Source organism: Triticum dicoccoides, chromosome 1A, assembly GCF_002162155.2.
Source record: "Triticum dicoccoides isolate Atlit2015 ecotype Zavitan chromosome 1A, WEW_v2.0, whole genome shotgun sequence".
Lineage (NCBI taxonomy): Eukaryota > Viridiplantae > Streptophyta > Magnoliopsida > Poales > Poaceae > Triticum > Triticum dicoccoides.
The window spans coordinates 323,487,937-323,560,025 of record NC_041380.1 but is presented as its reverse complement, the minus strand read 5'-3'; positions in this window follow the sequence as shown (position 1 = coordinate 323,560,025).

The following is a 72,089-nucleotide window of genomic DNA, read 5'->3' as shown; positions in this document are numbered from 1 at the left end:
CGGTAGTTCTCTGGTCCCTCAAAACGACACCAAATCGAGCTACCGAGCAGACTCCCTTCTCCCTAGTTTACTGGGAAGAAGTAGTTATCCCCACGGAACTCATTTACGGGTCGTCTCGAGTGCTTGCCAATGATGAAGTAGCACAAGATCAGCACCGGTGTGACGATGTTGTGCTTCTCGAGGAGAACCGTCTCTGGGCTGCTACACGTGTTGCATGCTACGAGCAAGCCCTGTGTCGCTATCACAGTCACAGGGTTCATTCCCGGTGTTTTGAGGAAGGCGACCTTGTCCTTAGGCGCGTTCAGTCCACCAAGGGTGCAAACAAGTTGACGCCAAAGTGGGAAGGCCCTTACCAGGTAGTACGAGTCACCAGACCTGGCGCAGTCTGTCTCGAGACCGTAGATGTCATTCAATTGCAAAACTCATGGAATATTGATCATCTCCGCAAGTTCTACCTGTAAGGCACGGCTATCGGGCCCTGCTCGGCAGCCACCCTTTTGTACAGGCCTTGCCTCAGTTGCATGTAACCCCTTGTACAAAGCCAGGCGCAGACCCTGAGCAACAGAGAAATAAATGAAGCACTGGGGCCCCCCGGCAAGTTTCATGCACGCATAGGCATTTCATGAGCATCACATGTTCATGTAGATAAGGTTGCATCTGGCATCATTTTCATCTGCATAGACTGTAGGCCCTTGTCGAGGACTTGGCCTCCAAGAGGAGATGGAAAGATGAGCCAACACTGCAATCTCCGGCAAGCCAGATAGATAAGTTCTATTTCTTATCCATAGGTGTTCTGTAAGTAAAGACTTGTGCATAAGAAAACCTCGCCACTTTTTGAAACTTAGGTGCTCTCCCATCCATCGACTTAAACATTGCTTCGGTCAGGATGGTCGCAGTGGCCTTTGATGAAAAAAAGATTGGCAGGGGGCTAGTCCCTCGTCACAGTTTGTGCCCGATAGGCCTAACTCCCCGGCAACAAAATAGAGGGTACCGGCAGGATAGCCTACCGGGGGAAACTCGTTTATTTAACAATATAGAGGTATTCCCCACCTCTGCATGGACATATAGATGCACGAGTCCCCGACAAGGTTTATCTTTTTCATTAATATATTGATCAAACAAGTACAAACCTTACAGGACACAAACATGGATTCAAGAGACTACATTATTTGAACTAAAATTTGGCAAGTGCCTATAATTTAAGGTTGAAAAAAGATAAGTGCCACGTAATGCCCTTTCTTGTCCCTCTCCTCCAAGGCACTGTGGCAGGATGGGAAGAGGGCAAAAGGAGCGCCTGGGCACAAGCCCAGACTGACCCTGTCAGGCTCCATGAGAGGTAGCCTGACGGGGGCGGGAGGGCGCCGATGAAGGCGACGATGAAGAGAATGGCAGAGGCGACCCATCAACCGCACCACCAGGACTAGCAGGACGCGGAAGGGCTAACGGAGCTGCAGCCCGCAATGAAGCCTGTCGGGGTCGAGCTGGAAGGCTGCTGGAGGAGCCGAAGGCACCACCCTCATCTCTGCTCCCAACTCCCCGAAAAATCACCTTGCTGGAGAGGAGGTGCAGATGCAGATGGTGCTACTACCGCCTGATGATGACGGTCTGGCTGATACTCAGTCGGAGTCAGAGGAGTCTCCCTCCTGATCGGTGCCGTTATCATCACTGTCACTGTCCTCCTTGTTGCTATCGCTCGAGGAGGAGCTTTCGTCGTTGGTCGAGCTCTCCACGCAGCACCCTAAGCGAGCAGCCGAGCTCCCAAAAACTTTGACAGAAAGAAACCATCCTCCATTAACTTAAAATGGAGGACATGCCCTTCTGACAAGCTATGGGCATGAGAAAAAGTCTTGCAGCCTCGGTGGAAGTACATGACATGAGGGGTGGGGAAATCTACATCCACCCGTATGCTGCCATTGCTGCACCCCCTCATGTGCAGCCTCAACGCTCGTGGTTGTTCGAGCTCCATCACCCTTGCGAATGGAGTAGGGAGGTGGGGACAGTCGTGCGGAGGCTTGTATAGCCGAATGAAGAACTCCCGAGGCTGGTCTCCAACATGACCTTCCAGCTGAAGAGGAGCATCTGGTGGGGGCGCAATCAGAACACTGCTGTCGGTGTCAAAAAACCGGCGGATCTCGGGTAGGGGGTCCCGAACTATGCGTCTAGGCCGGATGGTAACAGGAGGCAGGGGACACGATGTTTTACCCAGGTTTGGGCCCTCTTGATGGAGGTAAAACCCTACGACCTCCTTGATTGATATTGATGATACGGGTAGTACAAGAGTAGATCTACCACGAGATCAGAGAGGCTAAACCCTAGAAGCTAGCCTATGGTATGATTATATGTTGTTCTATGGACTAAAACCCTTCGGTTTATATAGACACTGGAGAGGGTTAGGGTTACACAAGGTCGGTTACAAAGGAGGAGATATTCATATCCGTATTGCCTAGCTTGCCTTAAACACCAAGTAGAGTCCCATCCAGACACGAGACAAAGTCTTCAATCTTGTATCTTCATAGTCCAACAATCCGACCAAAGGATATAGTCCGGCTGTCCGGAGACCCCCTAATCCAGGACTCCCTCAGTAGCCCCTGAACCAGGCTTCAACGACGATGAGTCCGGCGCGCAATATTGTCTTCGGCATTGCAAGGCGGGTTCCTCTCCAAATTCCGTGTACCTGTCGAAATAGTGTCCTGCCTTTTGTGAATGTTGCACTCCTTGGCTTCCACGCCCAATAATGGCCACTTTCCACGTGTCGAGCGAATGTGAAGAGCCAGGGTGTTTTTACATTTACCCCCCTAGCTGTGTGAATGAGCTGCCTATTAAAAAGACGAGGATTCAGATCCAAATCACACCATCCTCCCTCGGCGAGCCTTCATCGGAGCGCATTTGACAGAGATCCATTCCATCATGGCCGGTCGACGCAGCTCCTCCTCTCGCTCCCCTAGCCCCAAGCCTGGAGATTGGGAGAGATGTTCTGTCCCGCATAGCAAATTAGTGATGCTTCAGACCAAGGGATTTCTTCCCCCAGCGTACATGGTCCCAGTTCGAGCCAGGCTTGCCACCTATAATGGCGGAGAGCAAGCGGAGAGCCTTCCCAATCCCTCTAAGGGAGACGGGTATGCCTTGTCCCTTATTTGGTAAGAGGGCTCAGATTTCCAATTCGTCCGTTTCTCCGGGGGCTCCTGGAGTTCTACGGCCTCCAGTTGCATAACCTTATGCCTGCCTCCATGTTGCATATCGCGGGATTCATAGCCCTTTGCGAGTTGTTTTTGGGTTGTGAGGCTCATTTCGCTCTGTGGAGGAAGCTGTTCTGCCTTGTGCCCTGTTCTCAGAAGGGGTCAATATATCAAGTGGGCGGATCCGAAGTGTGGCGTATTGCCGGGACCGGATACCTATCTGGAACCCCAAAGAAGACGTCCGAAGACTGGCCTTTAGAATGGTTTTATATAGAAGAGGTCCCCCTCCCGGATCCTATTAGAATCGTCCTTCCTGAGTTCGACAACGCCCCTTTGAAGAAGCACCGGAGCTGGCGTCCATGGAGATCCCAGGAAGAAGATGACATGGACGTTCTTTACCTGATGAGCCGGATAAGTTTTTTAGCTCAATCCGGATTGACCATGATCGAGGTCATGGCCATATGTATTATGCAGGGGGTGCAGCCGCTTCAATATAGAGGCCACCCCATGTGGGATTTCAACGGGGAGGATGACGCCACCCGCCACGGCCGCAAAGGGCCGGGATCGGCTGCTGATCTAATAAAGATCTTATCCACTTTGTACAAGGGAGAAGAGGAGGAATTCCTTCGTGTCAACCCGAAGGGCGGATTTTCTATGTACAATCCTCCGAGCTGGGTAAGCGGAGACTTTTTCTCGCCCATCCGTTTCGTATTCCCGTAGTTAAGTATAGTCTAGCGATTTCATCGCAGGTGCTGCGCCAGGCTGTAAAGGAGATAAACAACCCTCCTCCACAACCTGAGGACCCTGGACGGTCCCTTGACCCGTCCTCCCAGGAGGATCCGGACATATCTATGGAGCTGATCGATGGGGTATTTTACCAATCGAGTAATGACAACACTTTGGTGGCCATTACGGCCGATTACCATGGGCTACTTCCAGCCTCACAGGTGACTGAGACCGAAGTCCCAGCACTTCGAAAGGGGATCCGTCCTTGCGCTTTTTTGATTGCCGTATAACAGCCGTGTTTTGCAGGGGAGGTCCTCGAGGCAGAAGGCCGAGCCTGCGGCAACTAGGAAACAAGGGGCCGCGAGGCCAGGCAGGCTGAAAAGACCTGCAGTCCGGATTGAGACACCGGCGCAGCGGTACGACACGCCGTCTTTATTGCAAGACATTATTCTCAGAGGCATACTAATGCCCATGCCTTATTTTTAGGAAAAAGAGCGCTCGCCGGACTATACCCGTAGAGGCTACCAATCGCGCCTCCACCAGCCAGGCTCTAAGGCCGGATTCGGAGGCGGGAACGAATACGGGGCGTGCGCCGGGCGCTCCTCCGACAGAGGATGCGGATAAACTGTCTGCCACCAATTTCGGGGTGGAAAGTGCCATGAACCACATGTGTCGCCGGACTGTTCTTCGTGACGCTTGTTTCTCCCAAGAGGCATTTGATGCCTTCAACTCAGAAGACGCGTACCTCCGTGCCGCTCAAAATGGTCTAGCCAGAGCCACGGAGAAGTATGTAAAAGACATACAGGTGAGAAAATTTGGTGATTATATATATCAGTAGCCCCTGAGACTTGAAACAATTAGGATAACTGATTTAAGGATCATTTGTTATGCAGGTTCTTACAGAAAATAATACTCAACTGTCCCAGGAGCTGGAAGAGTGCAAAGCCCAATTTCGGGCCGCACTGGCCGTAGCAGGGGAGCCCAAAGAGACCCCCTCTAGTAACATATTCTTCGAATGCCAAGTATCATATTAGAAGGCGGCGTATATGCAGATCTGATGATAAAATTGCATATGACGTTGGGTTAAATCCGGATAAGCAACAGCTCATACGCCAGCTGAAGGCCGGTGAGAGTGTGCTTACGAGGGTGAGGCAGGAGAAGAATGTTCTCCTAGATGCCAACACCAAGCTGGGCGTGGAAACAAGAGATGTTCGTGCCCAACTGTCAAACTCTGTTAAGGAGAACCGGCGGCTTCGACGCGACATATTTAGTAAGTGCTTGAACGAACTTTGAAAAAGAGTTCGGCGAGGAAGCTGGCTGACAGAGTTATGTCTGTAGGTATGCTAACAGGTCGTCCCGCCGAGGAGATGCCCGGTTCAACGAGTGATCTTCTTCCCGAGCTCTCACAGTTGCACGAACAAGTTCGGCAGGTGATGCAAGGCGTCGCCTAGGCCTTGTGGCCATTCGTCTCCATACCCGAAGGCCTTGGAGAGCTTGCAGAAAAGCTGAAGGGAGCACGGCGGCACTTCCGATTATGGAAGATATCGGCCTGTCGTCAGGGCGCCAGGGAAGCCTGCGCAATGGTGAAGACACGGTACACGAAGGCGGACGCGAACCACATGGCCGAAGTCGGACCTGTGGGGCCTGATGGGAAGGAGATCCCTATGAGCTTAGTGTACGGCCAAGTAGAATTTGAAGGAAATATGCCCTAGAGGCAATAATAATGTGTGCTACCAAACGTCACAACGTAACTGGGTGATTATAAAGGAGCTCTATAGGTGTCTCCAAAGGTAAATGTTGGGTTGGCGTATTTCGAGATTAGGATTTGTCACTCCGATTGTCGGAGAGGTATCTCTGGGCCCTCTCGGTAATGCACATCACATAAGCCTTGCAAGCATTGCAACTAATGAGTTAGTTGCGAGATGATGTATTACGAAACGAGTAAAGAGACTTGCCGGTAACGAGATTGAACTAGGTATTGAGATACCGACGATCGAATCTTGGGCAAGTAACATACCGATGACAAAGGGAACAACGTATATTGTTATGCGGTCTGACCGATAAAGATCTTCGTAGAATATGTGGGAGCCAATATGAGCATCCAGGTTCCGCTATTGGTTATTGACCGGAGACATGTCTCGGTCATGTCTACATTGTTCTCGAATCCGTAGGATCCGCACGCTTAAGGTTTCGATGACAGTTATATTATGAATTTATGAGTTTTGATGTACCGAAGTTAGTTCGGTGTCCCGGATATGATCAGGGACATGACGAGGAGTCACGAAATGGTCGAGACATAAAGATTGATATATTGTACGGCTATATTCGGACACTGGAAGTGTTCTGGGTGATTTCGGAGAAAATCGGAGTACCGGAGGGTTATCGGAGAGAGAGGGGCAGCCAGGGTGGGCCGCGCGCCTCCTCCCCCCTGGTCCGAATTGGACTAGGAGAGGGGGGGGGGGGCGGCGCCTCCCTTTCCTTCTCCCTCCCCCCTTCCTTTCCCCCTCCTAGTAGGAGTAGGAAACAGGGGAGTCCTACTCCTACTAGGAGGAGGACTCCTCCTCCTTGGCGCGCCATAGGGCTGGCCGGCCTCCTCCCCTTGCTCCTTTATATACGGGGGCAGGGGCACCCCTAGACACACAAGTTGATCCACGAGATCGTTTTCTTAGCCATGTGCGGTGGCCCCTTCCACCATAATCCTCAATAATATTGTAGCGGTGCTTAGGCGAAGCCCTGCGACGGTAGAACATCAAGATCGTCACCACGCCGTCGTGCTGACGGGACTCTTCCCCGACACTTTGCTGGATTGGAGTCCAGGGATCGTCATCGAGCTGAACGTGTGCTAAAACTCGGAGGTGCCGTAGTTTCGGTGCTTGATCGGTCGGGCTGTGAAGACGTACGACTACATCAACCGCGTTGTCATAATGCTTCCGCTATCGGTCTACAAGGGTACGTAGATCACACTCTCCCCTCTCGTTGCTATGCATCACCATGATCTTGCGTGTGCGTAGGAATTTTTTTGAAATTACTACGTTCCCCAACAGTGGCATCCGAGCCTAGGTTTTATGTGTTGATGTTATATGCACGAGTAGAACACAAGTGAGTTGTGGGCGATATAAGTCATACTACTTACCAGCATGTAATACTTTGGTTCGGCGGTATTGTTGGACGAAGCGGCCCGGACCGACATTACGCGTACGCTTACGCGAGACCGGTTCTCCCGACGTGCTTTGCACAAAGGTGGCTAGCGGGTGTCAGTTTCTCCAACTTTAGTTGAACCAAGTGTTGCTACGCCCGGTCCTTGCGAAGGTTAAAACAACACCAACTTGACAAACTATCATTGTGGTTTTGATGCGTAGGTAAGATTGGTTCTTGCTTAAGCCCGTAGCAACCACGTAAAACTTGCAACAACAAAGTAGAGAACGTCTAACTTGTTTTTGCAGGGTATGTTGTGATGTGATATGGTCAAGACATGATGCTAAATTTTATTGTATGAGATGATCATGTTTTGTAACCGAGTTATCGGCAACTGGCAGGAGCCATATGGTTGTCGCTTTATTGTATGCAATGCAACTGCGCTGTAATGCTTTACTTTATCACTAAACGGTAGCGATAGTCGTGGAAGCATAAGATTGGTGAGACAACAACGATGCTACGATGGTGATCAAGGTGTCGCGCCGGTAACGATGGTGATCATGACGGTGCTTCGAAGATGGAGATCACAAGCACAAGATGATGATGGCCATATCATATCACTTATATTGATTGCATGTGATGTTTATCCTTTATGCATCTTATCTTGCTTTGATTGACGGTAGCATTTTAAGATGATCTCTCACTAATTATCAAGAAGTGTTCTCCCTGAGTATGCACCATTGCGAAAGTTCTTCGTGCTGAGACACCACGTGATGATCGGGTGTGATAGGCTCTATGTTCAAATACAACGGGTGCAAAACAGTTGCACACGCGGAATACCCAGGTTATACTTGATGAGCCAAGCATATACAGATATGGCCTCAGAACACGGAGACCGAAAGGTCGAGCGTGAATCATATAGTAGATATGATCAACATAGTGATGTTCACCAATGAAACTACTCCATCTCACATGATGATCGGACATGGTTTAGTTGATTTGGATCACGTAATCACTTAGAGGATTAGAGGGATGTCTATCTAAGTGGGAGTTCTTTAGTAATATGATTAATTGAACCTAAATTTATCATGAACTTAGTACCTGATAGTATCTTGCTTGTTTATGTTTGATTGTAGATAAATGGCCCGTGCTGTTGTTCCGTTGAATTTTAATGCGTTCCTTGAGAAAGCAAAGTTGAAAGATGACGGTAGAAATTACACGGACTGGGTCCGTAACTTGAGGATTATCCTCATTGCTGCACAGAAGAATTACGTCCTGGAAGCACCGCTGGGTTCCAGGCCTGCTGCTAGAGCGACACCAGATGTTATGAACGTCTGGCAGAGCAAAGCTGATGACTACTCGATAGTTCAGTGTGCCATGCTTTACGGCTTAGAATCGGGACTTCAACAACATTTTGAACGTCATGGAGCATATGAGATGTTTCAGGAGTTGAAGTTAATATTTCAAGCAAATGCCCGGATTGAGAGATATGAAGTCTCCAATAAGTTCTATAGCTGCAAGATGGAGGAGAACAGTTCTGTCAGTGAGCATATACTCAAAATGTCTGGGTATAATAATCACTTGATTCAATTGGGAGTTAATCTTCCAGATGATTGCGTCATTGATAGAATTCTCCAATAACTACCACCTAGCTACAAGAGCTTCATGATGAACTATAATATGCAAGGGATGAATAAGACTATTCCTGAGCTCTTCGCAATGCTGAAAGCTACGGAGGTAGAAATCAAGAAGGAGCATCAAGTGTTGATGGTCAACAAGACCACTAGTTTCAGAAAAAGGGCAAAGGGAAGAAGAAGGGGAACTTCAAAAAGAACAGCAAGCAAGTTGCTTCTCAAGAGAAGAAACCCAAACCTGGACCTAAGCCTAAAACTGAGTGCTTCTACTGCAAGCAGACTGGTCACTGGAAGCGGAACTACCCCAAGTATTTGGCGGATAAGAAGGATGGCAAGGTGAACAAAGGTATATGTGATATACATGTTATTGATGTGTACCTTACTAATGCTCACAGTAGCACCTGGGTATTTGATACTGGTTCTGTTGCTAACATTTGCAACTCGAAACAGGGACTACGGATTAAGCGAAGATTGGCTAAGGACAAGGTGACGATGCGCGTGGGAAATGGTTCCAAAGTCGATGTGATCACGGTCGACACGCTACCTCTACATCTCCCTTCGGGATTAATATTAGACCTAAATAACTTTTATTTGGTGCCAACGTTAAGCATGAACATTATATCTGGATCTTGTTTGATGCGAGACGGTTATTCATTTAAATTAGAGAATAATGGTTGTTCTATTTTTATGAATAAAATCTTTTATGGTCATGCACCCATGAAGAATGGTCTATTCTTATTAAATCTTGATAGTAGTGACACACATATTCATAATATTGAAACCAAAAGATGCAGAGTTGATAATGATAGTGCAACTTATTTGTGGCACTGCCGTTTATGTCATATCAGTATAAAGCGCTTGAAGAAACTCCATACTGATGGACTTTTGGAACCACTTGATTATGAATCGCTTGGTACTTGCGAACCATGCCTTATGGGTAAGATGACAAAAACACCGTTCTCCGGTACTATGGAGAGAGCAACAGATTTGTTGGAAATCATACATACAGATGTATGTGGTCCGATGAATGTTGAGGCTCGTGGCGGATATCGTTATTTTCTCACCTTCATAGATGACTTAAGCAGATATGGGTATATCTACTTAATGAAACATAAGTCTGAAACATTTGAAAAGTTCAAAGAATTTCAGAGTGAAGTTGAAAATCATCGTAATAAGAAAATAAAATTCCTACGATCTGATCGTGGAGGAGAATATTTGAGTTACGAGTTTGGTTTACATTTGAAACAATGCAGAATAGTTTCGCAACTCACGCCACCCGGAACACCACAGTGTAATGGTGTGTCCGAACGTCGTAATCGTACTTTACTTGATATGGTGCGATCTATGATGTCTCTTACTGATTTACCGCTATCGTTTTGGGGTTATGCTCTAGAGACGGCCGCATTCGCGTTAAATAGGGCACCATCAAAATCCGTTGAGACGACGCCTTATGAACTGTGGTTTGGCAAGAAACCAAAGTTGCCGTTTCTGAAAGTTTGGGGATGCGATGCTTATGTGAAAAAGCTTCAACCTGATAAGCTCGAACCCAAATCGGAAAATGTATCTTCATAGGATATCCAAAGGAAACTATTGGATACACCTTCTATCACAAATCCGAAGGCAAGACTTTTCTTGCTAAATTCGGAAACTTTCTAGAGAAGGAGTTCCTCTCGAAAGAAGTGAGTGGGAGGAAAGTAGAACTTGAAGAGGTAACTGTACCTGCTCCCTTATTGGAAAGTAGCACATCACAGAAACCAGTTTCTGTGACACCTACACCAATTAGTGAGGAAGCTAATGATGATGATCATGAAACTTCAGAACAAGATACTACTGAACCTCGTAGATCAACAGAGTAAGATCCGCACCAGAGTGGTACGGTAATCCTGTTCTGGAAATCATGCTACTAGATCATGATGAACCTACGAACTATGGAGAAGCGATGGTGAGCCCAGATTCCGCAAAATGGCTTGAAGCCATGAAATCTGAGATGGGATCCATGTATGAGAACAAAGTATGGACTTTGGTTGACTTGCCCAAAGATCGGCAAGCAATTGAGAATAAATGGATCTTCAAGAAGAAGACTGACGCTGACAGTAATGTTACTGTCTACAAAGCTCGACTTGTCGCAAAAGGTTTTCGACAAGTTCAAGGGATTGACTACGATGAGACCTTCTCACCCGTAGCGATGCTTAAGTCTGTCCGAATCATGTTAGCAATTGCCACATTTTATAATTATGAAATTTGGCAGATGGATGTCAAAACTGCATTCCTGAATGGATTTCTGGAAGAAGAGTTGTATATGATGTAGCCGGAAGGTTTTGTCGATCCAAAGGGAGCTAACAATGTGTGCAAGCTCCAGCGATCCATTTATGGACTGGTGCAAGCCTCTCGGAGTTCGAATAAACGTTTGGATAGTGTGATCAAAGCATTTGGTTTTGTACGGACTTTTGGAGAAGCATGTATTTACAAGAAAGTGAGTGGGAGCTCTATAGCATTTCTGATATTATATGTAGATGACATATTACTAATCGAAAATGATATAGAATTTCTGGATAGCATAAAGGGATACTTGAATAAGAGTTTTTCAATGAAAGACCTTGGTGAAGCTGCTTACATATTGGGCATTAAGATCTATAGAGATAGATCAAGACGCTTAATTGGACTTTTACAAAGCACATACCTTGACAAAATTTTGAAGAAGTTCAAAATGGATCAAGCAAAGAAAGGATTCTTGCCTGTGTTACAAGGTGTGAAATTGAGTAAGACTCAATGCCCGACCAATGTAGAAGATAGAGAGAAAATGAAAGATGTTCCCTATGCTTTAGCCATAGGCTCTATCATGTATTCAATGCTGTGTACCAAACCTGATGTGTGTCTTGCTATAAGTCTAGCAGGAAGGTACCAAAGTAATCCAGGAGTGGATTACTGGACAGCGGTCAAGAACATCCTGAAATACCTGAAAAGGACTAAGGATATGTTTGTCATATATGGAGGTGACAAAGAGCTCATCGTAAATGGTTACGTTGATGCAAGCTTTGACATTGATCCGGACGATTCTAAATCGCAAACCGGATACGTGTTTACATTAAACGGTGGAGCTGTCAGTTGGTGCAGTTCTAAACAAAGCGTTGTGGCGGGATCTACATGTGAAGCGGAGTACATAGCTGCTTCGGAAGCAGCAAACGAAGGAGTATGGATGAAGGAGTTCATATCTGATCTAGGTGTCATACCTAGTGCATCGGGTCCAATGAAAATCTTTTGTGACAATACTGGTGCAATTGCCTTGGCAAAGGAATCCATATTTCACAAGAGAACCAAGCACATCAAGAGACGCTTCAATTCCATCCGGGATCTAGTCCAGGTGGGAGACATAGAGATTTGCAACATACATACGGATCTGAATGTTGCAGACCCGTTGACTAAGCCTCTTCCACGAGCAAAACATGATCAGCACCAAAGCTCCATGGGTGTTAGAATCATTACTGTGTAATCTAGATTATTGACTCTAGTGCAAGTGGGAGACTGAAGGAAATATGCCCTAGAGGCAATCATAATGTTATTATTTTATTTCCTTATATCATGATAAGTGTTTATTATTCATGCTAGAATTGTATTTTCTGGAAACATAATACTTGTGTGAATATATAGACAAACTAAATGTCACTAGTATGCCTCTACTTGACTAGCTTGTTAATCAAATATGGTTATGTTTCCTAACCATAGACATGTGTTGTCATTTGATTAACGGGATCACATTATTAGGAGAATGATGTGATGACATGACCCATTCCATTAGCTTAGCACCCGATCGTTTAGTATGTTGCTATTGCTTTCTTCATGACTTATACATGTTCCTATGACTATGAGATTATGCAACTCCCGTTTGCCGGAGGAACACTTTGTGTGCTACCAAACGTCACAACGTAACTGGGTGATTATAAAGGAGCTCTACAGGTGTCTCCAAAGGTAAATGTTGGGTTGGCGTATTTCGAGATTAGGATTTGTCACTCCGATTGTCGGAGAGGTATCTCTGGGCCCTCTCGGTAGTGCACATCACATAAGCCTTGCAAGCATTGCAACTAATGAGTTAGTTGCGATATGATGTATTACGAAATGAGTAAAGAGACCTGCCGGTAACGAGATTGAACTAGGTATTGAGATACCGATGATTGAATCTCGGGCAAGTAACATACCGATGACAAAGGGAACAACGTATGTTGTTATGCGGTCTGACCGATAAAGATCTTCGTAGAATATGTGGGAGCCAATATGAGCATCCAGGTTCCTATATTGGTTATTGACTGGAGACATGTCTCGGTCATGTCTACATTGTTCTCGAACCCGTAGGGTCCGCACGCTTAAGGTTTCGATGACAGTTATATTATGAGTTTATGAGTTTTGATGTACCAAAGTTAGTTCGGAGTCCCAGATATGATCACGGACATGACGAGGAGTCTCGAAATGGTTGAGACATAAAGATTGATATATTGGACGGCTGTATTCGGACACCGGAAGTGTTCCAGGTGATTTCGGAGAAAACCGAAGTGCCGTAGGGTTACCGGAACCCCCCCGGGAGAAGTAATGGGCCTTATGGGCCTTAGTGGAGAGAGAGAGGGGCAGCCAGGGTGGGCCGCACGCCTCCTCCCCCCTGGTCCGAATTGGACTAGGAGAGGGGGGGCGGCGCCCCCCTTTCCTTCTCCCTCCCCCTTCCTTTCCCCCTCCTAGTAGGAGTAGGAAAGAGGGGAGTCCTACTCCTACTAGGAGGAGGACTCCTCCTCCTTGGCGCGCCATAGGGCTGGCCGGCCTCCTCCCCTTGCTCCTTTATATACGGGGGCAGGGGGCACCCCTAGACACACAAGTTGATCCACGAGATCGTTTTCTTAGCCGTGTGCGGTGCCCCCTTCCACCATAATCCTCGATAATATTGTAGCGATGCTTAGGCGAAGCCCTGCGACGGTAGAACATCAAGATCGTCACCACACCATCATGCTGACGGAACTCTTCCCCGACACTTTGCTGGATCGGAGTCCGGGGATCGTCATCGAGCTGAATGCGTGCTAAAACTCGGAGGTGCCGTAGTTTCGGTGCTTGATCGGTCGGGCCGTGAAGACGTACAAGTACATCAACCGCGTTGTCATAACGCTTCCGCTGTCGGTCTACAAGGGTACGTAGATCACACTCCCCCGTCTCGTTGCTATGCATCACCATGATCTTGCGTGTGCGTAGGAATTTTTTTGCAATTACTACGTTCCCCAACAGAATTGGCCGCAAAGTATTCCCAACATGACTGTAGACTAGACAACCTATTGGATGGTGTTGAAGAGTAATTCAACCAGTCAAATTGACTATGTAATTTTAAAGTGACATGTATAATGCCTTCTAGCCGGATTGTAGATCGTTTGTCGTGGCGGACCTTTTCGCTTCAACCTCGGGACCCGACGGTCCGGAGTGTATCCGAATAACCTCTCGGTTATGTAAGAACCGGGGCATGTGTGGAGACTAGGCGTAGGGGTCATTAGTGCTTTAGCAGACAAGTGCCCAACTAGTTATGTTATATTACATGGGTAGTAAGAAACATCTTCCAGGGAGAATAGTTCCGTTAAGGGTTCCTTTCCCTGGGTAAGCATGCCCTAAAGTGCATGTTCGGACGGCGATAAGAAGCGCAGATAAAGCATCTGGGGGCAAATATGGATAATAAAAGTCATCTTTTGTTCACCGACCGAATATTCCCTTAAGAACGCTAGCTTTCGGCTTCACCCAGTCTGAGGTACACGTCCGGCTCACCCCAAGGTAACAATCACAGAGGTGCTCCCCCTTATGCCCTAGCCGAATTAACGGGAACGTAGGGCATAAATACAAGAGCCAGGCAACCCAGCTTGGCCAAAACTTAAGTCATATCGATGCATATAATGGTGAAAAAAGGTACATGCGGAAGTATAACACATGTGTTGGGCGTGAGGCCCAGGTAAACAATTTAAGCTTCTGTGAAAGAAGCCCCCAGGTATTAAGAGTGCGGCTAGCGCATCTGTAATGTACGAGTGAGGCACAAGGTGACCCTTGAAGGCCTAGAAAAATAAAAGAAAGAAAGGGAAACAAGACAGATGATGCATATGCAGAAAATGGACAAAGGGAGGGGACTAACATAGAGTCTGGTGCTAAGCGTAGAATCTTCGAAGCCTGGCTGCGTTCCATGGGTTCGGCTCAAGTCGACTAGTCAATGCATCCCGTAGTCGGTATGCTCCACCGGTCAGAACTTGGTCGATAATGAAGGGACCTTCCCATTTGGGCTCGAGCTTGTTCTTTTTCTTATCCGGCAGCCGTAGAACTAGTTCGCCAATGTTATAAGTTTTGGCCCGTACTTCTCTGCTTTGGTATCTGCGAGTCTGTTGCTGGTAAAATGCGGAACGGGCTTTGGCTACGTCGCGCTCTTCCTCCAAGGTGTCCAGACTGTCCTGCCGATCGAGCTCAGCTTCTCTTTCTTCGTACATGCGCACTCGAGGTGAGTCATGAATTATGTCACAGGGCAGGACTGCCTCTGTGCCATACACCATAAAAACGGTGTATATCCGGTACTACGATTCGGCGTGGTCCGCAGCCCCCAGAGTACGGAGTCAAGCTCCTCTACCCAGTGCGTGTCAGACTCCACTAAGGAGCGCACTTGTGACGCCCCGAGACCATTGCGCCAGGTGTCTTCCATTTATTTTCTTTTGTTGCCTTGTCATTTGTTTGCGTGTTGCATCTTACCATGTCATCATCCGCATTGCATCATCATGTTTTCGAAACTTGCATCCGTCCAGGTGCCCCCAATTCCGTCCGTTGTCCGTTTTGAGCCCAGACACACTTGCACGTGCCCGCGGCACCTCCAAAATATTATTTTATAAGTGGCCAGAAAATGTTCTCGGATTGGGGTGAAAGTTGGCATGCGGTGTTTTTATAGTGTTAGTAGGTCGCCTGCCAAGTTTCATCGCATTCGGAGTTCGTTTTATAGCCCAACCATTAAACTATAGCGGCAGTATAGCCGGTCTATCGTCGGACGTTTTCGGTCTCCGAAAACAGTCGCCGGGCCTGTCTCTTCTCTTCTCTCAGCCCGAGGCCTTCTACACAGTCCACTACCTACTGCCAGGCCTAGCCGAAGCTCTCTCGTCAGCCCGCGGACTTCCTCGCGCGCGCGTCCGAAAGCTGTCCCGGACCCGACCCGGGCAGTTGTCACCGTTGGATCCGGATCATCCCCAAACATCTACAAAACATCTCCGTTTTGTTAATTGGACTCCCTAGCTATTTTATCCGCAATCTTCCGAGTGCGATCATAGGGTCGAGATAGCCCCTAACCTAATCCGTGATGTATATATATAGTCCACCCCTAGTCTAATTTCAGACCAATCCCTAATTTCTAGGGATCCTCCTAGCCGCCGCCGCTCCTCTGGTCTTTTCTTCCTTGGGATCCTCCCAGATCCCCATCGGCCAACCACCACTGATCCATCACTCCACCTCTCAAGCAGCGTCCTCAAGCCCCATTGAGCCAGGCCTCTTCCTGTCGCCTTCGACCACAGGCGCCGCCTCCTCCTCGTCATGTTCGAGGAGACGAACGCCTCGCTAGCCTCAAAGCTCGATCGAGCGCCACTGCTCCTCCCTCCTGCTTGTGCTCGAGGGGCTTGCCTCGGGTGCCGCCGCAAGCAGCAGCAGATCCAGCACCGCCGTGCCCGGATGCCTCTGGCAAAGCTCCGGCCAGCCAACTGTGCCTGTTCTTCCCTCCGTTTTTCTTGTTTTCTTCTCTGTATCTCTCCTGTCTGAAACTCTCTCGATTACATGTACATGCCCACAAGAGTACATCCGCTGCTGCCGATCGAGCGCCATGCCCCAAGTCCCCGCCACCTCGGATCCCGGCGACCCTAGTTCACCGTCAACGCCGCCATCTTGCTACCCTCGTCGGAGAGCACTGCGCCGCCTGAGTTGCGCCCAAGCCCCATCGCGCAGCGCCTGTCCAGCCTCTGCTTCGAGCAGAGGAGGAAGCTGCCTCGTTCAACGTCAGTTGACCGGGCGAGCATCATCAGCGCTCCCCTCTACTTCGCCTGCTCGATCCGGCCAAACGAACGCCACAGCCGCCCTGCATTGACCCGCCAGCGCCAAGGCCCAGCGCGCACCTGGGCTGCCTCCTCTCCAGCGCTGAGGCCCAGGCCTCTCTAGCCAGATCTGCTAGCCCAGCCGGCCCATCTTCTCCTCTGGGCCCAAGCTCCCCTGCACTGTTGGGCCGCCTCAGATTCGGCCCGAGACTTGTATTTTTTCCGCATAGCGATTTTCCCATTTATCCAGGAAACTGCCAGTTTACAGTTTAGTCCCTAGTCTTCATGCATATTGTAACTCATGATCTATGCATCATATGTAAAAACTCCAAATATGAAAAATGCTTAGATTTGCATCTAGATTCATAATATTCAACTTTCATGCATGTTTGAAATATTTAAAATGCTGTTTGGTTAAATTTGCTCCTATGCCATGCTAAAATGATTTAATTCATAACTAATTAACAGTAGCTCGGTTTTAAATAATCTTTATATGTAAATGGGGTAGAAAAATACCTAGTTTAACATGGTGCCTTACTTTGCATGTTTAACAACTCTAAACTATGGTTTAGGGCAGATCAGTACCATAACCAAAATATGCACATGAGGAGTTACTGGAATTGTTGTTCGTTGTTTCTGGCCTCATTTAAACTTGCCTAGATAGGTAGTTTTCATTTGCTTAACCCTCTTGCCATGTTTAACAACATTTAATATTGTTGGGTACATAAACGAGATCGAACTAAATAACTTGCATGTGGTGTTTCGTCAAAATGCAACTCCGTTGCATGTTGAACTCCACTTATGTTGTAGGATTGTTTGTGCATTTTGCCATGCCTTGCCTCTTTAAACCGGACATGCATCATACTTGATTGTGCATCATGCCATGGTCATGTGTTGGTTGTTTACTATGTTGTTTGCTTCTTTTGGTGTTGCTTCTTCGGGTTGGTTCCGATAACGTCGTGTTGTGAGGATTCGTCCGACTTCGTCCGTTTATCTTCTTCATGGACTCGTTCTTCTTCCTTGCGGGATTTCAGGCAAGATGACCATACCCTCGAAATCACTTCTATCTTTGCTTGCTAGTTTCTCGCTCTTTTGCTATGCCTATGCTGCGATATCTACCACTTGCTTATCATGCCTCCCATATTGTTGAGCCAAGCCTCTAACCCACCTTGACCTAGCAAACCGTTGTTTGGCTATGTTACCGCTTTGCTCAGCCCCTCTTATAGAATTGTTAGTTGCAGGTGAAGATTGGAGCTTGTTCCATGTTCGGAACATGGATATTTGTTGGGATATCACAATATCTCTTATTTAATTAATGCATCTATATACTTGGTAAAGGGTGGAAGGCTCGGCCTTATGTCTGGTGTTTTGTTCCACTTTTGCCGCCCTAGTTTCCCTCATATCGGTGTTATGTTCCCGGATTTTGCGTTCCTTACGCGGTTGGGTTATAATGGGAACCCCTTGACAGTTCGCCTTGAATAAAACTCCTCCAGCAAGGCCCAACATTGGTTTTACCATTTGCCACCTAGCCTTTTCTTTCCCTTGAGTCGGCCGGCTCAAGGGTCATCTTTATTAAACCCCCGGGCCAGTGCTTCTCTAAGTGTTGGTCCAACCCATAGCATCGTGCGGGGCCGCCCCTTGGCAACTTGGGTTACGTTGGCTCCCGTACGCTTAGCTTATCCGGTGTGCCCTGAGAATGAGATATGTGCAGCTCCTATCGGGATTTGTTGGCACAGCGGGTGGTCTTGCTGGACTTGTTTTACCATTGTCGAGGATGTCTTGTAACCGGGATTCCGAGTCTGATTGGGTCTTCCCCCTAGAAGGATTATCCTTCGTTGACCGTGAGAGCTTGTGATGGGCTAAGTTGGGACACCCCTGCAGGGATTTGAACTTTCAAAAGCCATGCCCGCGGTTATGGGCAGATGGGAATTTGTTAATGTCCGGTTGTAGAAAACCTGAAGTTGATCTTAATTAAAATGCATCAACCGCGTGTGTAACCGTGACGGTCTCTTGTCAGCGGAGTCCAGGAAGTGAACACGATGTTGGAGTTATGCTTGACGTAGGTTGTTCTAGGATCAGTTCTTGATCATAGATTTCTCGACCGTGCCTTGCCTTCTCTTCTCGCTCTCTTTTGTGAATAGGTTAGCCACCACATATGCTAGTCGCTTGCTGCAGCTCCACCTCATACCTTTACCTTACCTATAAGCTTAAATAGTCTTGATCACGAGGGTGTAAGATTGCTGAGTCCCCGTGACTCACAGATACTTCCAAAATCAGTTTGCAGGTGCCGATGTTACCGTGCAGGTGACGCAACCAAGCTCAAGGAGGAGCTCGATGAAGATCTTGTCCTTTGGGTTATTTCGTTCTAGTTGATCAGTAGTGGAGCCCAGTAGGGACGATCGGGGATCTGTGTAGCAGTTGGGGTAGTATTCTTTTATTTTGGTTCCGTAGTCGGACCTTGTTTGTATCTGGATGATGTAATGCTTTATTCTTGTATTGTGTGAAGTGGCGATTGTAAGCCAACTATGTATCTTTTTCCCTTATGTATTACATGGGTTGTGTGAAGATTACCTCAGTTGCGACATTGCTTTCAATGCGGTTATGTCTCTAAGTCGTGCTTCGACACATGGGAGATATAGCCGCATCGAGGGCGTTATAAGTTGGTATCAGAGCCTTCCCCGACCTTAGGAGCCCCCTGCTTGATCGAATCGCTGGCGTTATTGAGTCTAGAAATGTTTTGAGTCATTCAGGATTATATATATCGGAGAGTTAGGAATTCATTTTACTCCCCAGTCCCTTCATCGCTCTGGTGAGGCATCCTAACATAGAGTTTTGACTCTTCTCTTCTCAAATTTCACTAAAAAAAATTTAGGATCACGCGGGTATCTTGGAATTGTTCCGATGGTTTTGTGACGAGAACATTGTTCTTGGAGCCTCCTGACATTTAGGGGTTGTGGCAGTGTCCCTGGGAGTTGAGCTCCGAGGTGTTGTCGTCACAATTTTATCGTTGCAGTTCTAGAATACCTGAGTTTAGTTTCGCCGACATCAAAAATCTCTTTTATGCAGTTGTTGGTGAGATAATCTCGACACCACCCAGTACCGGGGTGGGAGTTCGGGAGTATTTCCATAACTCGTATAACGGATGCTTTTCGAAGGTTGAGGTAGATGATTTCTGAAGGTTTCTTGGTTATGTGTTGAAGGATGGATACAGCTGGATGTAGGATTTGCTAGCTTTGGGTGAGATATTATGCTTCCCCTGTATCCCCAACACCTGATTGCATAACTGGAATGTTTTGGGAGTTTATAAGTGGGAATTCAAGTAGCTCTTAGGATACCTTTCCGACAGATGTATGATATGAAATTGGGGTTCGACGTCTAGTGGTCCGCCTATCCACGGTTGGTTTTACAGTGGTCTCGTTGTGTCTTAATGAGTCCTTGGCTATGCCGACTCGGGGACGCTTCGTATGCCATGTGCACTACCTTGTACATGATGGTGTTGTACGATCGAGCCCGTGTAGGCCCCACCACGAAAACTTTGGACGAAATCTCTATCATATGTTTGTTCCGGCTTATTCTGCAAGGCAACCCTTTGTTTTGTTTTGAGTTGTGGTATTCGAGTTGCTTCGAAGGCAAATGTTGATTCCATACCTTTCCTAAACGGTGTTCTCATACTTCGATGTGGATACCAAACCTTCATGATAATCGAGACTGTCAGGTTAATCCTTTTCAACCAGTGTGCTTCTCTTCAATTGGATCCGGTCATTTCAATATCAGCAAGATCTATTACTAGTTCTTCTCAACGGCGTTTGTTTCATCCGTTCCAAGTTGTCTTTGTTTTTTTCCCACCCTCCCACCCTTGTTTGCTTTGAAGGATTCAGATTTCTTAATCACTATCCATTTTATTGATGGAAGTCTCTCCATTCTTTTTCCTTCATGTTTTTACCCGGTGTTTCTCGTGAAGATGCTCTACTCGTTCTTCATTCTCGATTCTTTTCTTCTCCGGTGGATTCAATTTAAGCTTTTGGTGTTGATAATATCCTTTCCTTGTTTCAGAAGTTTTATCATACCGGTGCTCATCATATTCATTCATTTCTCGCTATTCAATTATTCCGAAGTGCTGAAGATATCTTGGAAGGCTCGTCTTTTCCTTCAAGATCCGTTCAAACCTATTCCAAGGTTGTTATCTCATTCAAGACATTTTATTTAACTGGTGCTTTCTCTCTTTTAAATCGTTCAACGATGTTTCTTTTGAGTGGGCCCTAACCCATAGGTCTTTTTCCAGGATCTTACCCGACTCTTCTTATTTTTCCGGAGTTATCCTCAAATTCTTTTCGAAGTTTGACGTAAGAATGAATTATCATCGGTCATATGTATTGCTCCAAAGATCTTTCAAATTCTTTTCATCCTTGACTCTACCTCTTCGCTTTTGATTCTTCCGGAGTGTCTCAATAATTCATGGTGGTGTTTCTCGTCCTCATTCTCAACACTTGATGACTGAAGAAGAGTTTCTCTTTAATCTTGCTCCATTCTCTTCAAGATTCATGGTTCTAGCTTGCTGCCATCCTCTCATAATTGTATTCGATTGTGAGAATTCTTTTCACTCATCCGGAGCAATTCATGGGTCTTTTCAGTTCAATTATTCGAAGGTCATCATTTCGGGATCATTCATATTCAGCTTTCAGCTCTCGTTCTCCAAATCTTACCGGTGCATCATTCAATATTCTCTTATCAGCTCGTGATCTCTTCGTTTCAGTTCTATCTGAATCCCCTCAAGTATCATCATTCGTTCTCTAATTCTTTCCGGCATTTCTTTATCTTTTCTTCGTTTAATTGTCAATTCTTACCGGTGATTCATCCCCTTTACTTCGTTCGTTTTCAATTCTTACGGTGGTGCGTTCAAGATCTCTTCTTGGTTATCATATCAATTCATTCTTTGTCTCAATTCTACCTGTGGTTCGTTGAAGATTTTCTCGAGTTTGTGCTATATCTACCTTAATCCTTTTCAACGAGAATAAGTAGTATGTCAAATCCGTTGTTTGTCATCAATCTAAATTAGTGAAGGATACACATAACATAATTCTTATTCTTGTTTCATCCAAGTGATCTAATTTCCTGCTTTCCGGAGTGGTTCATCATATCACATTCTCGGTTCGAGATGCATTATCTTTTCTTTCCGGAGTTCAAAGTTATTTCAATTATATCATTTCAGAGCTTCATCAGATCACTGCAAGGTTTTTCCCGGAGTCCCAAGATCTCTCAATTATATCACCACGGGGATTCATCTAAATCATTACAAGGATTCACCTTGTGTTTTCAACTTCTCTTTCCTTTCGTTGGATCATTCTTTTACCGGAGTTCTTCATGGAGGTTCTACATGATGGTTCATCAAGGATTTAATTCCTTCTCGAAGTGTTCATTGAGATTCTTTTCGAGGGAGCTCAAGCATTCTCCATCTTGCAGTCCGGAGTGCAATTCTTTCTATCGTATCATTGGAGGTGGTATTATGTCATTCTTGATAATTTGAGTTCATGTTTCATGATTCACAGGTTGTTAAGAATGGGGTATTTTAAATCCATCAACCTCTTCGTTGGAGTTATCTTGGGTCATATTTTCACCTAAAGCCTTCCCTAAGGATTGTTGCTATTATGGTGCTCAGGTTCTTTATCTACCCTCCCGGTGAAATAAGTTTCTCATCTTCTTGCTCATATCAAACCAATATATTGTTTTCCCGTTAGGGGCAGAATTTCACCTCATAGTTTTGAGATGTTCTCCATAAGCCCACTACAACCTTGTTATTTTCGTTGTTGGTTTTCCAACAACTCCGTTCGACCCTTCTCCTAAGGATGCCTTCTCAACCTCTTTTGTGGCAGAAGTTGGCATTTTCTTCTCCAATCTCCTATTTCAATTATCTACCTTCTATTCTTCCTACCGGAGGCACTGTGATGTTACTCTCTTCGTTCCATCAACTCATTTTGGGTAAATATCATATTCTTTTTAGCTTATCCATTTAACCGGAGTGTTGTGCCCTCTGTTCAAGTTCTTTTCATCTTATCAAGTCTTGTATCACTTTTCAATCGGAGTGCTGCCCGGATTTGTTCTTCCTTATTACTCTTCCCTACCGGAGTGCTTTCAACTTTGTTATTCTTCGTTGCTTTCTTTCTTTCAATTGTTCAACATCTCAAGGTTCCTTGGTTTCACTCGTTTGTCAAATAAGCAACTTAGTTTTACCTCTTCTCTTTCTTTTCCGTTGTCCTTCCGGTGACATTCTAGATCTCAGGACGAGATCCTCTCATAGTGGTGGAGTGTTGTGACGCCCCGAGACCGTTGCGCCAGGTGTCTTCCATTTATTTGCTTTTGTTGCCTTGTCATTTGTTTGCGTGTTGCATCTTACCATGTCATCATCCGCATTGCATCATCTTGTTTTTGAAACTTGCATCCGTCCGGGTGCCCCCATTCCGTCCGTTGTCCGTTCTGAGCCCAGACACACTTGCACGCGCCCGCGGCACCTCCGAAATATTATTTTATAAGTGGCCAGAAAATGTTCTCGAATTGGGGTGAAAGTTGGCATGCGGTGTTTTTATAGTGTTAGTAGGTCATCTGCCAAGTTTCATCGCATTCGGAGTTCATTTGATAGCCCAACCATTAAACTATAGCGGCAGTATAGCCGGTCTATCGTCGGACGTTTTCGGTCTCCGGAAATAGTCGCCGGGCCCGTCTCTTCTCTTCTCTTAGCCTGAGGCCTTCTACATAGTCCACTACCTACCGCCAGGCCTAGCCGAAGCTCTCTCGTCAGCCCGCCGACTTCCTCGTGCGCGCGTCCGAAAGCTGTCACGGACCCGACCCGGGCAGTTGTCACCGTTGGATCCGGATCATCCCCAAACATCTACAAAACATCTCCGTTTTGTTAATTGGACTCCCTAGCTATTTTATCCGCGATCATCCAATTGCGATCGTAGGGTCGAGATAGCCCCTAACCTAATTCGTGATGTATATATATATAGTCCACCCCTAGTCTAATTTCAGACCAATCCCTAATTTCTAGGGATCCTCCTAGCCGCCGCCGCTCCTCTGGTCTTTTCTTCCTTGGGATCCTCCCAGATCCCCATCGGCCAACCACCACCGATCCATCACTCCACCTCTCAAGCAGCATCCTCAAGCCCCATGGAGCCAGGCCTCTTCCTATCGCCTTCAACCACAGGCGCTGCCTCCTCCTTGTTGCGTTCGACGAGACGAACGCCTCACTAGCCTCAAAGCTCGATCGAGCGCCACTGCTCCTCCCTCCTGCTTGTGCTCGATGGGCTTGCCTCAGGTGCCACCGCAAGCAGCAGCAGATCCAGCGCCACCGTGCCCGGATGCCTCCGGCAAAGCTCCGGCCAGCCAACTGCGCCTGTTCTTCCCTCCATTTTTCTCATTTTCTTCTCTGTATCTCTCCTATCTGAATCTCTCTCGATTACATGCACATGCCCACAGGAGTACATCCGCTACTGCCGATCGAGCGCCATGCGCCAAGTCCCCGCCACCTCGGATCCTGGCGACCCCAGTTCACCGTCAACGCCGCCATCTTGCTACCCTCGGGGGAGAGCACCGCGCCGCCCGAGTTGCGCCCAAGCCCCATCGCGCAGCGCCTGTCCAGCCTCTGCTTCGAGCAGAGGAGGAAGCTGCCTCGTTCAACGTCAGTTGACCGCGCGAGCATCGTCAGCGCTCCCCTCTGCTTCACCTGCTCGATCCGGCCAAACGAACGCCACAGCCACCCCGCGTTGACCCGCCAGCGCCAAGGCCCAGCGCGCACCTGGGCTGCTTCCTCTCCAGCGCTGAGGCCCAGGCCTCTCCAGCCAGATCTGCCAGCCCAGCCTGCCCATATTCTCCTCTGGGCCCGAGCTCCCCTGCACTGTTGGGCCTCCTAAGATTCAGCCAGATACTTGTATATTTTTCCGCATAGCGATTTTCCCATTTATCCAGGAAACTGCCAGTTTACAGTTTAGTCCCTAGTCTTCATGCATATTATAACTCATGATCTATGCATCATATGTAAACACTCCAAATATGAAAAATGCTTAGATTTGCATCTAGATTCATAATATTCAACTTTCATGCATTTTGAAATGTTTAAAATGTTGATTGGTTAAATTTTCTCCTATGCCATGCTAAAATGATTTACTTCATAACTAAATAATAGTAGCTCGGTTTTAACTAATCTTTATATGTAAATGGGGTAGAAAAATACCTAGTTTAACATGGTGGCCTCACTTTGCATGTTTAACAACTCTAAAATATGGTTTAGGGAAGATCAGTACCATAACCAAAATATGCACATGAGGAGTTACCGGAATTGTTGTTCGTTGTGTCCGGCCTCATTTAAACTTGCCTAGATAGGTAGTTTTCATTTGCTTCACCCTCTTGCCTTGTTTAACAACATTTAATATTGTTGGGTACATAAACGAGATCGAACTAAATAACTTGCATGTGGTGTTTCGTCAAAATGCAACTCCGTTGCATGTTGAACTCCACTTAAGTTGTAGGATTGTCTGTGCATTTTGCCATGCCTTGCCTCTTTAAACCGGACATGCATCATACTTGATTGTGCATCATGCCATGTTCATGTGTTGGTTGTTTACTATGTTGTTTTCTTCTTTCCGGTGTTGCTTCTTCGGGTTGGCTCTGATAACGTCGTGTTGTGAGGATTCATTCGACTTCGTCCATTTATCTTCTTCATGGACTCGTTCTTCTTCCTTGCGGGATTTCAGGCAAGACAACCATACCCTCGAAATCACTTCTATCTTTGCTTGCTAGTTGCTTGCTCTTTTGCTATGCCTATGCTGCTATACCTACCACTTGCTTATCATGCCTCACATATTGTTGAGCCAAGCCTATAACCCACCTTGACCTAGCAAACCGTTGTTTGGCTATGTTACCGCTTTGCTCAGCCCCTCTTATAGCATTGTTAGTTGCAGGTGAAGATTGGAGCTTGTTCCATGTTCGGAACATGGATATTTGTTGGGATATCACAATATCTCTTATTTAATTAATGCATCTATATACTTGGTAAAGGGTGGAAGGCTCGGCCGTATGCCTGGTGTTTCGTTCCACTCTTGCCGCCCTAGTTTTCGTCATATCGGTGTTATGTTCCCGGATTTTGCGTTCCTTACGCGGTTGGGTTATAATGGGAACCCCTTGACAGTTCGCCTTGAATAAAACTCCTCCAGCAAGGCCCAACATTGTTTTTACCATTTGCCACCTAGCCTTTTCTTTCCCTTGAGTCGGCCGGCTCAAGGGTCATCTTTATTAAACCCCGGTCCAGTGCTTCTCTAAGTGTTGGTCCAACCCAGAGCACCGTGCGGGGCCGTCCCTTGGCAACTTGTTTTACGTTGGCTCCCGTACGCTTAGCTTATCCGGTGTGCCCTGAGAATGAGATATGTGCAGCTCCTATCGGGATTTGTCGGCACAACGGGTGGTCTTGCTGGACTTGTTTTACCATTGTCGAGGATGTCTTGTAACCGAGATTCCGAGTCTAATCGGGTCTTCCCGCTAGAAGGAATATCCTTCATTGACCGTGAGAGCTTGTGATGGGCTAAGTTGGGACACCCCTACAGGGATTTGAACTTTCGAAAGCCGTGCCCGCGGTTATGGGCAGATGGGAATTTGTTAATGTCCGATTGTAGAAAACCTGAAGTTGATCTTAATTAAAATGCATCAACCGCGTGTGTAACCGTGATGGTCTCTTCTCGGCGGAGTCCGGGAAGTGAACATGGTGTTGGAGTTATGCTTGACATTGATTGTTCTAGGATCACTTCTTGATCATAGATTTCTCTACCGTGCCTTGCCTTCTCTTCTCGCTCTCTTTTGCGAATAGGTTAGCCACCACATATGCTAGTCGCTTGCTGCAGCTCCACCTCATACCTTTACCTTACCTATAAGCTTAAATAGTCTTGATCACGAGGGTGTAAGATTGCTGAGTCCCCGTGACTCATAGATACTTCCAAACCCAGTTTGCAGGTGCCGATGTTACCGAGCAGGTGACGCAACCAAGCTCAAGGAGGAGCTCAATTTAGATCTTGTCCTTTGTGTTGTTTCATTCTAGTTGATCAGTAGCGGAGCCCAGTCGGGACGATCGGGGATCTGTGTAGCAGTTGGGGTAGTCTTCTTTTATTTTGGTTCCGTAGTCGGACCTTGTTTGTATCTGGATGATGTAATGCTTTATTCTTGTATTGTGTGAAGTGGCGATTGTAAGCCAACTATGTATCTTTTTCCCTTATGTATTACATGGGTTGTGTGAAGATTACCTCACTTGCGACATTGCTTTCAATGCGGGTATGCCTCTAAGTCGTGCTTCGACACATGGGAGATATAGCCGCATCGAGGGCGTTATATCACTAATTTGGGTTTAATGCCGCTCATTATAAGACCATTTGCTCGTTCAACTTGTCCGTTGGTTTGTGGGTGATAGACTGAAGCATAATCGAGCTTGATGCCCATTTTGCTGCACCAGAGTTTTACCTCGTCGACCGGGAAGTTCGTGCCGTTATCAGTGATGATGTTGTGGGGGATGTCGTAACAGTGTACAACCCCGGATATGAAATCTATCACCAGTCCGGATTCGGCTGTTTTAACCAGTTTAGCCTCTATCCATTTGGTGAATTTATCCACCATGACCAATAAGTATTTTTTCTTATGGGTTCCCCCTTTAAGGGGTCCAACCATGTCAAGCCCCCAGACCGCGAAGGGCCATGTAATGGGGATTGTTTGGAGGGCGGTGGGTGGCTTGTGGCTTTGATTTGCAAAGAGCTGGCAACCGGCGCAACGTTGGACCAAGTCCTGTGCACCTTCCCGGGCCGTTGGCCAATAGAATCCTGTATGGAGGGCCTTGCTTACAAGAGCCCGGGCTGCGGCATGATGACCGCCGAGTCCGGCGTGAATTTCTGCCAAAAGGTTCCGCCCTTCCTCTTCGGAGATGCACCTTTGAAGGACTCCGGTAGCGCTTTTTTTTTGTACAATTCTCCCTCATAGACCTTGTAGGCCTTGGATCGCCTCATTTTGGTCCTCCAGAAGTTCTTGTCTAGTTAGGTAGGCCAGGAATGGTTCTATCCACGGGGCGATAATGGCCATTATTTCGTGGGCTGAATGTGTTATTTCGGTGGTGGGGCCTCCGACTATGTCAGAGAGTTCGGTATCGGGTATTTTGGCCGGGTCCGGACTGTTGTTACCGGTGTCCCCTTCCCATGCTACGGATGGCTTGAAGAGCCTTTCTAGAAATATGTTGGGAGGGACCGCGTCACGTTTTGCGCCGATGCGGGCGAGGATATCCGCCGCCTGATTGTTTTCCCGAGCCACATGGTGAAATTCGAGCCCCTCGAACCGAGCTGACATTTTTAGGATGGCATTGCGATAAGCTATCATTTTCGGATCCTTGGCATCAAAGTCTCCGTTTATTTGGGATATCGCAAGGTTCGAATCCCCGCGCACCTCTAGGCGTTGAATGCCCATGGATACTACCATCCGGAGACCATGTAGAAGGGCCTCATATTCGGCTATGTTGTTGGAGTCCGTGTACATTATCTGTAGTACGTACTGAACTGAATCTCCTGTTGGGGACGTCAAACCAACGCCAGCCCCCAGACCAGCCAACATTTTGGAGCCGTCGAAGTGCATGATCCAGTTTGAATATGTGCCGTACTCCTTAGGGAGTTCGGCTTCCGTCCACTCGGCGACGAAGTCAGCCAAAACTTGCGATTTAATAGCTCGCCGTGGCTTGTAAGTTATGTCGAACGGGAGGAGCTCAATGGCCCATTTGGCAATCTGGCCCGTCGCGTCGCGGTTGTTTATAATATCGTTAAGTGGTACTTCCGAGGCTACCGTTATCAAAAACTCTTGAAAGTAGTGTCGCAGCTTCCGGGATGCCATAAATACCGCATATGCTATCTTTTGATAATGCGGGTACCGTGATTTGCATGGAGTAGACACATAGTACACCGGCTTTTGAAGGGGGAATTTGTGTCCGTCCGCTTCTCGTTCGACGACGAGCACTGCGCTTACTACTTGATGAGTTGCCGCAATGTATAATAGCATTGGTTCGCCAATGTTTGGCACGGCCAGGACTGGGTTTGTTGCCAATATGGCTTTTATTTCGTTGAGTCCGGCCGTGGCGGCATCCGTCCACTCGAAGTGTTCGGTGCGCCGGAGGAGGCGATAAAGGGGTAATGCCTTTTCTCCCAAGCGGGAGATAAAGCGGCTTAGAGCCGCCACACATCCAGTCAATTTTTGTATTTGTTTAAGGTCTGTTGGGGTAGCCAACTGTGACAACGCTCGGATTTTGGCCGGATTAGCTTCAATACCTCTACTGGAGACAATGAATCCCAGGAGCTTTCCGGCTAGTACGTCAAAAACGCATTTTTCCAGATTGAGCTTGATGTCATATGTTCGGAGGTTATCGAATGTGAGCCTCAAGTCGTCTACTAGAGTTTCGACATGCTTGGTTTTAACGACCACGTCATCTACGTATGCCTCCACTTTTTTTCTGATCTGGTTTGCCAGACATGTATGAATCATGCGCTGATATGTTGCGCCGGCGTTTTTGAGCCCGAAGGGCATTGTGTTGAAGCAGAATGGGTCGTATGGTGTGATGAATGCCATTGCAGCTTGGTCTGGCTCTGCCATTTTAATTTGCTGGTAGCCGGAGTATGCGTCGAGGAAACACAATGAATCGTGTCCTGCGGTGGCGTCGATGATTTGATCGATGCGGGGGAGGGGGAAAGGATCCTTTGGGCAGGCCTTGTTAAGGTCCTTAAAATCGACGCACAAGCGCCATGATTTGTCCTTCTTTGGTACCATCACCAGGTTTGCTAGCCAGTCCGGATGTTTTATGTCTCTGATGAATCCGGCCTCCAATAGCTTGGCTAGTTCCTCTCCCATGGCTTGTCTCTTAGGTTCGGAGAAATGCCGAAGAGCCTGCTTAACTGGCTTGAATCCTTTTAGGATATTTAGGCTGTGCTCGGCCAGCCTGCGTGGGATTCCTGGCATGTGTGAAGGGTGCCAGGCAAAAATGTCCCAGTTCTCACGTAGGAACTCTCGCAGTGCGGCATCGACATCAGGGTTTAATTGTGCCCCAACGGAAGCTGTTTTTGTAGGGTCCGTTGGATGGACTTGGAATTTGACTATCTCGTCCGCCGGTTTAAAGGAGGTGGACTTGGATCTTTTATCGAGTATCACATCGTCCCTGTTCACCGTGGAGCGCAGCGCAGTTAGTTCCTCAGCCGCTAGGGCTTCGAATAGTGCCTTGAGGGCCAGTGCGGCTGTCTTATTTTCGGTGTCGAGTGCTATGTCCGGATCACTAGCAAGAGTGATGATTCTGTTGGGCCCGGGCATTTTGAGTTTCATGTACCCGTAATGGGGTATGGCCTGGAAGATTGTAAACGCCTCCCGCCCTAGTAGAGAGTGGTATCCGCTGCTGAACGGGGCCACTTGGAATGTAATTTCTTCGGACCTGTAATTATCCGGCGTGCCGAGTACCACATCTAGTGTGATTTTCCCAGCACAGCGTGCTTCCCGACTGGGGATGATTCCTCTAAAGGTTGTGCTACTTTGCTCAATGCGGCTCCAGTCTATTTCCATCTTTTGAAGAGTTTCCTCATAGATGAGGTTTAATTCGCTGTCACCGTCCATGAGTACCTTGGTGAGTCGAAAGGCGTCCACGATTGGACTGAGGACCAGTGCGGCTGGTGCTCGGGCTGTTCGGAATTTGGGTTCGTCACTGGCATTGAAGGTAATAGCCGTGTCACTCCAAGGATTTATTTCTGCTACGTGGCAGATTTCGGCCATGGTGTGGAGTGTTCGCTTGCGTCTATTATTTGACGCGAAGGTCTCAAAGACCGTTAACACTGTATTGTTGTCCACGGGATGGTGCTCTATGGTATTTGGGAGGAGTAGATCCTCACCACTTTTGGCCACCTGCCGAAGTATCCAACATGCTCTAAGGCTGTGCGTTGGTATTGCATCCGATGTACTATGAATTTTGCAGGGTCCGTTGAGCCATCCCTCCAGTACAGTTCCTTGCCCCGTAGAGGGCTTTTGCTTTTTGGTAGTTAACCCAGGGTTTATATTCAGGGTCGGATTATCCCAAAATTTTATTTCGGTTTTCCAGGCGCTTTCCATCGCACAGTACTTTCGTACTATGGACACCAAGTCGGCAAAGCGTGTAATTTCATGGCGACTTATGGCGTTGAGGATTCCCTTGTCCGTGCAATTATTGCAGAAGAATGAAATTGCATCTTCCTCGCGGCAGTCCTTTATCCTGTTTATGACCAGGAGGAATCTGGCCCAGTAATGGTGTACTGTTTCTTCGGGCTCTTGCCTAATTTGGGATAGATCGCTTATGTTTGGGTGGGTGGGTGGAATTGAGCCCGAATCCTCACCCAATCTGAGACTCAGGGGCCGAGGAGTTTCCGAACTCGGAAGTTTGGATTCTTGGATGTTTTCCAATAAATCTAGCCCGCTGTCTGACTCTAGGTTCAGGCCTTGAGTGACGTCCTCCCTTCCGCGGGTATCCGACTTGGAGGGATCGGGAATCCGGACATAGATAGTCCTTAAGATAGATGAAGGGTTGCCGCATTGTTCCTCCACCACTGCAACATGATGGGTGACCTGGGGAGAGTTGATCTCTCTCAGATCGGGTTTAGACCCAATCTGATCGTAGTCTGTAGCGACTCCCAGGGCGGCGATGCGATCCAGGAGCTCGTTCAGGGAAGAGAGCTCCATTGGATCTATCTGCTCAGCGAGTTCCGAGTTGACGTGAAGATTGTTTTCGATGACCCGAGAAGTCATCGTCGGCGCAGCGGCTGAACAGGCGGTCATAAGAAAACCACCTAGCCGGAGAGTTTGGCCGATAGCCAAAGATCCTTCAGCAACAGTGCCGTATTTAAAGAGGGGATGAGACATCCTTCCTGGTGGTGACGGCACAGCGGAACTCTCAATGAAAGCACCAATGTCGGTGTCAAAACCGGCGGATCTCGGGTAGGGGGTCCCGAACTGTGCGTCTAGGCCGGATGCTAACAGGAGGTAGGGGACACGATGTTTTACCCAGGTTCGGGCCCTCTTGATGGAGGTAAAACCCTACGTCCTGCTTCATTGATATTGATGATATGGGTAGTACAAGAGTAGATCTACCACGAGATCAGATAGGCTAAACCCTAGAAGCTAGCCTACGGTATGATTATATGTTGTTCTACGTACTAAAACCCTTCGGTTTATATAGACACCGGAGAGGGTTAGGGTTACACAAGATCGGTTACAAAGGAGGAGATATTCATATCCGCATTGCCTAGCTTGCCTTCCATGCCAAGTAGAGTCCCATCCGGACACGAGACGACGTCTTCAATCTAGTATCTTCATAGTCCAACATTACGGCCAAAGGATATAGTCCGGCTGTCCGGAGACCCCCTAATCCAGGACTCCCTCAACTGCCCCGTCCTCTTCCTCCTCGGGCGCCACGACGGCCACAACCTCGTCCCCTCCCTCCTCTCGTGGCGGGTTCCACCTCCACGTTGTCCGGAGGAGGAGGGATTCACTATCGAGTAGAAGCTCTCGTCGCCGCCACAGGAGCACCGCCACATCCACGCCCTCTCACCATAGCAAGCGGGAGAAATTGGAAAGGGGGAGAAGTGAAGTGTGTGAGCAAACACACCGTTCCTGCCCCTTTTTATAGAGAGACGATGCAAGGGCTGACCTCTCTCCTTAGAAGCAATTGCCCTGCTCCCCCAATAGGGCCTCCCTGCGCCTTCAACGGCTCGAGGAATCAGAGCCGACCCTCTACTCCAGCCAACGACGCCTGGTTTTTCTGCGATGGCGCCCGTTCGCGCACACCCCACATCCACCGCCTACCATACCCAACGCATGAAGTGCACGTGGAGGATGCACTCGGGCCCGGAGGCAAGTGGGATGGCAGTTTCCCCGCCGTGATCGTGGGGCATGGGAAATCCATGGGCCACGACCTGGTTTTTTTCATAACGCTCGGCACGACGCACGGGAGAACCAGAAACTGGCCCGGACTCGAGTTTATGAAGAAGCAAAGAAGATCTCAAGGGGCCAGCCACTTCTACACCCCTGCCTGTGCACCGGTTAGGGCCTACCCCGATGATGCTCGATAGCGCGTTCGGGCCAGGCCCGGGGGCTCCTGTCGGTGCAACGAACCCTGTGTCCGTTGCCCAGACTGTGCACATGCACAAGGACAAGATCACATCACCAAGATCAGAATAGAGCACAAGGGATTAGTTCTTCGAAGGACCAATGTGCGGATCAAGAGGACCAAGACTAGCCAGAGAGGCAAGGTATCGCTAAGGGAAATAAACCTCCCTTGCCGGGCAGGCGAGCCTAGCAAAGATGGAGTTACCCCCGAAAGCAAGCCTTTGGATCGTCCCGGCAGGCTTGTTGGGGCTTACGAAGGCAAGACCACTCCACCGCACCACCTCATCACGGCGCATGTCACAGATCAGTGTGGTGTCAAGCTCCAAAGTGACTAAGTGGCTGCCATTTGCCACATGGCAGCCACTTCCTAAAGAAGATACCTCCAGGCGACACCGTCCTGAGACGTGTCAAGCAAGCAGGTGCGAAGCTAGCAAAACAGCCCGGAAGGGCCTGTTGGGCGAGGTGTGATGTGACATTGAGCAGCACATTTAATGCGCTCTGTCAGCCTGCAGAGTTAGGTATGATAGCACTGTTTGCTATCATATCAGTGCGCAATGACCGATTTGCCACTGTGGTGACCCCTTGATCTATAAAAGGAGGCCCAAGGCAACCATAGAAGGGGTTGGCTAATCCATACCCTCACACACTCATATGCACGTAGCCGCTCTAGCCCCAAGGCAGCCCTGCCAGGCAAACGTGCTGCCCTCACCACCATATTTTCCATCAATCCACCAAAGCAGGAGTAGGGTTTTACGCCTCGCGGCGGCCCGAGCCTGGGTAAATACTGCTCGTGTGATCTCTGCCGTGTTGTTTCATGCTCTTCCGCTCTTTGTGCAATGTGCCATCCCCCCGCCTAACCAGAAATGGGCTCTTGGTCCCATAGGTGGCCATGGTTTCCGACGACAGGCTCTTCGTCAGATCAACAATAATGCATACGAGAGCCAATCAACATTTTTATCATGGTCTTCTCCTTGTTATGACTCAAATAAAAGTAATGAAATTATGAGAAACACATTGAAATATTTTTGGAGTTTTTAGTTTTTCTAGAAGAAAGTAGATTAAAGAAGGGAAAACAAAAACGAGAAAAACTATTTACACATGAGAGCTCCCAACAAGCAAAAGAAGAATAGAGAAATATTTTTGTGTTTTCTTTTAATACTACAACTAATTTAAACTAGAAAGAAAACCGAAAATATGCGAGAAATATTTTTGGGTTTTCTCAAAGTTTTATAAACACACACTCGTACAACGAGGTGCTATACAAACGGTTTTTAACCCCTTTTCGCGATGGCGTTTCGAACCGTCGCCAAGTAAGTGACTGCGATAGGGGGTCCTTCCGACACGACCCAGAAACCGTCGGGGATAGGCCCTCCTAGTACACACGCTCGGCCGAAAGAGGTCGTGTGCAACGGGCGAGCGATCAAATACGGTTATACATACAGTTGTGCTAAAAAATCAATTATACAGGCCAAATCATTTCCGGTCGTAAGTACATCGCACACAGTTAGTCCCGGCTAAACGTTTTTGTCTGTATGTACATTCCACACAGTCAATCAAAGGAATACATTTCCGTTAGTATGTACATCCCAACAGTTAATCCAAGAAGTACGTTTCCGTTCGTATATACATCCCACACAGTCACTTCAAGGAAACGTTTCCGTTTTGCAGGTACATCACACACAATTTTCCCCGTTAAATCGTTTGTGATAGCGTTGCCATTGGAAACGATATTAAAAATTTTATCGTTTGCGTTATTGAATGCACCATAAACGGTGTGTAGAAGAAAATGTGTGGCAAAGGCTTTCCATCACACACACTTTTTATGTGGTAAACTTTTGCGCAAGGTGGCCTAACGCAAACAGTCATCAAGAGGATGTCGTGTGTGATTGTTCATTGATCCAACACGGTTTATTCCTAGAAACTGTGTGCGTTGCCTGAGGTCATCACCCATGGTGTTTTCTCAATAACCATTTGCAATAGAAAAACCCAATTAGCAAGCTAATTGGGCATTAGCAGTCTAATTGCCCTATTATTAATAATCCATTTATTAATCTAATTAGCCAATAGAACCTTTCAAAATTAGCATAATAGATGGTACATAGACAGATGAATCTCATCTGGAAAACTACTAAAGCGGAAGGTGAATATTGAGCCTTCATTGATGTTGAAGGTCTTTGCAACTTTAGGCCAGTGCATGTGGATGATTGACCGTCCATCCTTCGTCCTCTTCAGGAAGACTTCAATACTAAACCATGGGTGTTGTATGAAAACCTTCCTCGCCTCCTGACCATATAGGTGGTTTGAGAGGTAATCATCAGTGAACTGCTTTGGAAAGGCCTGAAAACAAGGATATGCTTAAATATCTTCTCTAGATTTGAAATGGCGCAAAGGAATTAAAAAAGACAAGGTATAACAGTTAGTACCATCCCGTAGTGAACTAATGCCTTCTTCATTGTGTAGACAAAGATCTTGTTGTTTTTTGTCGCTAATTTCCTTATCGTAACAATCTTTCCGAGTTTTTGACTTGACTGATATTCATCGACAACTCATTTCCACATATGCAAAAAGGGTCAAACAGTGGGTCAAAACCTCTGACAGCAGGACCTACATGTGCAAGACCAAATTGTTAAAAACCTATTATTTAAAAACAAGAAGTGGAAAGGTGTGTTATTAACTGCAACCTTCCTAATATTTAAAAACAAGCAAACATAGTCATTCAAACTTGTATTGTGCAGGTCTAAGTACACTAGTTATTGGCACTATTTGGATCCATGGGTTAGAGTTAGTTTGAGCTAGTTTGGGCTCAAATAGCCCTAAAGTATCCAAACATGAGGGCTAGTTTGAGCTAGTTGCGTCAAACCCACCCAAAACAACTATCCCACCCAACAGGTGCTGATTGGGGCTAGTTCTCTTAGTGCATTTATTTTCAATCTAACACTGTCATCCAAACACCTCTTTGGCTAGAGTTAACTCAGGGTTAGTCATTGTTTAGTATCATTGTTATTTAGGAAACGTAGGATAGCATAGGATTTATTCTACCTTGACTTGTACTCCAAGATGACCATGTACTCCTATATATATGCCCATGAGGCTCAAGCAATACAATCTATTCCACCAATCTCTCTCTCTCTCTCTCCCTTTTAAATGGCATGAGCTAGAAACTAACTCTAACCTCTAGCTAAGTTAGAGTATCCAAACAGTGCCATTCTTAAATCAAATGGAAAGGCGTGTTCAATACTCCCTTTGGTCCTTTTTACTCTACATATAAGAATTGTCTGAAGTCAAACTTCATAAAGTTTGACCTTATTTATATGAAAAAATATCAACATCTACAATGCTAAAGTTATACAATATGAAAATTTAAGTCATGACACATGTACTAATATTTATTTCATATTGTGAATGTTGGTATTTTGTTCTATAAAGTTGGCCAAACTTTACGAGGTTTGAGTTTAGACAAATCTTATATGCGAATTAAAAAGATTCGAAGGGCGTACAACATGCTTAACAACAACCAAATATAGTCATTCATAGAGCTATTGTTAAATTTGGTATTGATGAAATTGAACTGCACAGTTCATACTAGCACATATAGAACATCACACTGTTAATAGCTAAAATAAAAAAGGCATACTACGAACAACCAAAGATGGCAATTGAAACTGGACATATGCTAACTACAAACAACCGAACAACCATAAACCATAGAAATAAACAAGGCGTAATGCAAAGAACCAAATGTAGCAATAAATACTGGACAGGTTCTCATTACAAAAGGGGTTCGAGAAAATAAATCATGGGTTTCCTCACTTGTCACAGATTGGCTCCTCCTCTTGGTCGCCGTCGATGAGGTATGACTTGCCAGTTGAGGATCCCAAGCCAGCGTCGCAGAACGTGTCCTTCAGAAATGACAAAAGGGGATCCATGGTGATGAAGGATGGCAAATTTTTCATAAGGAGCCGGAGGAGATCAGCGGCAGGGCCATTGATGAGATCGACGGCTGCCGAACCTGAAGGGTTGGGGGTGGGCAACTTAACCTGTGACAGAACCTGAGTCAAGCAGTCGGTGTCGACGACCTCGATGTCATAGCCAGTGTCCGTGACATGCCAGAATACTCTAGCCCACTGATTGAAAGGCTCAATCCAGGTCCAATCATCGTCATCAGCTTCCTCGGCGGCCACCTTGCCGATGTCGGGTGAAGGGGCCGCAGTAAAGCTCTTTTGAGCCATTCGCTCCTCGAGATCCCCGGGAAGCTTAGCCAGGCTTAGGATGTGATGCTCCGGATTGGGGCGGGGTGGGGATGTGGATCTCTGGGAAAGGGAGCATTTCGCAGGTGTCGGTGGCAATACCGACGGATCTCGGGTAGGGGGCCCAAGCTGTGCGTCTAGTGATCGATGGTAACAGGGACCAAGGGACACAATGTTTACCTAGGTTCGGGCCCTCTTAAAGGAGGTAAAACCCTACTCCTGCTTTATTATATTCAAAGAGTATAGAGATTACAAGAGTTGATCTACCTCGAGACCATGGCGGGTAAACCCTAGATGTCTAGCCTATGAATATTCCAATGACGGTAATGAGGATAGCCTCTACGGACTAACCCCTCCAGTTTATATACAAACCAGAGGGGTCTAGGGTTAGTAAAAGGTCGGTTCATCAGGGAAGGAAATGATACACCTGGACTCTAATCTCGTCGTTCACGTATGGAGAAGTCCCACCCTGACACGTTGGACGGTCTTCAGCTTGATCTTGTACAGCCCATCCAACCCGGCCCATACTCCTGGGCCGGACACCTGAGGACCCCTGAATCCAGCACTCCTCAGTAGCCCCCAAACTTGCCTGAGGGGTTGAGCGGAATCGAGAGACGCAACACAAGACAAGGATTTAGACAGCTTCGGGCCCCGGGAAACATCATCCGGTAACAACCCTACATGCTGTTTGAAGCTAGATCTTATTACCATCATCAGGGAGTCACTGTAAACCGGCTCTCCTCTTTGTGTCTAGCCCTAAGATTGTTTCTTCTTACCCGTCCCTCTTTTGGGGAGCCCTGCCCCTCCTTATATAAGTTAAAAGGGCGGGTTACATGTAGAGTCCATCTCGGAATAAGACTTAAACTATTTTGACTTCCCTTCCTGGGCTTCTTAACGTCTGCCGGTTTAACATTGTCTGCTGGTTTAACATTGTCTTCGATTTAACATTATCTGCCGGTTTAACATTGTCTGCCAGGTTATGATTGACTTAACACCTGCCGGTGCTACCATCTGTCTTAACTCTGCCGATTTAACACTCGCCGGTTTACCGTCTTTCTTAGCCATCTGTGTTGACTCTCTGTCTTAACTCTGCCGGTTTACCATTCGCCGGTTTACCAAGTCCCAGCCGGTTTACAACTCCAGCCGGGTCATACCGCGGGGTATATCCCCGACATTAGCCCCCAGCTTAATTTGGATTTATCCATGTTAAACTGATCCTGAGCATCTTTAAATCCTTGTCATTTCCTTCTAGAAAAATCCGGGTCAATAGGCCAGCTTCATAATCAATTTGCTGACATTGGTTTGTCACAGAGAAATATTGTGAAGAATAACTTCTTTGACTCAGCTCCCAATGACTTACCAAAAATATTGGTCTTTGAAATACTCATCTGATCTTCAACCGGTGTAGAACTTTACCGGTTTAAGAATGTAGAACTTTGCCGGTTTAAGAATGTAGAACTTTGCCGGTTTAAGAATGTAGAACTTTTGCTGGTTTATAAATATTGATAGCACCTGGTCATACTTGTAGTTAACATCCAGCTTGAAAATATACCTCTTATATGCCTATCACTTGTAGCCCCCAAGTCTTAAGAAGGTAGCATAGCAACAACTTAAGACTTGCTTCAATATAAATATCACAATCTTTGAAGAAATCCTAGGTTGTTCATCTCAATCACTAGTCAGAATTTGAGTATTCCACATATGTAGCCCCCAAGTGCCGGGTTGTCATGCTTGTAGCAACCTGGGATTTGTATTTGCTTGATGCTCATAAAAACTTCAACTAGTGTAGCCCCCAAGGGCCGGGTCATTATGCAATAATGAGCAGGGACTTTGATATATTATTTAATGAAAATAATATCATATGATGTAACCCCCATCACGGGGCTTGAATTCACATCCACAAGGTTAAGAGCCTTGTGCTTTACCAACTGAGCAGTGGACCCTTCAATGTAATGGATAAAAAGCTTTGTACCTTAAATTGTTGACAGAGGCAATTGGTAGCCCCCAAGGGCCGGCTCATTACAATGTGATGAGTCGGGTCTTTCAATAAGGTGAGCAAAAAATGACTTTGCATTATCCCCCAAGTGTCATAGTGCATGCTTGCAGCGACATGAGACTTGTGTATTTGATGTAATTTCAACTGAAATAATGTAGCCCCCAAGTGCCGGGTCGTAAGCCTGCAGCAACTCGGGACTATTCCTTCAATTGTAGAATAAATCATATCTATTGATAATATGATAGCCATTGCGCTAAAGCGACTTTGAAAAACTTAATCATAACACTGGTTATTGATAACCATAATAAAAATCCAGCCATGTTGGTTATTTGAATAATATACCCAATGATTTATAAGCACATAATTCCAATGGCGCAATCCAAATATATACTGGCGACTTATAGTCCAAAGCCAGGCCGGGTCAATAAACACCGGTGATTTGTAATTATGCTATATTCAACCTGTTTCTGCATACAACAAGTTTAAAGTGTCCTGGCGGTTTACCGCCGAACGGATCATAGTGCCCAACATATAACCCGGGTTTATAACCAAGGCTGTACTTAAGAATAATCAAATATGAAATAGATCATACCTGTGACATTGAATCACATCGTTGGTTTACCAACTTTTTTTAGTAAGGGTGATAACCCAAATCTTGAGTATGATAACTCCCGTCATATTTTGCCGGTTTGTAATAAAACCGTGTCAGGTTGTAATAAACACCGGATAATCATCCTGGCAACTTATAGTCAACGCCAGACCGGGCTAAGAAAACTCCGGTTTATAATTGAGTTTGTATTAACAACTGATAGTTGAAAGCTTGTGCCGGGTTAAGAAACACCGGACTGATGAAATGACTTATAGTCTGGCCGGGTCAATGGACACAGGTTTACCTTAAAACCTTATCAAAGGAGAAGAAACTTTGACAAAAAGCAAATGAAAAAACTTGTAGTTGAGGCTTTCCAAGGGCTGCCAGGCCCAAACTCGAGGCTTTTCGTGGGCTGCCAGGCCGCTGAGTTAAACCATTTGACAAAGCCTTTTAAGATGGGCCTCCAACTAACCAATCGTCGTTTTAACTTTGACAAGTTCAGGGTCTGTATAAGAGTAACTTGTCAAACGTTCGGCGGGTCATGCCAGGATTACCTGGATAGGAGTGGCTTACTTGATGAAGGCAGGTTAACCCAGGGTTTTAGGTGAATACACCAGGCTTCCAAGCCGTGGGTCGATACCCAATTACAAGGGTCCTTTCAAACTCTTTGTTACTTTACACAAAGAGCCCCCAAGTAACTTTGTGAGCTGTGCTCAATGGGTACCTATGTTTGAGCTGTGCTGTGCAGCAGACTCTTTTTGGTCCCTTTAACTTTTCCTGAGAACTGGAACTTGCGAGAGTTTATTCTTTTTGAACCGGAAATTCTTAGACCGGATATTGAGAGCTTCAAAGCTTTGTGAGAGAGATGACTCTTCAACCGGATGTTGAACCGGAATCCTTCTTTTTAAGCCGGAAATTTTCTGACGGCCTTTAAGCTCGAACTTGCGAGAAGTTAATTCCTTTTTGAACCAGAAATTCTTAAACCGGATTTGAGAGCTTTACAAATTTGTGGGAGAATAGATTTCCCTTGAACAACAAGAAAAAATGATCCCGGCAAGTCGATGTAAACCGGGTCCGTAGAGGCGGCGCCGGACGGCAAGTCAATCGCGAGCACGGTCCCGGCAAGTCGATGTAGACCGGGCCGCAAGGGTGGCGACTTGTGCGCGTCCATTCAATGGGTAATACGTCACGAACCATCGCCGGGCGGAACATTATCAGCCTGTGCTCCGTACCGTGGTATAAACCACATTTGTAGTGAATAATTATCCTGTATACAAAAATATACAGACCAAAGTAATTGTTCTTTGACAAAAACAATATGCGCTAATAAATAAACTTAGATGGATGTCACCTGATATTTATTTATCGGATGAACGTGGATACTGGGATCAAAACATATCAAATGTCTGATGTCTCCACGTGACCTTCTCCTCTTGTCTTAATCTCTCAAGGACTTGATTGAAGTGCCAGTGTGTGCACGCACTACTCTTAATCAACAACGTACAAACCCCAGCCTCGTGAATGGAGCACCCAAAACGCCTGCAGCCTCTGCGTGCCGTGCTGCTCTCCTTTTTTTTCGACGTGAGGTCTCCATACAAACCAGCAACTCAAATTGCCTTTTTTCTTCTTTGGTCTTGATATGATAATGAATCATTAGTAATCCTTGATCTATTATGTAAGTAACTTTGATCTGTACATCAAATCTTTGAGAGCATGCATGTACTAGTACTGTTGTCACCTTCCAACTGACCTTGGGTTCTGCACCAGCAAAGAGAGGTCGCCGACTGTTTCTTTGTTTTATCTGCTTCAACATGCGGACCTTGGTCTTCATGTGGAGGAGATAGTAGCAGCAACTACAGCGAGTCAAACCAGCAAGCAAACTTGGAGGTAAAGCGACGCCTGCGCAGGGAGACCGTAGCGGCGACTCACAGTGGCAACAGCGCGCGGGTGGCCACGCACTGAAGAGCGACTTGAGGCCAGAGGCGGAGACGTCATGGCAAGCCGGCGCGAGCACAATTTTAGAAACAAGACAGATCAAAGCTTGCTCTGGTGATGACGACTCGGTGACAGCGGCAGGGCCGGCAACTCGGTGAGGGCGAGGCCGACGGGAGAATTGCAGGTGACTCGGCCCGAGCAGCATTTTTGGCGTAAGCCGGGGCTGGTGACAGTAACGTTGAAGCAGTCCACAACAGCTAAGCGGGGAGCAGTGAACCGGCGTGGCTCGAGCGTCTGCAGGTGAGCGCGGCGACTTAACACGAGCCATGACCAACAATGGCGAGTCACACGCGAGAAAAGTGACATGGCAGATCCATCCACGGCAGCTGGCCGGTTTGTAGAGAGATACAACAGAACCGGAGCAGATACAGGGCGGCTCACAGTAGTCTGGGTTGAGCTCGGAGGAGGAAGAGGACCGCGGCAGAAGATGCATGGTCAGCCCAAGACTGTGGTGACAGAGGTTTAGAGCAGGACCGGCGCGTGGGGCGCGAGGTAGACAGGCCTCGACGATGGGCGACTTGACGACGACGGGCCATAATTCAGAGGCCAGTATCGAACAGCAGTAGCCGGCATTTTCGCCGTTGTTTCGCCTCCGTGGATCCGCCCGACTCTGCTTTGGCCTCGACTCAAGTTGCTATTGGTACGGCGGCGTCTGGAGACGGCCGCAGAAAACGGCGGTGAAGCCCCGGTGAGTGGAGCCCAGCTCGTGGCCGGCAGGTCAGAGAAGAATTATGCGTGGGCCAGGGTAGCGGTGTAGCCGGGTCGAGGCCCCTGGAGCGTCGGGTCAGAGCAGATACGGCAGGTACAAGGCAAGCTATGGCAAAGGCAGCCAGGCAGCCCAACGACTTGATGAGGTCGGCAGGGAAAACAGCTGCGGAGCAGAGCCCGGCGGCACGGCAGTAGACCGCAGGTGAGGAAACTCCGCGGCCACGGCGGAGGCTTGGAGCAGGGCCGACGCGCGGGGCGTGAGGTGGGCAAGCCTCGACGACGCGAGGTATCTCCTTGGAGTAGATGTGGGTGACTTGAAGGCGAATCCGGGTTGTAACCGAATCTTGAATCCGGATTATGACACGCTGCCCGGGCCGCGGTGATTTTGGAATTTCTCTGGCGAAAGTGGGTTGGAGTCGGAAGCAGAGACCTGCTACAGCGGCTGGTGGGTCACGGCGCATCCACCGCAGCGGGTCATCGACGACGGATTAAGGCCGAGGGGCTCGAGAGTGAAGCAAGACTACGGCCGGTTTGAAACGCCACTACTGCGCCGGTTCAGAGGTGTGAAGGCCGTGGCAGAACCGGAGGTGATTCAAATCAAGCGAGGATGGCTTGGAACTGGGCAGTAGTAGCCACGCAGTGGAGGCACATCATGGTGGAGTCCGATTCGTTCCCACCACATATCTTCTCTGGGCTTTAGTCGATTTTAATCTCTGAGACACACATGAACTGTACCCTCCGTCCGGATTGATTTTCTGTTTTTGCTCAGGGCGGTCGATGCGCGAGCCTTGATCCGTCCGCTAGATCGGTGGAGCTAGCCATGGGCGGCCTGACGCACCTGGGAAACAGTCAGTAGAACAAGACGACGTTCTCGGCGGTTCGTGGTCTGACTGCTCCCCAATCACATAATATGCTGACGCCGCTTTAAAGTTGACAATACCAATGATATCATGCTACTGGAATAATGGGTGGTCGGCGGACGACAGCAGTCAGAAGCTGAGCAGTGGATCGGCAGATGGAAGAACGGCCGAGTTGGCCAAGCCCGCAACTGATAGCGATAGGCGGGTTAAACCAGACCGGTTCAAACCGCTTGCGCCGGGCGGTTCAGCACAATCATAGGCGACAATTTGGATCGAGGGTGACCACCGAGTTCATGCCCTTTTCTCCTGGTCATGATGATTATAGAATTCCCAAACCGATCGTGGCGACTCATGTAAAGTAAACATCAACAATAGCTTGAATTGATTTCAAGATTGACTATCCCTATTGACTTGGCGACTTTCGGCAGCAAACAGATCGCAATCTCAATTTTCACGAACCTTGAATCTCATAGATTATGAATCCGGACCGATGAAATCAAGGTCGATGTCGATTCTTTCAAACCGGCTCTTATTCGTCCGGAAAACTGTGACCTCTCTCGATCCCTATGAAAGATCCCTCAAAGAATTCAACACCACCGTGCACAAGCTCCATGGTGGACGCCAACTATAGTGGAATTGTCACGACAGATGTCCTTAGTGTCAGGACTTAGTCGCGAGGACAACACATCTGTATGGTAGCTTGAGAGGGGTTGAGCAGAATCGAGAGATGCAACACAAGACAGAGATTTAGACAGCTTCGGGCCCCGGGAAACATCATCCGGTAACAACCATACATGCTGTTTGAAGCTATATCTTATTATCATCATCAGGGAGTCACCGTAAACCGGCTCTCCTCTTTGTGTCTAGCCCTAAGATTGTTTCTTCTTACCTGTCCCTCTTCTGGGGAGCCCTGCCCCTCCTTATATAAGTTAAAGGGGCGGGTTACATGTAGAGTCCATCTCGGACTAAGACTTAAACTAGTTTGACTTCCCTTCCTGGGCTTCTTAACGTCTGCCGGTTTAACATTGTCTGCCGGTTTAACATTGTCTACCAGTTTAACATTGTCTGCCAGGTTATGATTGACTTAACACCTGCCGGTGCTACCATCTGTCTTAACTCTGCCGGTTTAACACTCGCCGGTTTACCGTCTTTCTTAGCCATCTGTTTTGACTCTTTGTCTTAACTCTGCCGGTTTACCATTCGCCGGTTTACCAAGTCCCAGCCGGTTTACAACTCCAGCCGGGTCATACCGCGGGGTGTATCCTCGACAGGCAGGATTAGCTTCTACGGGTGATGGTGTATTGGCGGAGAATTTCCCCAACCCCAGCCAAGGGGAGAGGGTGTGCTTCATCTCGTTCCTTCTGAGGGGCGTAGGATTCCCGATCCACCCCTTCCTTAGGGGTCTATTGGAATATTACAGGATCCAGCCGCACAACCTCACACCAGGTTCCATTTTGCATATTTCTGGTTTTGTCGCCCTTTGTGAATTATTTTTAGGCTACGAGGCTCATTTTGAACTATGGGAAAAGTTCTTTTGCCTCGTCCCCCACCACCAGGGCGGAGGGCCTATATTTGAAGTGGGTGGCGCCGAAGTATGGCGCATAGCCGGGTCCGGTTACCCAGTCGGGAATCCGAAGAGGGGGTCCAAAGAATGGTCTTCGGAATGGTTTTACATTGATGATGTTCCTCTCCCGGACCCTGTCCGGCACGGACTTCCAGAATTCTCTAGCGCTCACTTGAAGAAGCTATTTAGCTGGCGCCCCAAGTCCTCCGTACAAGAAGATAGTGCGGAGGTGATGAGGTTGGTTAGCAAGGTCAGATTGTTGACCCATTTCGGACTCTCCATCATTGAAGTCATGGCCATAGAAATAAAGTGATGCATCCAACCTCTTCAATCCAGAGTGGCTCCTTTATGGCACTACAACGGGGAGGATGACGCATCACGCTCTAGGCCTGAGGGTCTGGATAACCAAGCCGCATTGGCTGCCGTGTTGGTAGACCTTTATAAGGGGGAAGAAGAGGACTTCGCCCGTTTAAATTGTCGGGAAGGTTTCTCCATGTACAACCCCATTGAATGGGTAAGTTTAGTCATTCATTACTTTCTTTATTATTGGGATGCATTAACCGAATACTCTGGTTGCTTCAAAACAGTCATGGAGGCAGGTGGTTGATAACCCACAAGTATAGGGGATCGCAACAGTTTTCGGTAAGTAAAAGTGTCGAACCCAATGAGGAGCTAAAGGTAGAATAAATATTCCCCTCAAGTTCTATCGACCACCGATACAAATCTACGCACGCTTAACGTTTACTTTACCTAGAACAAATATGAAACTAGAAGTACTTTGTAGATGTTTTTGGGAAGGCTTGCAAGAATATAAAGAGAGCGTAAATAAAAAGGTAGGGGATGTTTAGATAAAGACACAAATAAATTAGTTTTAGTAAAGAGCTTTTTGTTACGAGAAAGTTATTTGTCCCTAGGCAATCGATAACTAGACCGGTAATCATTATTGCAATTCTATTTGAGGGAGAGGCATAAGCTAACATACTTTCTCTACTTGGATCATATGCACTTATGATTGGAACTCGAGCAAGCATCCGCAACTACTAAAGATCATTAAGGTAAAACCCAACCATAGCATTAAAGCATCAACTCCTCTTTATCCCATACGCAAACAACCTACTTACTCGGGTCTGTGCTTCTGTTCACTCACGCCACCCACCATAAGCAAATCATGAACATATTGCAAACCCTACAATGGGGATCCCTCATGCTTGCGCGACACGAAGAGCACCATAGGACAGCACCAATAATAAAACATGCAACTCAAACCGATCTTGATCATCAAATAACCCATGGGACAAAACGAATCTACTCAAACATCATAGGATAGCCATACATCATAGAGAAATAATATATAGCGTTGAGCACCATGTTTAAGTAGAGATTACATCGGGTAAGAGAGAGGTTACACCGCTGCATAGAGGGGGGAAGAGTTGGTGATGATGGAGGTGAAGTTGTTGGTGAAGATTGTGGTGATGATGACGGCCACGGCAGCGTTCCGGCGCCACCGGAAGAGAAGGGGAGAGGGGGCCCCTTCGTCTTCTTCTTCCTTGACCTCCTCCATAGATGGGAGAAGGGTTTCCCCTCTGGTCCTTGGCATCCATGGCGTGGGAGGGGCGAGAGCCCCTCTGAGATTGGATCGGTTTCTCTGTCTCTCTCTCTCTCTCTCTCTCTCTCTCTCTCTCTCTCTGTTTCTACGTTCTCTTTTGTGGCCCTTCACCGTTTCTTAAATTCCCAGAGATCCGTAACTCCGATTGGTCTGAATTTAGGACACGATCTCTATTCGGAAATTAGCTTTCTTGCGGCGAAAGAAGGGCTCCGACCGCCTTACGGCGTGGCCAAGAGGGTCCAGGGCGCGCCTGACCCCCTGGGCGCGCCCCCCTGCCTCGTGGCCCCCTCGGGCACCGTCTCACATTGATTTTACTTCCCAAAAATCATAAATATTCCAAAATAATTCTCCGTCCGTTTTTATCCCGTTTGGACTCTGTTTGATATTGGGTTTCTGCGAAACATAAAACATGCAACAAACAGGAACTGGCACTGGGCACTGGATCAATATGTTAGTCCCAAAAATAATATAAAAAGTTGCCAAAAGTATATGAAAGTTGAATAATATTGGCATGGAACAATCAAAAATTATAGATACGATGGAGACGTATCGGCATCCCCAAGCTTAATTCCTGCTCGTCCTCGAGTAGGTAGATGATCAAAAAAGATAATTTTGATGTGGAATGCTACCTAGCATAATCTTGATCATGTATCTAATCATGGCATGAATATTAAGACACGAGTGATTCAAAGCAATAGTCTATCATTTGACATAAAAACAATAATACTTCAAGCCTACTAATAAAGCAATCATGTCTTTTCAAAATAACAAGGCCAAAGAAAGTTATCCCTACAAAATCATATAGTCTGGCTATGCTCCATCTTCACCACACAAAATATTCACATCATGCACAACCCCGATGACAAGCCAAGCAATTGTTTCATACTTTTGACGTTCTCAAACCTTTTCAACTTTAACGCAATACATGAGCGTGAGCCATGGATATATCACTATAGGTGGAATAGAATATGATGGTGGAGGTCGTGTGGAGAAGACAAAAAGGAGAAAGTCTCACGTTGACACGGCTAATCAACGGGCTATGGAGATGCCTATCAATTGATGCCAATGTGGGGAGTAGGGATTGCCATGCAACAGATGCACTAAGAGCTATAAGTGTATGAAAGCTCAAACTGGAAACTAAGTGAGTGTGCATCCAACTTGCTTGCTCATGAAGACCTCAGGCATTTGAGGAAGCCCGTCATCAGAATATACAAGCCAAGTTCTATAATGAAAATTCCCACTAGTATATGAAAGTGATAACTCAAGAGAATCTCTATATGAAGAACATGGTGCTACTCTGAAGCACAAAGTTCATGGCTAGCTCCCACTTCAACAATGCTCGTCTTTCTCACTTTCGCTTTTCTTTTTGAAAAGTTTCGGGTTCCCCTCTTTTTTAAACTATATGAAAGCACTCAATATAAATAAATGACTCTCTAAAACTTCCGGGTTGTCTCCCTGGCAGCGCTTTCTTTAAAGCCATTAAGCTAGGCATATAGTGCTCAAGTAATGGATCCACCCGGATCCCAAGGTATATCGAAGCCAATTTTAATTAGCAATGATTTGTAATTTAGTAGTGAGCACAAAGCAACATATATCATGCAACAACAAAGTCTAACTCTCTTCCTATGCATCAGCATGTCATAAAAGAACAATTCATGCACACAAAGTAAAGGCCAATGCATAGTATAAATAGTTTCTTGCAATTTTATCATGTTGGAAACATAGAGAGGTGGAGATATAGTTCCTCTCTCATAATAATTGCAAGTAGGAGCAGCAAGCACATGCATATTATATCTCTCAAAATCATCATGTGCAATGGTAAAAGGCAACCCATCAATATAATCCTTAATAAGTGCAAACTTCTCTGATATAGTGTAGCTTGGAGAATTCAAAAAGATAATAGGACTATCATGTGTGGGTGCAATAGCAACAATTTCATGTTTAACATAAGGAACTATAGCAAGTTCATCTCCATAAGCATAATTCATATTGGCATCTTGGCCACAAGCATAGCAAGCATCATCGAAAAGGGATATTTCAAAAGAATTAAAGGGATCATAATAGTCATCATAGCAATCATCCTTCGGTAAGCCCGAAGGGGAATTAAACAATGTATGAGTTGAAGAGTTACTCTCATTAGAAGGTGGGCATGGGTGATCAATCCACTCTTCCTCCTTTTGTTCTTCGCTCTCCTCCTCATCTTTTTCATCCAATGAGCTCACAGTTTCATTAATTTCTTCTTCCACAGATTCCTGGAAAATATTAGTCTCTTCTTGGGCAGCGGAGACTTTCTCAATAAGTGCATTAATATCGGAATTGTATTCATAATTCTCATAGCAATATTTGAGGATAGCTAAATTTTCAGGTCTATAAACAGCATCATCAAAATCTTCAAACTCTTTAAACATAGATTCAATTTCATAAGCACCCATAAAAGCAACAAATTCTTCTATTTGTTCCACATCATATTAATCATATATACCATTATCATAAGAAGCTAAGGTTTTATTATCATTAAATTTGCATGAAAAGGGAAGGTGTGGAGCCTTCATCCTAGAGCAACAAGTATAATCGTAACTCAAGCATGCATACTTGCCGAGCATACCACTTTAGTATATAAATTTGATCCCATAATAGTTTCCATTTTTGTGTCGAGCGATAATCCCTAAAGTATTCACGTTGATCCAACGTTACTCCCATTAGCAAATTGAATGGGGTTTTCTCTGGATTATCAAAGTAGTACATAATATCTTTCACATAACCAGCATCAAGGGTTTTAGGAGGTTCCCCATCTCCATGAACAGAAAGTACACCTATTTTTTTTTGGTATTTCGCGTTCCATATCCATAACTAACACTACAAAAAAAGACACATCCATGACATTTTGGGCCGAACGAAATTTTTTTCTGACATACATATGACACTTCTATGACGATAATTGTGACAAAACCCGGTATCATCATAGATGTGGTGGGATCCTACTTCTATGACAAAAAATCATGACAGAAAATGGGCTTTTCGTCCTGGGCGGGCCGGAGACGCACTGCATAACATTCTTTGGGCCATCCATGACGGAAAAATCCGTGGTATAAGCGAGGGCGCGGAAAATATCGGGGAGTCCCCGGTTACGGTGGGTGGTCGGGGGCTGAGCGATGCGCGTTTCTCTCGTACGTATGCGCATGTGTGCGAGGCATTGGGCTCTAACTGAACCCAAGCGAGGCGTTGGGCTCTAACTGAACCCGAGCGATTGCACTGTAGGCTATGCATTACTGAACCCGAGCAATCGATCGATGGTTGTTAACTGAACCCGATCGAGCGATTCCTTCGCTACTGCTGCTAACTGAAGCCGATCGATGTTGCCTCTGGATGAACAGTGAGCATTGCAGGGGGATTTGGATGAACAGTTCCCAATGGGGGTGGATGAACAGGACCCCGTGGTGTTGCCTCTGGATGAACAGTACCCTGATCGATCGAGCTGGTTGGGGCTAGATGAATAGGACCCCGTGGAGGGCTGGATGAACAGGACCACCCCGTGGAGGGCAGGATGAACAGTAGCCCGTGGAGGGGTGGTTGAACAGGAGCCCATGGAGAGGGCTGGTTGAATAGTAGCCGGTGGAGTAGCGCACGGTGGAGGCTGGATGAACAGGAGCCCGTGGATGAACAGTCGCAGGTGGATGCTGGAGGAGGTCGACGGTGGATGAACAGTAGCCTATGGAGGCTGGAAGGGGTCAACGGTGGAGATGAACAGTATCCCATGGAGTCCCGTTTTACAGTACGCCACACCCCTCCTGTTGAATAGGACCCCGTTTAGACCGTAGCGCTCCAACACAAGTCTGTTTCCTCCGTTTTGCGGTACACCACATTCCTCCCGATCAATAGGACCCCTGTTTCGACCATAGGAGGTCCGTTTCCTTCGTTTTGCGGTACGCCAGACCCTCCCAATGAATAGGATCCCGTTTCGAACGTGGCCAGTCGAACACAAGGCCGTTTCCTCCGTTGTGTGGTACGCCAGGCCTCGTTTCCGTCGCCTGTTCCGTCCAAGCCCTCCCTGTCGGTGTTCTGGGAACGGGGGTCCCCAGACTTGCCTGCCTGCGGCCTACAGCGTGGCTAAAAGGGGGGCCCAGCGCGGCGCATCTTCACCAACACAAACCCAAGACCCTCGCGAGGGGCCAAGCCTTGCGGGGCGGACGACACGGAGCTTCCTCAGGCACGGCCTTGTCAGGCTGGCTCACGAGGAGGCGGAGAGATCAAGGCAGGGTACCTCACGAGGTGCCCGTGACGCAAGCCATGACGAACGAGGGCGCCAGGCGGGTGCCAGCCCGCGCAGTGTCCTCCTTTCCTCTTTGGTGCAAAGGGGGCAAGCGCAGCCGCGGAGTACCGAGGCATCAGGCAAAGGTTGCCATTTCGGTGCAACGAGACCAAGACCAGGAGGACTACGAGACGGAGGTCACCGTGGAGCCCAAGACGGCGTCATCACTAGAGCTTTGCGCAGGCGAAGACTACTTTTGTCAGGATAGCTGATACTAGCTGTCCCCCTTCAAATTAGCCCGCCATTGTTGGCTCCCTTCCCGCTCGATATTTGGGAAGAGGACCAGGGCCTCTATAAATAGGATCGGCCACCCACGAGAGGGGGACACACACACACAGGGACAGAGAGCTGAGGGGTTCGGAGAAGGAGGCTCTTGAGAGAGGGGTTTAGATCAGATAGAGAAAGAGAGAAGGGTGACTGAGCTCCTCCCAGCAGTTCATCGCCCCAGCCAAGAATAGACCCTTTTGAGGCTGTTCTTCCTTGTATTGTTCATCATCATCAGCCCAAGAGGCAATCCACCACAGCACACACTGGAGTAGGGTATTACACCACAACGATGGCCCGAACCAGTATAAACCCCGTGTCTCTTGTGTTGTTCTTTCCTTAGTTTAGATCCTAGCAAGGCGGAGGGGTGCAGTAGGTAGGAGATGAAAGCTCCGCGCGCACCCCAATGTTCAAACCTCAAGGGTCAGCCGGAACCCGAAATCCGACATTTGGTGCGCTAGGTAGGGGTGCGCCGGAATCCACCTTCTACCGCTTCGCGCCCCGTCGCGTCGTCATCACCATGTCCGGTGACCGGGCGGGCAACCCAAATCCGTGGGCAGCGTGGCCCGCCTGCGCAGAGCCGCTTGCCTCGGGCGACCCCATGCCCCAGGCAGCTCGCGGTCCGCAGGGTGCTGCGGGCCGCGGGCGACGTGGACATGCTTCGACAGCTCTCACACCGTGGCAGGCGCGGTCGGCAGCAAGGGCCTCCAATCACGCCGCGACCACGACGCCGTACACCCACAGGGAGCAGGTGAACTCGAGGGCCGCGCTCACAGTGGCCCGAGAGCTGCTGCAGTGCAGGTTGCTGGAGGGCGGCCACGACGTGCTGCTGGAGCGAGTGGCAGAGCTCCTGGGCTTCGCCGCCTCGAGGGCTCACCCCTTCTCCACCCAGCTCCCATCTCAAGCCCAGGGCGGCCCGCGCAGGGGCTCCGCGCGCGCCTGCGGGCTCCAAGGCTACTCCGACGCCAGCGAAGCTGTCAGCGCCGGACCGGTGGCGGCGCTGCCCTCGCTCCCGGTCCGCGAAGAAGAAGGACTCGACGCGACCCGCGGCTCCAGTGGGCAGCCGCGCTGCCACCCCACGGTGGGCGCGTCAGGCAGGACCGCGTGGCATGTGGAGCATTACGGCGTGGCATTCGGGATGACAGCGCCGGAGGAATACGTGCCCCTTATGATGGACCAAGGACACCCACACGAGAGCGAACAAGGCTCGCTCCTCAGCCCAAGCTGGGGGGACGAGGCGCTAGAAGCTGAGCCTTTCCGGGAGCCCCGGGACGGTCCTACTGGCCACGCTGGGGGCAACGATTATCGAGTATCGCTAATTCTTCAGGAGCAGGTATACGCTAACCATGGATCGCAGGAGGTGCATGTCACCACAGCGAGCAGCTGCCCCGCTTCCACAGTCTCCTGCCCCTCGGGAGGAGGGCGTAGGGGGCTGCAGGAGAGGGGCCGGGATCCGACATCACCACCGCGGCGTTCGGAGCAAGGTGTTCTCAGGAGGTAGGCCCTCCGCTGGGGAGGTGCCTCAGAGCCTGCCCCCGGCGGAGGACCCGTGGTTGTCGGGGGAACCGCTGGCGACCGCTCTACCCCATCGGCGGCGTCCTGGTTTCCGGTCGTCGTTGATGGCACTAGAGTGTGGCGCAAGGCGGGCCCCTCATCTAGCGATATGAAGCAAGGCCAGTACCTGTGAAGAAGGCCCAGTGCCTGTGATGCTCGCCGCCCCGTGACACTCTCACATAATAATGAGTGGGGTTGTACACGCCCCGGAGTCTCAGGGGTGCCGGCCTCAGGCCCTGGGGCTCCCTCCCACGCCCAGTGGCAGCACTTAGCTCCACACTGGTGAGAAGACGTCCAAGACTAGACTAGGTGCCGGACGCGGCCTTTTGTTTGCTTTCATTGCTCTTCCCTTTGGTTGTCGCTTTCCCCCGCTGGATTCAAGTTGGATTCGAATTTGAGATTTGCGTGTGTTCGGGGAAGGGGTGCTTAGTCTCGTTCGAGCAATTTCTCGCGTTTTGGTTACCGCTTCGCCTCAGCTGCCTCCCCTCGCGAGCCCCTCGCGAGCCGGGTCAGGCCTAGCTTGCGCGCAGCCCAGACTGCCGCCGACGTGACCTCTCAGGAGGGTGTTTTACTGCAGATCCTACGAACCCAATCAGGAAACACTCGAGACACCACAACCTCCCATGGGCTGCCTCAGGGCCAGCATGGGACAAAGGTAAACTAGCCGACCGGCGCGTCGCTTGGGCCAGCCACTTGGCGCGGGCGCATGGGCAATGTAGCGTCTACTAATACGATGAACACAAGTTTTACATAAGGGGCTCCCCCTCCAAAATGCTCTCACTGCAATCAGGACAAAACCTGAGTTCTATTCATGCAGGGTAAGGAAGTAGGAGCGATGCACAATCAGTCGGATGAATCCCCCAATGCGTTCTCAGGAGCACCACCCGAGCCGTTGCTGGCGTCGCTGAACCCGCCATCGCTGTCTGCGTCGCTGCCAGCGGCGCCAGGGCCGTTAACCATGCCGCCCTCGACGGCCGCCACGATCACGTCGTCGTTGTCCGAAGCAAAGGCCCTGATAAGAGCATCCACATTGTCTTCCACCCAGTGCGCCAGGTCGCCTCAGACGGCCTGGGGGACTGGGGCGATGGCGGCGTCAAAATCAAAGTGTGGATCGATGTTCCAGAGGTGGCTGAAGACGCGAGAAAAGGCACGCCCAAGCAGGGCGCGACTCCTCTCCTCCACCAACATGTCAGCCCTGACCGACCGCGCCTCCAGCTGCGTCACGACGTCAGTGAAGAACTGAAGATTGCCAGCATAGTTGACTGTGTGCGACTCGCCAACAGCCGCCTCGTAGATGTTGCCCAAGGCTGTGTTGGCTCTCTCCCGGAGCGTGGTGAGCATGGGGCCGTGCTCATGCTCCAGGATCCACCACTGACGTATCTCGTCCGTGTTCTGGCCCGCGACGACCTCGGCCTCCTCCACCCGCTGGCGGAGAAGGAGCACCTCGGCCTGGGAGGCGGTTAGCTCACCTTGCGCCACCTCAAGAGCGGCCCGGAAAGCGTCGGCCCGCCGCGTCGCCTCCTCCAGCTTGGCCCTCAAGGCAGCAGTCCTGCCTTCAGCTTCGGCCCGGATCAACCCCAGCTTCTCTTCGGACTTGTGCTCGAGGTTCAAACGCGCCATCACCACTCGACGTCCGACCTCCTCCAGGACGCGGGCTTCCTGTGCAGCAACATCATCCTCCGCCTGCGTCACCAAGCGCTCCCTCGTCTCTAGACGCTCCTACTCTCGGGTATGTTCGGGGCTTCCAGCGTCAGCACCTCCTCACGCTTCTGGAGCTTTGCTAAGTCGCCGGAGGCCACCTTCATCGACGCGTGGGCTGCCTCGTGGAGCTCCACCTGCTCCTCCAGCGAGTGGCACCAGGCCAGGAGCTCCCAAGCCCGCTCCTCCGCCGCCGTTCGCCACCGGTCAGCTTGCCGAGCCTCCTCAGCAGCCCAAGATCGGGCCTCCCGAGAGGCCACCAGCGACGTCTTGGCCTCTGTATCGTCAAGATCGTGCTGACGGCGCGCAAGGGCGATGGCACCCTCTAGCTCGTGCCTCTCTGCAGCCAGGCGCAGGCCCTCGGCCTCAAGGCGCACGTCTTCATCGGCAAGCTCCTCTCCAAGCAGGCTTACCGTGTCAGCCGCCCTTCGAAGGAATCCTTGGCGGAGAGCGCGACGCTCCCGAGCGCGCTCGAGCACGTCTTCCACACCATCATCTGCTCCAAGCAAGCGCCGGGGCCGCGAGTCAGCACTCCCCCTCCGGGCTGGGGGCTGGGGGCTGGCACCCTCGCGACGGCCGGGCACGCCGCATCAGAAGCCCGGCCGGGGGCCAGCCCGTCCCCAGGTGAAGAGCGCAGGAAGCGCCTCAGCCAATCGCAGTCCACGACCAGGCGAGAAGCCCACGGCAGGCTGGCTATGCCACAAGAAGGCCCATGAAGGATCATGAGGTGCGCGGGGCCACGATACGCCTCGGGACGGTTCGCCTCATTGATCGCCCTCGCCACAAGGGCTCCACCGCTTGGAGCGCTTGAAGACGATGGAGGGGGCGAAGCCAAGGGGGACGGCTCCTTAGCCGTCTCCGCAAGCTCGGCTGGGAGGGGCCTGCGGAGCAATGGTCAGTAAGAGCAACAAAAGGATCGGGAGCTGGGAAAGGAGAAGGCTTACTCGTCAGTGGCGAAGTACTTCCTACGCTTCAGCAGGCGACACGGGTAATCGTCGCCCAGGGCCTCCCTTCTCTTCCGGAGGGCCTCAAAATCCACGCGGAAGCGGCCTAAGAGTCGGGCACAGGGATCAACCTGCGACGAAGATGGAGCGTCAAGGCGATGTGCGTCAGGGGCGCCTGCCTGACGTGCGCCGCCAGTCGCCTCGCCAAGAGAAGCCACCAGGGCCTCAGTGGCCTCGGTCGTAGGCGCAAAGGGCAGTTGCTTGTCACCCTCAGCCTCGGCGGCATGGGCCCCGATAACTGCTTCCTCATGAGCCTCGCCCGGTGCTGTCACCCCGCCGGGAGCCCCCTCGGCCTCTGGCGCCTCGTGCATCCCTGCTCCGCCACTTGAGGAAGAGTCGCCTTGGCCGACTGGAAGGACAATCACCAACACTAGGTTCTCGCGAGGCCCCTGAAGGCCGGCGGGGCGCGGCCCCCACTCATCGAAGATAGGCATCTGCCTCACAAAATCGCCCCCGCTCTGGCAGAGGTACAACAAGGCCCCTCCCTGCTAGATACTGCCAGGGTTAGGGTCCCCCGTCAGGGTCAAGAGCGCCGTCCTCAGCACTTCAGGCGTCAGGTCCTCTTCCTGGAGCCTCATACGATCATCGCGCCCGCTGAAGGCCCACATCCGGCGGGAGTGGCGCTGGAGAGGAGCAACGCGGTGTAGCAGGAACTCCTTCACCACCTTGTGCACTGTCGCGCCAAGCGACCTCAAGAACGCGAAGTGGTGCCAGACGAAGACGAGCCGAGGGCTCTCAAGCGTCTCCTGGCCCCAGCCCGAATTAGGGACAACAGGCGAAGTTGGCTTCGACAGCAGGGGGCTGGGCACCCTAGCATCCACATACAGCCACCGCTCGCGGAACCCAGCTGCGGGCGGAGGGAGCTTGAAGTCAATCCCAGAGGCCGCCGTCTCAGGCGTGGCAACGAAGCCCACACACGCCCAGCATTGGGTAGGGTCAACAAGGCGCAGCGACAAGAAGTGGCGCAGCAAGGTGACCGAAGGAAGGATGCCCATCATGGCCTCGCAAACAAAGGCGAAGACCGAAAGGAGAGTGATGGATTCAGGACCCAGATGCATCATGTGGATCTAATAGTGGGAAAGCACAACATTGAAGAAATCGGAAAAGGGAGGAACCAGACCTGCCCACAGGGCGTCGGCAAAGTACGGGACCTTGGTGGCTATCCTGTCGATGGAGAAGTGGGACACGGGCCAGGCCGTCGTCCTCCCGCATTCATTGAAGATGGTGGCCAGGGCCAAGCTGACCTTGCCCAAACCCTCGGCGGGGGCCACCAACGGCGGCGGGCAAGGCAGAGACATGGGTTTCTTCCCTCTCCCCTTCTTCGTCGGAGCCATGGCGATGGGAAGGGGGGGGGAGGTTCAAGATTGAGTTAAGAACAAAAACCGGAGTTCGAGCGGAGGAAGGACAAAGGGCGCTTGAGCAACCAAAAAGGGGAACGGCTGTGTACAACTACGGCTCCGCCTAGCATGGCACAAAATAAGGAGGGCATGGGGGAACAGTGCCACCCACGCCCAATCAGCCGCCACGCGGCGCCCAAGGCCGCAGGCTATGAGGGCCCGCGGTGCTTCGCTCTTGCCCTTCTGCCTCCCTGCACGGCCAAGTCCGGGCGCGCCTTGGGCCCGGGGGCTATTGTCGGCGTTCTGGGAACGGGGATCCCCAGACTTGCCTGCCTGCGGCCTGCGGCGTGGCTCAAAGGGGGGCCCAGCACGGCCCATCTTCACCAACACAAACCCAAGACCCTCACAAGGGGCCAAGCCTCGCGGGGCGGACGACGCGGAGCTTCCTCAGGCACGGCCTCGTCAGGCTGGCTCACGAGGAGGCGGAGAGATCAAGGCGGGGTACCTCACGAGGTGCCCGTGACGCAAGCCATGACGACCGAGGGCGCCAGGCGGGTGCCAGCCCGCGCAGTGTCCTCCTTTCCTCTTTGGTGCAAAGGGGGCAAGTGCAGCCGCGGAGTACCGAGGCATCAGGCAAAGGTTGCCATTTCGGTGCAACGAGACCAAGACCAGTAGGACTATGGGATAGAGGTCACCGTGGAGCCCAAGACGGCGTCATCACCAGAGCTTTGTGCAGGCGAAGACTACTTTTGTCAGGATAGCTGATACTAGCTGTCCCACTTCAAATTAGCCCGCCATTGTTGGCTCCCTTCCCGCTCGATATTTGGGAAGAGGACCAGGGCCTCTATAAATAGGATCAGCCACCCACGAGAGGGGGACACACACACACAGGGACAGAGAGCTGAGGGGTTCGGAGAAGGAGGCTCTTAAGAGAGGGGTTTAGATTAGATAGAGAGAGAGAGAAGGGTGACTGAGCTCCTCCCAGCAGTTCATCGCCCCAGCCAAGAATAGACCCTCGCAAGGCTGTTCTTCCTTGTATTGTTCATCATCATCAGCCCAAGAGGCAATCCACCACACCACACACTGGAGTAGGGTATTACACCACAACGGTGGCCCGAACCATTATAAACCCTGTGTCTCTTGTGTTGTTCTTTCCTTAGTTTAGATCCTAGCAAGGCGGAGGGGTGCAGGTAGGTAGGAGATGAAAGCTCCGCGCGCACCCCAGTGTTCGAACCTCAAGGGTCTGCCGGAACCCGAAATCCGACACTCCCGATGAACACGACCACGCATTCCATTCCGGCCCAGCCGGTTGGCTCCCACGCGTTCCGTTGCCTCTCGATGAACACGACGCATTCTGTTGCCTGCCCATGAACACGACGCATTCCGTTGCCTCCCCATGAACACGACGACGACGTTGTTTCTCTGTTCTGACCCAACCATGTCAATGAGCCCTCGCCGTACGTATGCGCGAGTAGGCGTTCGAGACCCCGCCCGTATGTACACATATGTGGTCGTATTTTCTTTCTTGCACACTGGCCGTTGTATGTACATGTACATGCTACGTGCGCGCCTCTACTATGACACATGCGCGCCTCTACATCCACCAGTATATATGTACATACACGTTCACGACAAGAATGACAACGCTATGTACGCTTCGACCAGGTGGGTCCTGATTGTCAGGCACTTCCTTGCCTGCGAAGATGTAGCTGGTGGGTCCTAGCAGTCAGGGGGGGGGGCGAATTGTTTTTTTGCCCGGACGAACTTCCTTGTGTGCGAGGATGTAGCTGGTGGGTCCCATCAGTCAGGGGGAAACATTTTTTTCGCGAAATACAGTGGCCCATCTGGTGGGTCCCAGCTGTCAGGTGGAGGCATCATTATTTTCCACGTAATAAGGAGGCACTTCCTTGCTGTGGCCGTGGACCCGGCTGTCAGCCTCTCCACGTACAGTCCACGTCCGATGGAAGTCGTTCCTTGACCATGTTGACCATGCCGCGTCGAGAGCACCAAGGCGGTGGACGACAGCGAGGCCTAGAAAGGGGACGACGAGGAGCCAGGGAAGACGCGGCAGTGGAAGCCCGTGCGGAGAGGAGTACGAGGGTTCACTGGTTCAGCTGCGGTGTGAGGCTGCTGTCGTCGCAGGGCCTGGCCAGTGGTGGGAATAGTAGGGGGCGGTGAGGCCGCCGCGGTAGTACAGCCGGCCACGAGAGGGAGGAGCATGCGGCACGACCGGCGCTGCTTTGGGCGGCTGGAGCAAGAAGACCAGAGGTTGAAGAAGCACTACGACCGTTGGATGGACATCGTACGGTCACTGCAGCTAGAGTCGTTCATATTGACTAAGTTGACAAAGCCCTTCGTCCCCGTCAACTTAGTAGGCCCACAAGTTAGCCTCCCACCAAGGTGGGTCCCAGCTAGCCGGGGGAGTATTCATTTTTTTGTGCGTACTAAGGACGCACTTCCGGTGGGTCCGAGCTGACAGCGGGGGGAACATTTTTTTTGTGAAATACGGTGGCCCGTCCGGTGGGTCCCAGCAGTCAGGGGGAAATGATTTTTTTCGCAAAATAGTGGTGGCTCATCCGGTGGGTCCCCGCTGTCAAGTGAAGGAATAATTATTTTCCGCGTAATAAGGAGGCACTTCCTTGCGGCTGCCGTGGACCCAGCTGTCAGCGTCTCCACGCACAATACTCTTCTAATGGAAGTCGATCATTGACCACATTTACCATGCCGCACAGGGAGCACCACGGTGATGGACGACGGCTAGGCCTAGGAAGGGGACGACGCGGAGCCGAGGAAGATGCAGGAGTGGATGCCCACGCGGAGAGGAGTACGAGCGTTCACAGGTTCGGCTACGGTGTGAGGCCGCCGCCGCCGCAGAATAACAGGGGGTGTGGGTGAGTAGAGAGATGCCCTGGCCAGCGGTGGGAGTAGTAGGGGGCGCTGAGGCCTGCGCGGTAGCACAGCCGGACACGGGAGGCAGGAGTAGGCGGTCCCGCCGACGCTGCTTTGGTGGCTGGAGCAAGAAGATCAGAGATTGAAGAAACACGACGGCCGTTGGATTGACATCCAACGGTTACGTCTGCTAGAATCGTTTGTTGACATATGTAATAACTAAAAAAATCTTGCATACGCGTCAACTAAACAGGCCCACAAGTCAGAGCACTCCCTCTTTTTTTAATAATTTATATATAGCTCATGGCAACTTCTTATGCAATTTATTGCAGTCGTTTTTTTGGTTGGCCAGGGCCAATTTCGCATATTTCTGTGGGTTCCAAACTATTTTTAATACCAAAATGTTGAGCCAGATGTAAAGTACTTTGAAGATATATTTAAATTAGGTTAATGCCTAGTGAAATAGGAATCTGAAAATGTGAAAAAATTCAAAAATTATAAAGTAATTGCCAATTTGTCATCTGTTTTTATATTCACAACCCATTTCATATTAATTTCAAGATTTGCAGGCGTCTTGAAAGAGTTGCAGCCCATCAGGGCATAGAAAAATAAGTAGGCCTGGATTGGGTATTCTTCAGAAAAAATAAAGTGGGCTCATTTTCACAAAGAAAAAATAGCTGGGCTAGTCACATGGTGAACATAAAATATAAGCCTGGGCTAGACGGGCCATAGCCCTGTTCAAACCCTCCTCCGTCTCAACAATACCAAACAAAAAAAATACTGATCGAGTAGCTACTCCCAGGTGTCAGCTGATCTTGTGTTGTTCTCTTGTCTATTGACTATATACGCTCACAATGTCGTGGGTCCCAGATGTCAGGAAAACACTAGGAGGAAGCATTTTATTTTTCCGTACGCTGACGTGGTGGGCCCCTACTGTCATCCTCTCCACATACTTCTGCCGATTCCTGTTGTTTGATGACCATGTTGACAATGCGAGAGGACGGCGCCACGGCAAGCACACCAAAGCGCGTGGAGGACGTCGGTGTTAACGATTTAGGAGACGGTGGGGCGGCGATGCGTGCACTGAGGCGCAGCCAGCCATGGGAGGCGGAAGCAGGCAGCCCCACCAGCGCTGGTTTGGTTTTGGCGGCTGGAGGAAGACAGGACTGAAGAAACATGACAGACTGTAAAAGCAGCATGAGTACTTAACAACCTTAACTAAAACCAGCAGGGGCACTTAACAACCAAAGCTAAAAGCAGTATGAGTACTTATACAGGTTCAACCATACAAAGCACGCCTCGAACAGTGCTACTTTGCCAACAGTTAACCAAGGGTGAGGCCGCCAAGCCCCAGGACAAGGCCCAGGCGCCACCCCGCGCATCCACAACCTTCTGAAAGCTGCTTCATCTCGCAACATGGTCAATAAACAGGATATTCGCTTTAGAGCCATGGAAAAGCATGAACATAATCTTCTGTCCTATTCTCCAAGATGGACGGGCCTTCATTATTTGAGACCACCCATGAATAAGTATCTTTTCACCTCCAAGGGGAATTGAGTAGGTCGACATAAACATCATGTTGTGACCAAGTGCAAGTCTGACCCGACCATGGTCAGGCATCTGTATAGGAACAATAGAACTCGGCAGTTCTTGTTTCAAGAAGATCACAGCTGTAAAACTGTGTATAAGCAATAGTTTATGAACAACATATATAACAGAAAACAGCTCGTACCATAAGTTTCTCGACACAGTTGGACCTGTTCAACGAGTGCAACAGTGGCACACATATCCCACGTGGCCTTCCACCATTGAAACACCCCACAAGGACCTCAAGACGATCAATAAAGTGTAGGAACTTGTGGATGTCGATCCAGTCAACTTCAGGGCCATTAGTAATAGCCGAGTTATTACAGAGTAACAAACGAGCAGACTGCTTAACTCTGAAAAAACCTACACGTGCCACCGATTATAAGAAAATATTAGTTAGAAATAGCATATTCGTGAGAGATTCGTTGCTACTTCTAAAGTTAAATTGTGATTAGTTAGACAGAATAGGTGGATTAAGAAGTAATCGAGGCAACAAGCAAGAACCAGATACAAAACTAACATGGATGAACAATTGGAACGACGTCGGGGTGGAAGATCGCAGTGAAAATGAGACCAGGTCTGCTATTTCCATCAACATTCGTGCGCCAACTTTTAGTCCGTAACACTTGAGAAAGTTTATCCAAGTTCGGCCATAAAAAACAGCGATCTTCTTGGTTTATGAACCGAACTTGGAACTTATATCCATGGCTTGTCTTCATTGTGACCATTAAACTAGTGTATTCAGTTATGGCAAGGCCGAGCATCTTGAGTACATGTGTTCTGGCAGAGCAAATAATACACTGCAGGAAAAATAATATGAGAACACAGCATGTTCAAAAAACCCCACCCTCCCAGATAGAAAAGAGGATTCTAGGAACATACTGTGCGTGTTTCAAAATGCTGTGTTAGGATGAGAAGGAACAAGTGTGTCGTCTCGCCGAGGGCGCAGGAACCTGTAGGGTACTCGCACTTTGGGCACTGCAAATGAAACACACTAGATTTAGTAGGAAGAAAAATGCATCAACGGCGGTGGCTGCCATCCTAGGATTACCTGCGACCAAGGGACTTGGATTTATCGGGGATGGATGAAGAATTCGTACCTGGTTCTCCATGAGAAAACCCTATGTAATCGCTGAGAGGGGGTTTTCTTTGAACAAGCAGACGAGGGAGAAGGGGATTCAGGTCCAGTGAAATATTGCCGCTTCGTCCGTCCAGCTTACTGCTTAAGCTGGAAAGGGGGGTTGTGATTTGTAGCTCATTGCATTACCACGGCACTACGACCGGGGTGTGTCTACCATGAAGTTGTGCACTCTAATTTGTGCATATGGCACGTGGACCCCGTTGCCGGTTGCCCCACATATCAGTGAAAGGAAGTAGGAATACAGGAGTAACTAGTTACACATAAATATATTTTTTGATAGAGAGATACTCCCTCTGTAAAGAAATATACAAATCTTTTATATCATAGGCTCACCTTGCCGAGAAATATACTCCCTCTGCAACGCACGGGCATTATGGGGGTTCAGCTGATAATATAATACTCAGATAGGCTCATGGCTCTGGACTTTGGGCCGCAGGCCGACCCTGCATGTTTGGGGGCCCATGTGTTCTACCTTAGCGCTTTTCATATTGCAAGCGATCGGTACGGCGCTGGTTTTAGATGCTGTCGCAAGGCAAATACACAAAATTGAATAAAGCACGACAACTATTGGAATGAAATTGAACGACAATTCCTAACCAGCAATCAGAGTTGCAATTCTATCAACGATATACCATGTGATAAATAATATTGTCGTACTACTTATACACACATGACACTTGTTTCACCATGCCAGATTATTACATCAAAATCTCTCGGAGGATAGATCAGTTCGGCAGTTGCGTGCTGCTAATTTCAAAGTTGATTTGGACCAGCTCTCCTTGCCGAGAAAGTTCGATTTTGACATCATCCCCTACCACAAGATATGATTTAGATTTGAACCTTGACCATCCTTTAGCATCAATCATCATGCGACCATCCTTTGTACTTACGGTATATTGAGCAGGTTCATTCACACCAAGGCTGCGCATGGTAAGAGAAACTTGGCCGCGGTCGCCCGGATTGTTGAACGACTCCCTCGTTGCTCTAGGAATTCTCTGTTTGCAAACAAGAAGACATACCCAAACAGTTAGATCAACACAGTGAATCATGCGAAACAACATGGAAACAAAAAAGAACAAAGCACTTGGGCGGCTAATGCTTACCAAGAAGGTGGACATGTCGGTTTTTGTAGGGACTTTGGTATATGAAGTGCGAACTGCAACCCAGTCTGTTGCCGGTGCAGCTGCACGGGCCGGAGCAGATGCAAGTGCAAGTGTTGGTGCAGGTGCCGAAGGCGTTGCTGCTGCCGGAGATGGTGCTCCTTGTAGAGCTGGTGCCGGTGTCGGAGCAGGTGCCGGTGTCGATGCCCGATCCTCCGGTAGATCAGACTGATCCGCTGACATAGTCGGTGCCCAATCCTCAGCTGGATCAGACTGAGCTGCTGCCGTTGTCAGTTCTAGAGCAACTGCAGGTGCTCGATCTGTGCGAGACAGCAACGATCGTGTCTGGTCTGCTATGATCAGCTTTCTAACTTGACTAGGATCCGTGACCGTGATCCAGTTTTTTCTTCTTTTCTTTTAAACGCGAGAAGGACTAATTGTGGCATTTTTGTTAAACCAAACTGCAGTTCACCATAGGGATTCAGCTTATACTCAGACAATAGACTGATCAATGTTTTCCAGTAATATAAGTGATGGACAGTGCCTTTGTTACTGACACGTCATAAGAAGTGAAACCTGCAAAAATAGCCATCGTAGATCAAACCAAACGGTTTATTATGTGATGAATGTCACATGGCAAAACTTGCATCGTAAAATGGCAGGAAAAGAAAGAAAACATGACATTAAATCAATAAGATTTAGACAGTAAATCAATAAGATTTACTTGATGTGACATGAGTGAATCCTTACCAGGAAATCACTATGTTGAAGTACTAAACAGAAGATTGATCGTCCAACTACGCGTGGCATGCAGGGGCCCTACCTACTCCCACAAACAGGACAGTCCAATGGTCGTGACAAATCGTATGGACCGAACATCCATGGGACTGGAAATCCTGGTGGGCGCGATAAACCCTGCAATGCATACAGATATTGGAGTGTAACCATAATTGATAAACCATCCTCACAAAAAATATGATCTGGATACTTCAAAATATACAGACTGAATTGAGTGGACAGACATTAACATAGACGGTTCTCAGGACTGACCACACACCAAAAGCGGCAGTACTAATAAACAATACATGTTTCACAAACACAAATCAAGTACTGAACAATAGTACTTACTATAGACAAGCAAAGTTGCACTAACTAAACTCTGCAGACTATTTCTTGCCACCGACCTACGGGATGAACCCCGCATAACTGACTAGGCCATGGACTTCTTGTGAGATGTCTACATGCACCATCACCATCTTGTCAACCTTGGAGAACCTAACAGAGTGGTCTTTCCACTCATAAACATGATGATGAAGACAGGCCGCATCAGATTTGTTGGGAAGCTTTACAAGAACCACACCTTCGTAATCGAAGGCACAGCCAGGAAATTGTTGTGGTCAAGTACAGCCTCGAGAACACGCCTGGCAACAATGCTACAGGAAAACACTAGTTTAGGACACGTGGCGACAAGGACACAACAGCTGGATAGTTCAGCAGTAGAACTCATCACCAGGTCTTCCAGTTCACATGACATGACTTTGAGAACTTCATCTCCACCGCGGACCTGGTTCTAATTCAAACAGAAACCATATTTTATTACTACCTCCGTTCAGAAATATAAGATGATTTTCGATATTATACTCCATATATGACTACATATACGCATAGAAATGAGTGAACAAAGACACTAGAACATGTCTTCAAAGGCATGAGAGCAGAGGGATTACATGCAATATCCATAACACAAGTTACTGAGGCAAATATACCCTCTTAAAAGGTAGCATTGATGTTCATAAAGTACTCCCTCCATCCCAAAATTCTTGTCTTAGATTTGTCTAGATACGGATGTATCAAGTCACATCATAGTATTAGATACATCCGTATCTAGACAAATCTAAGACAAGAAATTTGGGACAGAGGGAGTTGTTGAAAGTAATCTATAAGAAATCAGTGTCAACCTCTCACATGTTTTGGTCAAAAGAGGAATTTAGAACCATCATTTGGCACACAAAAATCACATGCAAGATCACCCAGGAAGTTGTACTACTAGTACTAGTACTGCGTGTTAGATGAAAAAACACGATCAAGATCGAGAAAAAGGTCGTCAAGAAGAGATATTACCTGGACTTGCTTAATGAGGGATCCTAGAGAGGGGGGCATGGACAGGGCGATGGCTTTGAGCTTGTGTGCGGTAGTCTCGGCGGGGTGCTTGCGCTTCTTCGTACGATGATCCTCGACGGTTTTGGTCGGAGCCATAGACATCACTTCGGCTGGTGCTCCAGCGTCCATCAAGAAACTGTCAAATAGAAATTTAAGAAAACAAACCATAATCACAAACCCAAAAGAAGAAAAGAGAGGGAATTATAGGATCAGTCTCGGGGTTGCAAGACCGGGCCTTCGCCAGAATCAACACCATTGATGCGCTCACCTTTCCTTCTTTGGGAGAGAAGAACAATGGCAGAAGCAGGTCGGGGTTTTCTTGAAGAAATGAGGAACAAGATGAGGCAGAAGCGAGGGTTGGGTAGGGAGGAAGCTGAGAGAGAAGAGTGAAATGATGGTTGCTTCGTCCGTCCAACTTACTGCTGGAAAGGAGGGCGTTTTGTGATTTGACGGCTCATTATGCATTACTGCGGCGCTTCGATCGGGGTAGTCTACCGTCACTCTACTACGGAGTAATTTGGTGCATGGCTGGTGGACCCTGATGCCGGCTGTCCCACACATCGGCGAAAGTGAGTAATTTAGTGCATGGCTGGAGGAGGATCCGCACGGTAGAGCGTGTCCATTGTTTTTCAGAAGAAAAAAATGATTACAGCAAGCGTTTCCACTCTTACGACGGAGGAGTGCGAAACACGGCAGCCACTTGAACATACACAATGCTCCTACTACTAGGCATGTGAAGTGGTTCATACGTCAGTACTACACAATCTTGTTGCTAGTGTAGTAAGATATGATGATAACAAATGATGTTGTGCGCATGTCAACTACTCCTATATGTAACATAGGCCCTGTTTGGCTCATAAGTCCTAGGACTTTTTCTAGTCCCAACTAAAAAGTCTCTAGTCGCTAAAAAGTCCCTCTCCGTTTGTTTCCAGAGACTAAAAAGTTCCTAGTCCCTTCCTAGAGGTTATTAAATGACCATCTTACCCCTAGTATATAGAAAAATAACAATCAAACAACACCTTGGGGTGGCGGGCCATTGAATGCATGGAGGGGCATTGTTGGAAAAGTCCCAAAAAGTCCAAAAAAGACTCTCCTTGAGAGTCTTCTTCATTTAGTCCCAAATGCCTAGTTTAGTCCCTAAGAAGTCCCTCCCGTTTGGTAAAAAAGTCTCTAAGAGGGACTTTTTCTAGTCCCTACACAAAAAAGTCCCTGGAAACAAACACCCCCATAGTACCGCTTTTTCGACTGTCCGGTCGAGAATGAACGGTGAGATCAATGTTAAGAGAACTAGGTCCACAACGCACGGAGAGTACGGTGCTACAGTACTCCAGGAAACATGAACCATATGAAGCATGAATAGTGTTAGGCAGGGTGTATGAAGGATGCACGGGATGGGAGCAAAAGTTCCCTTCTCGACCCACTTTTGGGTGTTTGGCAGAGTGCATGAAGGGTGCATGAGTCCACACTAGTAGGTTAACAAAAATATACAAAGAGGAAACAACTATATTGAGATGAGAATGCAACCAAACACACCCACACGCTTTGTTCTACAGTGACTGATCTGCACCGTCTGAGTTTGATCCAACGGTCATGTTGCACCGAAACATGGACATGCCCATGCAGAGGGCGCCTAAACACCACCGAAGTCCCTCTGCTTCTCGAGGCGCACGACGTTGGTGATGCAGGGTGCAACCGCCCGCAGAGCTCGCTCCCGGTCGGCGGGAGCCAGCTCTTCAAAGACGGCGTCCAATGGCACGAATGGATTCCGGTGACGGAGCCCTGAAAGGATTCGCCCGGCAACGGCGACGGCAGCCCGCAACCCCTCCTTGTCCAGCTCAGCCCCCACCATCGTGCGGAGATGGCTCAGCTCCTTGGAGATATAGGTGAAGAAGGAGACCAGGTCAGGAAGCCGCAGCTCGTTGAAGTCGACCGGGTGGTCGAATGGGTTTAGACCGACGACCGACATCGTCGCGTTGGCACGACAGTAGGCATCGGGCAGCCGCAACACGTGTGTGGCAACTCGGTTCACCAAGTGGCTGAGGCGATCCTGGACCTCGTCACGATCTGCCCGCTCACGCTCTAGCCGGCTCCCCTGACGTCCTATCATATCTCCCGCTTTCTGCAGCAATGTTGCCGATGCCTCGAGCATCTTTGTGGTGGACGCCTGCCGCTTTTGAAGCTCCGTGAACTCCCGCACATAACGCAGGAGCATGACACTCCTCTCCTCCTTGAGCTCACGGAGCTCCACGTCCTTGGCCCTGAGCTCCGTATCCTTGGCATGGAGCTCCTGTGTCAGGAGCCTCACCTCGGACTCCGTGATCTGCTACGCCGCCATGGCACCAAGTAGAAGCAATGGGGAGAGGAAGCAAAGGGGGCGAAATGGCTGAAAGGCAATGCAATCTACGGGAAGGCGGAGGGAGCGAGGAATCTTTTGGTTTTCACCATGGTAAAACACTAGTCGACGACTTCTCACATCAGGGAGTAGTTGGTTTTTACAGGCGGAGTCATCGTGACTAATTGATGCCGCGCCTGCTCCCGTCAATCAAAAAATTAAAAATCCTGCCGCACCCGAACACCAGAGCAACGCAGCAGTGGATATTTAAATTTACCTGCCGGCAAGTAGATAAAAAAGGGGTGAAAAAACAAATGTGGCGGCGGCCTAGCTAATCGGTCGAACTAGCCCAACTAGCTAGCCACCGTGCTTCACTGATGTACTCGGCGGGAAAGGTGGTCTTTCATGATTTGACGACTCATTTACTTGCTTCGGCGCTACGACCGAGGAGGACCCAGAAAATGTGCGGTAGGGCGTCCCACGTCAGGAAGAATATATGCGTGCACCACCCGGGAGGACCCCGAAACCGCGCGGTAGGGTGTGCCACGTCTCGGCACGGAGGAAAAATGTGCGTGTGAAAATATACTATATCAGACGTAGTACCTATGGTTCGACCTCGAGACCCACTAGCCACACAGCTTCATCATGCAAACGTGGCACAGAGGATAGATGTGGTTAGCTCCATCTCGACTAGCCACAATGTCTCTTGTTCTAGGCGATTCTTCTATTTTCCAAGCTTTTTTTAGTTGTAATAACACCAGGGCAAGCTAGCACCACTCTTCGTGTGTGCCCGTGCAAAGGTTAGACGATGGAGAGAAGAGAGATTGAGATCACAGACCTGGGACCCACCAGTAAGTGAGACAACGGTCATGCACGTGTTGACGAGTCACTCCCTCTACTCTACTCAACGCAAGTACTGTATAAATAAAATCAAGTTATGGGACAAAGCCAACAACCGTTTGTTTTTTCAGGCTATCGACTTACGCTTTGTAGTCCAGGTTGCCAGTTCGAATCTCTTCTTTCCGATTTGTTAGTTTTAGGTCCAAATTTGATTAATGACAAGTGGGACCCCCGTGTGTTGTTCCGATATTTCAGTGTAGGATGGTTTTTTTGAACAAACACTTTGCGCAGTTAGACAAGTAACGACACGAGTTACACGTATTTTGCAAGTTTACGAACAAAAATGACAGCGGCATACAATATCACATCCACCCCGCAGCTTAGATACTATGGTCATACGAGTTTTTACACCGTTGGAAGTGAGATCAAATGGCTTGGGAGTAGTCTTTGTAGTTATGCGCAATTTCCAAACTCTCCAAAGGTTTTTTTTTCAAATAGAACATTCAGGCCTCATGTGTGCCGCTGCATCTTCGATCCAACAGCTCCCCGGTGCTCATATTAGGTGCTTCCCGTAGCTTAATTACCCGCTATGGTGATATGAGCATCTAGGTCGTATGATCAGTGATCAGATGGCACATGCGTAGTACTTGTACTTCCTGCGCATTTCCCAAACTCTATCAGCCGTATATTGCAAAAACATTCAAACCTCCTATTGTGGGCCGTTAGATCTCAGTGAACTCGTATCACCATAGAATCTACGGTGTATGAGCACCTCATACTCTCCCGTGCGAGAAAACATAAGGTGCTATTGCAGCTTGGATGCTACGGTGATACAACCTTGGAGGTCGTTTGATTTGAGATCCAATGGCATCTGAGCAGTCTTTGTGCTTGTAAGCAGTGGCCGAACTCTTTTGGGGCTTTTCTGCAAAAAACCATTCGAACCACCAAGGAGGTGTTGGGTCACAAATCCAACGCCTCCGAAGAGCTTGTATCACCAAAGCATCTAAGGTGTGGTAGCACATGATATTCTTACATACAGGAGAATATGATGTCCTCCTTCATCTTAGATGCTATGGTGATACGAGCTTCGAGGTCGTTGGATATGGGATCAAAGGGCATCTAAGTAGTTTTTGTACAAATTGTGTGCAATTCTCAAACTCATCAAGGTTTCCTGCAAAAATATTAAGACACATCATGTGAGATGCTATATCTCAGATCTACAAGCTCCAAGCAACTTGTATCGGCATATAGCATCTAAGGTATGGGGCACATGATATTTTCCCGGGGAGGAGTGGTGGGGGGTGCACAACCAATCGGTGGCTGGGAGGGTGGGGACAAATATAATCTAAACAACCCTAAATAGAGCTCCACAATTTTATCTAAGGTCGAGGGGTTGACCCCCTACAATCATAGCTCCGCCTAAACACAACATTTGCATGTACTATAGTACTAGACTTAATATTCATGTTTCAGTTTCATGTTCATTTTAATTATTGAACTGAGGACCATGGATGTCTTACATTTTACTCCCGTCATTCCTAAATATTAGTCTTTTTAGAGGCTTCAAATGGACTGGCACATATGGATGTATATAGACATATTTTAGAATCTAGATTCACTCATTTTGCTCCGTATGTAGTCACTTGTTGAACTCTCTAAAAGACTAATATTTAGGAATAGAAGGAGTATTTTTGAATTCGTGTCATACATGCATGGTTTGGAAAAAATAGATGCACTATACTTATTTGATTGTTGTTGTGTTCGTGCGTGTGTGTCTCTGTGCGTGTGTGGTCATATGCTTGATACATCCAAAGTTTTCTCACCTCCATATTTTTCATCTTTTAAATTTTAATTTGCATTGGAAAACTTACTAGGGATACCATGAAATGTGAAATCCACGTTGAGATCACTATATCACAAACTCACTCTAATTCAACAACTCGTCATAAATCAATTACCACGTTGAGATTAGTATTTGCAAGGAAAATACGGGTATTGTAATACACATAGATTCGTTCGGCAATTTGAAAGGTTCCTTTCGTATTCTCGAATGGTAGGACCCAACGGCGTACCGGCCAGACCTTGGCTCGTGTTCATCCTAAAAAAACCGGGCTCGTGTCCTTCGGTGGCGTGCGTGGTATGCACATTAGGCAACCCCAACCAGTCGAGCCTCAGAATTTCAAGTCAAAATATCTGGCGGCCAGAATTCCAGCCCTACGAAATTCCCCTCATGTCCCCGGTCCATAATGACTACCGATGAACAACGGAGGGATGCTTTAGTAACTAGACAACGTTACCTACCATGCCGAGCATGGTTCAATTCCCTCGGTCGCCGCTCGTCAAGGTCACCTGTCAACTGCATTGCCTAGTACTACTACTACTACTACTACTACTACTACTACTACTACTACTACTACTACTACTACTACTACTACTACTACTACTACTACTACTACTACTACTACTACTACTACACCAGGATGAGCACAGAATTGAGCCCGTTTGTTCGTGCCTAGTACTTGAGTTAATATATCAGGCAATGCACTGGTATGGAGGGATTATCCTTTTACTCTGCATATATAACTTGTCTGAAGTCTAACTAAGCAAAATGTTTAACCAAATCCTTTCTTAAGAAATACAACAGGACAGATGTACGGCTTGAAAATTTATTGCATGATGCAGGTTATGATATTGTTTCAAATCCTGGATCTTAAATTTCAGAAAATCCAAAAGTGAGCATAAATTCTTGAAACTAAGCATGGTCATGTGATATGGCACAAATATTACTTCTTAAGTTTTTTCTTCAATTTGAGACAAGCTGCTTATGACAAGTTGCACAAATGAAGAGCCAAGGTATTTTGGAACAAAGACCTGTCACGTTAAGGTGAACGCTTTCACTATTGAAACTGTGGGCGTTTACGTGCCGCCACGAGTCCCCGCTTCTCATCGGCAGGTGCCGTCCGAGCAAGCGTGTGATTCGACGGGAGGCGTGCGAGCAGACCGCTGCGCCGCCTGTCAGGAAGGCATGCGAGCAAACTGCCATGCAGGCTCACCGAGAGGCGAGCCCTTTGACCAGGCTCCGCCGCCCACCGTCGTCCCAACTGCTCCCACTTTTAATGTCGCCGGCGCCGCAGTTTAAAATCAACCCCGCACTACCCGGTATCGCTGAATCCCTCTCTCTTCCTCTCCGATTCTCCTATCGTCTACCTCCATTTAGCCTGACCTAAACGTACGCCATGCCGCATCACGATGGTCTGCCCTTAGTGTTCTAGTTTCCTGAGGAAGACACCTAGCCGGAATCTTAAGAACATAAGGCGCTTTGGGACAAGCTTGAACTGGCCTTGCGGGAAGACGCCGCGCCTGTCCCTGCTCCTGTTCCGGCTCCCGTCGCCCCGACTGCGCCAG